Genomic DNA, 63,795 nt, shown 5'->3' on the forward strand with positions numbered 1-63,795 from the left:
TCTTTCTAAATTTGAAAGAATTTATAGCTGTATGCTTAAAGGTTGTGAGAGTTAGCACACTGATCAGGGATAGTACTGTTTTTTCAAACTTTGTGTATCTCAACCACTTTAGCTCCACCTATAGGTAGAAATCGGCCACACATGCAACATCTGATAATGTGCATGCATTTGGCAAGACAGGTATGACTGGATTCTCCAAGCAGACTTCATGGCATCCTATTATGACACTTTCTTCTTCTTCTTCCATATTTTGACATTTTTTGCATTTTTCATTTTTTCCCAAACAAAAAGGGGGAGGGACGTTAAACCTTCTACTGTATGTGCCGATGGTCAGGCTGAAGGCCACGCATGGAATAAAGATATTTTTTAGCTATGCAAATGAATGAAATTTAGTACAAAATGTTGCTGGTAAACTCCTTAAAGGAAATCACTCATAACTCATAACGAATGGTAATTGCACTACACTCTGTTGCTCACAAGATGGCAGTTGAAGATGATGTTTTCTCTGAGTGGAGCTCAGCTGGTGTTTAGGAGGCCAATATAAACAGAAGAAAACACTTAAACTTGGTATTTTAGCAGTAAAGATAAAAAAGAGGAAAGAAATTAAGAAAATGCAAGTGTTTTACAAAGTGACAATGTTTAAGGAAAAAATAAAATAAACATAATAATTATCTTAAATAGGTTGCAAATTATATTCATGTATGAAAATTAGTTGAAACCGGATGACTTGAACAAATATTTGGACCTAAACGTTGTGTCAGTATCCACCTTGATGTTAGCATCTTACACCCAAATTCACAAAACAATGACTGAAAAACAAACACACAAGTTTAACTTTCCTCTTTCAGTTAATCTTCTCGCCCTCGGTGAAGCTGTGGATTACTTCCTCCTTGGATTAGCGCGCACACTGCGGGCCCACATCTGCATACGAACGTGGCAGCACGCCAGCGCACATCCAAGTCCTCCAAATCATATGCACAAACACACTGTGTACAAACCAAAACTGAGTTCTCACAGACAGGAAGTGATGTCACTTCTTGTCTCCAAGGAGATGGAGGCAGTTGCTAAGATACTGTGACACCAGGATTTTTCTCTGTGTTTTTTTCTTTCCCTCTCCCTCTCCAGCACGCGCACGCACACACACACACACACACACGCACGCACAGGGATATCGCCACGAATAAGTAGAAACTCTCCCGTATCGCTTTTATTCTCTGGCACCAGATGGCAATGAGCGCCAACTCAACTTTTTTTTCTTTCTTTCAATAAAATCTCTAAAAATAACAGAAATATAAGTTGGTTTAAAATTTCACTTGAATGCCGTTGGGACCACTAAACAGATCACCTGTGTGCTGTGACTGAACCAAACGTCAGAGGTGCTGCTCCAACAATTAGCAACATTTTTATTCTTCGCTTTGAACTACGTGCAATTACTCAGTCACCCACTTCCAGAGCGGCGAGGCCTGTCGCTCCTAAAATGATACAAGTGACTGATGTGTATCAGCACCCCTCTAAAGCTTCCACACAGTGTGAGCTGCACCTCTCTAGTGCTATCAGCATGCCACATATGTCTTGGCAGTAGCATGTTGCTGCCAAATCCTCTTCACCCTCCCTTTCTCCTCCCCTGTGGCTCCTAACACAGCATTAAGAGTTTATGGGGTTTGGGTTGTATTAGAAATGCCATGTGCCCGTCTTCTGGATGGCGGGATTAGCTCTCTCTGCTGTATTTTGCGTCCGAGAGCCTTCCTGCACTGATGACACAAGCAATACAGCAATGAGCGTTTGTTCATTTACTGTGCACAAATGCATGTCCTTCTCCCTCTCTCCAGTCCACCGCTCCTACACACACGCTCAAGGGTGCCTGCGCACACACAAGCGTACTATACATGCATAAAGGGAATATCAGATACAATGTGCAATGACACAGTGAGGACATAGAGTAGAAAGTGGGGGGAAGAAGGAGAGCAAAGGCACAGGGTGGGTTTGGCAGGGGCGGCATGGAATCATTTTAAATGGTGCGGGGGATGGAAGGCGAAAAAGATGTACGGAGAGAGGAGCCGAGAGTGGTGGAAAAGCAGTGAAAGGCGTCCAGGGCTGGGTGAGAGACGGAATATGGGCTAAGATTTTAACATGAATGAGAGGGAATGAGGGAAGAGGAAGAAAGAGGGAAAGGAGGAATATCCTCTGCACCACTGTGTGACTGGAAATTTAATAGTGGGAGAGAGATAGAGTGAGAAAGAGAGGGAAGGGGAGAGAGGTAGAGGGGTGGGAGAGAGAGAGCCAGAGGAGGGGGAGGGTAGAGGAAGAGAGAGGCAAAAGGCACAGAGACCTCATTGCTGTGCAGCTTTCAGTAAAAGCTAGTGGTCGTGAACAATGCTCACTACGGCATTCACCGAGAGGGAGGGTAGGAGCAAGGGAAAGGGTGAGGGAGGGAAGGAAGGCGCGAGAGAGAGATGGAGGGAAAGAGAGAGTGCATATATCTCGGGGGTCTTTCTGAAGCATCACTGGCCTTTTCTGTCCTTTGACCTTTAGTGTGAGCTGAGACAGAGCAAAGATGCACTGAGATTTATTTTTACCCACAAAGTAGTCTTTGGTAGTTGTAAAGCTGCAAAGGGGGCTTCTCTTCTTCTGTACTTCAGACACATGTGGACACATACATGACAATGCCCAATGGAGGGAAATCACTTATGAGCTAACATCTCTTTAACTGGCCACTTACTTGGTCATACTGTTCTCAATTCACTAATTACATTACGTTTCATGATGGGTAGCCAGCTGAATTGAAAACCTTAACAAAATATTTCACGTCTACATTTGCAAGGCTCAGATGTATGGTTTAATTCACGGTCAGGATCTTCACAGGCCTGCAGTGTATGTGTTCTACATGTTTGGGTGCTGACAGGAAGTAATAGTGCTGGTGGCTTCCTTATTTACAGCTTAAATCTAACAAGTCCAATACAGAAGCCTTTCAAGAGGGTGGGAAGGCTTGGAGTAAACACTCATATGCACAGTCTGCAGAAAGCAGGCCTCATTGATTTGCTAGATATAATCTTACAAAAACAAATGCTCTTGTTAGCTACGGGAACATTACAGAGCCTACAAAACTCTTTGAGTGAATCCGAAAGGTTTATTTCTGTTAATATTTGGTGGCTTTTAAAAGAAAGTGCCCATAATAATAATAAAAATAATAATAATAATAAATGCTCAAAATCTCAGTTGATAGGGAGAAACGAACTGACTCAGGTTACCCTCCCGATCATACAGTGCTGCTGAGTCATATTAATAAATATGTGACTACACTGCTACTCATAACAAGCCCAGAGCTTAAGTTTCACCGGGGGATGTGAGACACAAAACACGCGGAAAGCAAACACGTGAAATATCTCTCATTTTGGAATCCGGCTCTGAACGTTCACTTTAATACACCCAAAGAAACGCAGCCACATCCACGGGTCGGTGCTCCTTCGTCTCTTCTCCTAATGCTGTCTTAGTCGGATTCAGACTGAAACATACGGAATGTGCGTAAAGAGCCGCTTATGCTGGACGCAAACTGCTCTGCCCAGCGGGCGCCGTCGCGTTTGCTACCTGCGTTCCTCTCCAAGGATGATAAGGCGCATCGATGCACTCGTCCCCGACCTCGTTCCTCCGTGCCATAATTATAACACCATTTTTTTCCTCGGCGATCCCGAAGCCGATCTCTGTTTTTTTCCGCGCGCACGCGTGTGTGTGGATTGTGTTCATCTTTAACCTGCCATCACTGTAGCCCCCCGCGTTGCGTTGGCGCTGCGGATCTAGCCTACAAGAACAAGAGCCAGCTCACAGCCGTGGAAACAAGCGAATCAATTTAGGGAAGAGCAGGAAAAAAAAGAGGAGAGACTGATAGCGAGGTTGGGAAACTGACGATCAGAGAGGGGGAGAGAAAACATCGACCTCACGCCGCAGACGCCGAAACATTAAGGTAGGCTATTTTGGCTGTACAGGTAGAAGGGAGTGAAATGGCTGGCGTAATTATTACATTTGTTACCTAATCGAGAGTGATGCTGAAAACAGTCATGAGATGCCAAAGGAGGGGACAAGAAATTGAGTGTGGCAAAAAGCTGAGATGCATAACAATTTAAGCAAATAATTAACATGAGCACACAGTCCACGTCGATGCCAGTGGAATAAATCTGTGCTAGTTGCATTAAAAGGAATCGCTTCTACGCGCAAACCTATGTATTGCACATCTACACAGGTGATATTTCCCAGTCAGCAATGAACCTAAAGGTTATTTTGCGTGCAGTCGTGTTGTTATTCCGCCGAAGAGAGGATGGATGCAAGCCATTTTGTAATGCAGCATGTGCAGAATTAGGCCTATTCAGAATTTCAATTGCGTTCCCGAGAAGGTGCGCCGTAGTGAGCGCAGCTGCATAGATGAATAAGGCCATTCTGTTCAATTGTAGGAGATATTATGCTACAGGCTATATGATGAGGAGAGATTGCAGATCAGAGGTTGCGACTGCAGGGTAGAAAAACATGGGCAAGTTATGGGTTTTTGAGATGTGATGGAAAAAAATAAGAAAAATATGGGGAAAAAGAAAAAAATACAACAACTTGCAATTGTTAAAAGTCTGAAGACGTTTGCCACGAGCTTGTCTTTTTTTCTCTCTCTCCCTCTCTCTAACAGTGGTTGATGTATCCATACTGGTGAAATGCGTCCCATCCATCCTACCCCAATTCCCACGTCCTGAATCAATCTGGTGTTGTCATAGTTACAGTAGATGATCTTGGCCCTGCTGCACCTGTGTCGCTTTGTGTTCATCTTGAGCATCTGTAAATACATGAGGTCTAATTGGGGCTTGTATTCAAAAAAGCAACCCACAGCCTCAGTTTTTATTGAAAACAACAGCACTACAAATTTTTTTCTCCATTTTTCTGTTTTTTGGCCTCTTCATAAACCTTAATGACAGTTGTGGAGTGGAAGACATTGATACAATCAGGCACTCGCGATGATGTGATTGGTTTGTAGCAGTTGGTCAGCAGCTTTCAGCTAATTTGTCTTTTAACGAGTGAGCGATCTCTCAGGCCTGATCGAATAATCAATATCTACATCATTGCAATCTGCTTTTGACACGAACACAAAGGGATAAAATAAAAAAAAACAAAAAAACAAAGAGAGAGAGAGAGAGAGAGAGAGAGAGAGAGAGAGATTCATTTAAGTGAAATTTGCTTGAAGAATTTAATGTGGCCAGTGTTTCAGCTATGTCAAGAAGCCCTAGAAAACACATTTTGCACAAAGATCAGAAAGAAGGCCAACTGCGACAGGATCAGATGGGCCAAGATTCTAGAAATAAAGACCATCGCAGTGTATTTTGTAGCTCTCGAGCTCTCCTTTTGTCAAGAACTTAAAGATGGCAGGTGAAGTCAACAGGCATGTTTGCAGGTTCAAGGTCTCTCCCACAATACAGCTCTTTACAATACAATGTGGTGCTCTCCACTGACTGGTTGCACCACCTCATTTAGTGACATTTCCCATGTAATGCAACGAACAAATGCAGCTCAAGTGCTTAACTGTACTTAAGGGAAAAAATGCTGCATTAAACAACTTATTGATTACAAGGGCCAGCTGGTTTTTATTCAAGGGGAATGCATCTTTCCCTCAGTGATGCAATGAAGGAAGCAAGTTTGTTTTAACAAAAGGCTGTGTGTGGGGCCAAAACTTCACCATTAGCTTACATTTCTTTCTAGACTTCAAGTGAAAAGTGGCTGGAGGAATTTGGAAATACTTTCGATCCAGCTGTGTTTATATGATACTTTGAACACCGCTCAATTTAAAAGGAAAAAAAGGGAGGAAAGAAAGGCATAGCACCACCATCGCTGTGTGTTTTTAATGAAGTAGCAGCGTATGAAACACTGGTACTTCTTTGGCCGGCTGAATATTAATGATGTTTTGCTTTGATGCTTTCATGAATCATTGCAACTATCAGACCTCTACTCTGAATCAGATACAATTCTGATGTCTAAGAGAGCCAGTCAGATTATTGAAATGCATAATTAGCTGTGAGATGGGGATGAGTGGGAGACTCTTCAAGGAAGGACAACAGTGTAAAGAGCACCATAATGAGGACTGGTGCAAAGGAGCTGCTTACTGTAATATTTAGGTTTATTTGTATTCACACGTCTACATTCATTAGCTTATCTGGGATGTACGTATGTGCTGTCATTTCTTTGTGTCAGTTACAGTTACGATGGTTGTAGATCTGGATGTGGGCATGTGTCGAAGAGAGAGAAAGAGACAGGGCGAGAGAGTCAGTGGGATGTGCAAAGCATCTGAAAAAAGTCTATTTTTAGCGTACATTCCCTTACGAGCTTTCTTAATAGCTGCTTTAACTTCTTCGAAGTATGTTTCAGATGAAAACCAATGTTGACCTGATCCTCAGACCTTGACCATTAAGATTCGTTGCAGATTTGTTCCTGCTGTTGTTATGCTGAAGGCCAAAGTTCAACCCTGTTCTATCTCCTATGAACAGAATTCCAAAATCCAGCTTTGGCTTTTCTTACCGAGTGTGTTATAATAGCAAATACTGCAAGCATACACTATAAGCTTTGAGTTAAATGCATTTTGATTTAGACAGCAAAGGCGCTGTTTATCCATTTTGGACACAAAATGTTGATCAAGCTCAGCTAAACACAGTAATGTGGAATAGGGCACTGGACAGTAAAAACACAAGATGGTGAGTGAGCAGGTTGCCACAGCAACAGTGTTTCTAGGCGCATGCATCGTCGCTGCATAGGAGAGGAGATGCTAAGGACTGCCATGGAGCTGTTTCATAAAAAAAGAAAGAATAAACAGTTTATTACATTAATAAGAGATTCTTTTATTTTTTAAACTGCATCCAAGAGTTATTTTAAATGCCATATCGATAGAGGTGACATTGTGTTTATATTAGTGTCAGGAAACAAGGATCTTTTATCATTTGTTCTCAGACATGACAGACTTGTGACTGCCAGAGTCATAGTGACGAGAATTATGTGCTTGAGAAAACAATGAGCACTTTCTCTTTCTAATCATTATAAGGGGAACAGCCCAAGCATTTCTAAATTTAGTGAGTCTGCTGATGCTCGCAGCCATTTCTGTTTCAAGATGTGTGTGTGTGACACTCGATTAACCAAAACAAGGCTTTTGAAAAACACAATGCACATTCAGGAATTCAACCCCCCCCCAAACAAACAAACAAACAGAAAGGCTTATTTTGCACCATTTTTTCCTCTTTCTGTATAATCCAGTTGTCATATTCATGTCTGGTTCATCAGTTTTAGTTGTTGGGGGAATCTTGTCCGATTTAGCGTGGCATATTGGGCACCGCATGTGCATTGCAGTAAAATGTCAAGAGTCAATAATCATTCCTTCATGTCTTAATTTCTAAACTACTGCATGCAGGCATCATTTGTTACCTCATTTGTAATGCTGTGCTGCTGATTCATGATGGATTGCATGAATTTCTGCATTAACCTTAGGGCCACATGGACTTGTAACTCCATACAACCACTTTGCATTCTTTGGGAATGTGAGAGTCTACCTCTGTCAGTGCGTATTTGGCTTGAAGAATGCCAGTATCATAAAGTGGATGCTGCAGCACTTGTGACCCAACTTGCAGTTTTAGAATTTTGTGTCCATTTCAGACCATGACCCTGATGTTAGGTTTAAACCTAAATGGCAGCTGACTCAGTGGTTGATAGACATGTCTTTAGAATAGAAAATTGTACCATTATTCCAGAGGAGATATTGGTGATATTTAGAGATTTTCAGTTCAGTTCTGCAAATAGTCGCATGTGTGTGCTAGGCTTGTAAAGTAAATCTTTCTGCACTGTGCACTCACTTGACCTCCTTCCTCTCTCTTCTTTTGTCTCTTCCCTTACAGGGAGAACCAACAGTCTCCATCGTGACAACACTTTCACAAGAAAATCCTCCCCTAAATTTGATTTCTCTTCTAATAATTGTCATGGGAAGAAAATGCATTTCTCTAAAATGAAAAATTGAGAAAGCCCAAGTATTTGATTACCAAGGAACTATGAGCAAAAGCAAAGTAAGAATCTATTATTGATAAAGTCTTTAATATAGCATTGCACTTTTTCCTCAGTTTTTAAGTGGCTGCTTGAAGGAGCAAAAGAGAATCAGAGCATTAAATATGAACATCAAGATAAGCACCTAAAGTCGCTTGATTGGAGGTGACCTATCAACTTCTTAGCAATAGGGGTAGGTCATGACTCAGTTGCCATGCGTGTTGTCATGGTGACCAGTCCAGGTACCCCTTTCCCCCTCCTCTGGTTGGTCCAACTTTTGTTGTGGTTTCACAACCATGGACCTCAGCTGACAGAGGCAGCACCCCCGTGCCCCTCCCCCTGTATCTGCTCCAATCAGGCAAGCCGTGTCATCTGTACAAGGAGGAGTTTAGATCAAATCCCTGACAGTATTTCAGAGAACACAAGATACCTCAATCTACAAGAGAACTCAATTCAGGTAATTTTGGTTTCATCCACAAATGGAAAACACATTAAGCCTTTAAAGATAGATACCTTGAGAGCATTATGTTTAATTTTGCTACAATATGCCTCCCTTTTATTTGTTTCCACACTAGGTGATCAAGTCTGATACATTTAAGCATCTGCGACATTTGGAAATCCTCCAGCTCTCAAAGAACCACATCCGACAGATTGAGGTGGGAGCTTTTAATGGTCTTCCTAACCTCAATACACTGGAGCTTTTTGACAACCGTCTTACAGTGGTGCCATCCCAAGCTTTTGAGTATCTAAGCAAGCTAAGGGAACTATGGCTAAGAAACAACCCAATCGAGACGCTGCCGGCGTTTGCCTTTCATCGTGTTCCCTCTTTACGGCGTCTTGACCTAGGGGAACTCAGGAAGCTGGATTTCATCTCAGAGGCTGCCTTTGAAGGTCTGATAAACTTGCGCTTCTTGAATCTTGGCATGTGTGGCTTGAAGGACATACCTAACCTCACCCCATTAGTGCGACTAGAGGAGTTGGAGCTATCAGGGAACCAGCTCGGGATAGTCCGGCCTGGATCCTTCCAGGGTCTAGTTTCACTTCGCAAGCTGTGGCTAATGCACTCCAGAGTGTCAGTCATTGAACGCAATGCCTTTGATGACCTCAAAAACTTGGAGGAGCTGAACCTCTCTCACAATTCCCTGCATTCCCTGCCTCATGACCTCTTCACCCCTCTGCACCAGTTGGAGAGAGTACATCTAAACCATAACCCTTGGGTTTGTAACTGTGACGTTCTCTGGCTCAGCTGGTGGCTGAAAGAAACAGTTCCCAGCAACACCACTTGTTGTGCTCGCTGCCACGCACCCCCAGGTCTAAAGGGCAAGTACATTGGAGAACTAGACCAGAGCCACTTTACCTGCTATGCCCCAGTGATTGTTGAGCCACCCACTGACCTCAATGTCACTGAAGGCATGGCTGCTGAGCTGAAATGTCGTACTGGAACGTCAATGACCTCCGTGAACTGGTTCACTCCAAATGGCACGCTGATGACCCACGGATCATACCGAGTTAGGATCTCAGTGCTCCATGACGGAACACTGAACTTCACAAATGTGACCATGCAAGACACAGGACAGTACACTTGCATGGTAACCAACTCTGCTGGAAATACCACTGCATCCGCCGTTCTCAATGTATCTGCTTCGGACCCCAGCAACACCTACAGCTATTTCACCACCGTCACTGTGGAAACACTAGAGCCAAGAACAGACGAGGAGGAGTCTGCAAGACAGTATATTAACGAGACCTTCATAGATTTTCCTAATCCTACTGTCCACCAACCTGGTGTTACTATAACGCCTTCTCTCTCTTCTCTCTCCTCACTGTCTCCACGAATCAATAGAGCTCCTGAAAATACAGTGACTGAGCCCCCAGAACATGTAACTAACATTCCAGGCCTGGATGATGTAATGAAAACAACTAAGATCATCATTGGTTGCTTTGTGGCCATTACTTTCATGGCAGCAGTAATGTTGGTGGTCTTCTATAAACTCCGTAAGCAACACCAGCTACACAAGCACCACGGCCCAGCCAGAGCCATTGAAATTGTGAATGTAGAGGATGAGATCGGAGCCGGAGCAGGAAGTGGCATCTCAGGTGGTTCGACAATGAATTCTGGAACAGGTGGAGAAGGAACCCTACGGATACATCATCCAGAAATAGTCAACCTTCCCAACATTGGTCGTACCGATACGCTAAACCATTACTACAAGACACATCATTTTAACAACAATGTGATGGGTCTTAGTATTGGCACTGAAGGGATGGGGCCAGGAGGGATCCTGAGTAACAAGAGCCAGCAAGGTCAAGATATCCCTATCTCCTGTACCTCTGTCCCGATCTCAACATCCAACTTGCTCACCTCATCAGGCAACGGCACCAACACCATCCCCAGTTCGATGTCCCCACCACTGCCCATGTCTCTGCCTATGCCTACCATGGGCTTACATGGATCGATCAAGGGTTTCATGGGCCAAAGCCAGAATCCACAAATGGAACCTCTTCTTTTCAAGGGGAGTTCGAAGGAAAATGTACAAGAGACTCAAATCTAACAGCAAAAGTGAGAGTATCGAGTGAGAGTGAGTGAGAGAGAGTTGACGACAGAGATGGGATTGATCTTGGGTTTATGCGCAGAATGATTAGACACTAGAGTGCACTGACATTACACTAGGAAAGAGGATAGACTGAAACGGCAATACACAAACACATAGACTTATCTGTGACAGTGTACTGAGCCAAGGATTACCACAATGGCCCACTTGTGTTTGTAGTAACGATCATGGCCATGGAGATCAAGGAATGGACATTGCTACAATGTAAATCTGTGCCAAAGCAAATGTTTTTTGCAGTTTCTACAAGCTGTGTCCTCATAGGAAAAAAAAATAGCCTTTCAGAGTAATCAGTCCCCAAACCGTTGTTGGCCAGCAGAGTTGAAAGACACGCACAGCACTTGCCACACTGAAGACCAGAGATATTGCAGAATAAAATCCAAGAGACATTTTTCTTCCTCAAAAAACCACGAGCCACATTCTCTCTCTAGTGACTCAAAAGACTCCCTCAAGGTGAAAATTATGTAGGCATAAATAGATGGACAAAAGGGTACAGTGCAAACTACTGTGAAAAATCCACAAATTATATAAATATATTTTCATCTAAATATGTATCATTGCAGACTCTGATGCAGACATATTTTGGGGTGGATGTATAAGCTGGTATAGTTTGTTTCTTTGTGAATAATCAGGGGCGGCGATAGTTGAGGTTTGTTATGATATGTTTTAAGTTTGGCTACTTCTCAGAAACATAAGGGCTCAATTGCAACACTCATTGTGAATCTTTGAATTGGCTTTGTGGCATAAAGTCCATTTAGGTTGTATTACAGTAAATGCAGATCTCTGTTTGACAAACTTTTGTCTGTTGTTTCAGTAATAATCATTACAAACTTTTGTGTTCTGAAAGTGTATTATGTATTTTGTAAAAGCCAGCTTCTTGGTATTTGAATTGACAATTCTGATACTTAAATGCCAGCATCAATTAATGGTAAAAACAAACATGAACAGGTAATCCAATGCAATGACCTGTAAGGGTAAATTAAAGTGTTGACAATGTGTTATTTGAATCAGATCAGTAGCCAGATATTTGCTTTTAGACTGGAATTTGATATGATCTCCTTGCTCGTGGTTACCATAATCATGCCATGAAATGCTGTCATAAGGATGAGTCGACATCTATCTGCAGCAGCTTTCAAGAAGGGAGTGAACATCCATCTTAAGAAGATTGGAATGAAAGGAAATGTACAGTATATTAATAATAATAATGTCTGGTTGTATGACAATTGTAAGATCCACATTTTTAAAGTGTAACTTTCATATGTTAAATGCCATTTACGCTTCTTGCGTTTCAACTATGTATTTCTTTATTTTTGTTAGTTTGATATAATGTGTACAGTTGTCTAGCCATGTATCATTACGTGTGAAATAAATCAATCATATATTGGGTTGTATCGGGTCAATATGGCAACCACGCAGGTTAAGAGTGAGACATTGTGCAGTTCTCTGTGCTAAAACCTGGATTGAATGTATGGTTAGTGGTTTAGCCATTAGTCACCCTGGTAATGACACGTACTGTCTGTCCTGTTAACGCGGTCAGACAGGCTTTTAGCGACTTGCCTGTGGATGGGCTACACTTCTGGTTTTGGAAGATGAATGTTTTCATGATCTAATCCTTTAATGAAGGCGGGTTTGTCAAAAATTAGTCTTCGCCCATGGTAATCCTTCTGCTCTTGTGCTGACAAAGTTTGAAATGTGAACAGACAATTAAGGAAAAGTAATGTTTGTTGCAATTGAGCGCAAACTGGACAAGTAACCAGTTATTCCAGACAATGGAAAATCAGTGTTGACTGTAATGAAGGTCTAATTTTGCTGGGATGTGTGTGTGTGTGTGTGTGTGTGTGTCCCTCAAAGCTACACATTGTATATGAGGTATTTTCTATTCAAAAGAAGGATTTTGCCATTAGCAATGAGCTCATGCGTTCTGGAAGAAGGCATAAAATGAAGTATTGATAGTAACAGTGATGATAATAAGAGTGATGCTGCTAGACAAAATCCAGAATCAGCTCTCACATTGTTATGTCTGTGAAAGGAACATCTTCTAATGCTAGCAAGCTAAGGCATTTTTCAAGTATGCCTTGAACATGTGTATTGATTTTTTTGTAACTTGGATTGTCTAAACTGCAGCCATTTCTCTATTATTTCTCAACCTTATGTTATTATTTCTGGTCATAAATATAGTTTTTTAAAAAAAACATAGTCAATGTAAATCTGCAACCTGTCCAACAGATTTAGAGGGCAGGATTTGACTGTATCCCCACAGAGACACAAAAAGAATCTAAATTAATTCTAAAGACGTAACATATGGCTGCCCCGTTGATGTGCTACATTTGGTGCTCCGTCGTCAAATTTCAAAGAGCATACTAGATACCTCCTTGTGTGCCGGGAATGAGGGTACATTTCTCCACGTTAACCGTGGAACAAATCTTTTACCTGAACATTACTGTAGCAATGTTTTATTATGATGATGATGACTCACCTAATCAGCATGGAAATGTTCCTTTCAAATCTCTGAGCATCCGTAAAACACGACATGCAAGGTTATCGTCGTTATTATTAACGTTTGAAGGAAACGCAGATGGCTTTTGTTGCATCTTAGTATTGTGGCTGCCATTGTACTCTGTGTTCGATGCTACTGCAGAGAAAGCTCATTCTCGTAATGTTCAGAACTATATGACCCCTTTTAATGAAGTTGACAAGCTTGAGACTGTACATACCGATCATCTGTACCTAACTGTATCATTGAGTTTGGCTACAGATGGAGTTCTGACATGTTTGTATCCTCTGCATCACCCATTGCTTACAATGGATGCTTCTGTCCAAGTGACATTTATTGGTTTGTTGGAGGCAAAACTCCTTAATGAAATGGATTATGGTATCTGAGACACCAAATTGCGAGACAAGAAAGTGGACTGACCTTTTGGTTCTTTAAAGGTAAGCTGTTCTGTTTGATAAAACAATATTAAAAAGATAGTCTGCTTTAAAAGATTTGAAAGAGAAATGTGCAAAGCAACAGAACTTTTAGATTCCTTTACACAAAAAAACTATATATAAAAATGTCATGTGTTTTCTTTTCTTTTTCTTTTGTGTTTTATTTCCAGTTGTTGGTTGTATCTTAGTATGTGGTATTATCAGTTTGGGCCTTTATGGATTGTCATTAAATGTCATTTTTTTCCCCTCAGAAATTCATCCAGGTACACAGTGTGACAGAAGAGTGTATTTCTTGAGTTATAGCAAAATCAACATGTGCAATATTTACACTTCAATGACTGTCATGCAGTGACTGAGAGGTATTTTATTTCGCTGTTTACTATTTGTGTGATTTCAGTTTTCTGCTTCCTGTAAGGATATAGTCTGTTATTAGAAACATACCACTTTCCTTTTTTGTTGTGATTTCATCCTACAGAACACAACCACAACTATTCTAAATATGAAATGCATTAACAAGTTTAAAATGACAAATGACCTTTCAAATAAGTTATTGCGTGAACTTTTTTAATATAAAAGGAAAAATATGTCAAGTATAATTGTGTTTAAACTTTATTTTCTGACCTACTTTTTGTTTACTACACACGTTTGCTTTTTCAGAGGTTAATCAGGAAAGAGGAAATACTTTCAAAATAAGGTTTTGGATCAACACTATGGCTTGCCCCAGTCATGTTAAAAAATAATTACATTTAGAAGTATCTTTTAGTACGGAAATGTAATTTTTTTTTCTTACAGAATTATAGCAAACATGGCTATATACACTCACTGGTCACTTTATTAGAGTTAGTACAGGCTGGGACCACCTTTTGTCTTCAGAACTGTTTTAATTCTTAATAGCATAGATTCAACAAGATGCTAAAAGCATTGCTCAGCGGTTTGGGTCCATATTGACATGATAACATCACACAGGTGATGATGATGTGAAACCACATTCCAAAACCTTGAAATTTGGGGACAGTGAACTCATTTTCATGTTCAAAAAAACCGCTTTGAGATGATTTGAACTTTCTGATATGGCAGGTTATCCTGTTGAAAGCAGCATTATAAGATGGGTACACTGTGGTTATAATATGATGGGCATGATCAGCAGCAATACTCAGGTATGTTGTGATGTTTTTAAACGATGCTTAGTGTGTACTAAGGGTCCCAAGGTGTGACAAAGAATATCCCCCACACCATTATACCACCATGAGCAATGTCGTTTATGCCAAATTCAAACCCTATTATATTGATATATATCATATGTTGCAGCAGAATTGGACACTTATCAGACCAGGCAATGATTTTCCAATTTTCTATTCTCCAATTATGGTGAGCCTGTGTGAACTGTAGCCTCAGTTTCCAGTTTCTTCTGCTGCTTAAGCTTATTTCACAGTGTTGTGCACTCAGATACACTCTACTCCATACCTTGGTTGTAATCAGTGAATATTTAAGTGACTGTAGCCTTACTGCCAGCTTAAAGCAGTCTGGGCATTCTCCTTTGACCTCTGGTATTTCAGTCCTGAGAACTAAATGAACGATTTTCTGTTTTTTCTGACCGTTGTCTGTACACCATAGAGATGGTTATGTTAGAACACCCCAGGAAATACTCAAATACTCAGACCAGCCACGTGGCACCACCAACCATGTAAAAGGACATTCAGAGTTACTTAAGTCACTTTTCTCTAATATTTCGATATTTGTTTTTTAATGTCAACAGGTTGACTTGACCATGTCTACACCTAAATGAGTTGAGTTGCTGCCATGTGAAAAATGATCTGTTATACTTTGCTGATTGAAATCATAAAAACAGATACATTTTTATCATTTATTTTGGAAATGATCTTTCTAGCAACATTGCAATTAAAGAACAAACATTTAACACAAAGTGCTCCACAACATCACCTGCAGTCTAGAGTTGGCCTACATCAAAGTACAACTGACACACACTTCATACTAGCTGCATTTGCTTTAACTGAGCTATACAGAAAAAAGAAGGTACACAAAGGTCGTACCACTAAGTCCATAATTAAGGTGTACTAATTGAATAAGAGGTGCTTGTGTGCCAATCACAATCTAACAAATTCAACAAAAAAAACAAACAACTCTGGAATCACTATAGCGTGGAAACCACGTTAGTAAATCAACTGGTGCTTTGTGTTATATTAGGGTAATTATAAATTACCCACTCTGCCAATTTTTATTACTACGGTAGTATAAATTTACAAACAGGCTAAAAAGGGAAATCAAACAAACAATCACTTCTTTCCGGTGATTAGATATTTTCCATGCAAGGCAACTGTGAAACGACTCAGTGGCTATGACACCAACATGAACAGAACTATGCGCCTGACACTGTGGCTTCTTCTTGTTCTGCATCATTATCACTACTTCTTTTTCTGAAAGGGTTGATTGTGTGTTGTAAAGTGTTCTTAAGCTAAGTGAAATGAGGTGAGACTGTATACGCAATCACAGTCTTGTCTGCAAGATATGATACATAAGTTCAAGCTGCATTATAAAACAAGTTCAAGGGAATAAGCATTGCAATAAGTGTTGCATCAGCTATAAGCCGTAACCATGAATCTGAATGTGTTTAGATAAAATGTTTGGACCATACATCGGTGAGATTGTATCTGAAATATCTTTGGGGGCACTATGTAAAGTCATTTTCTTGAATGTAATTGTCCTTGGCTTGTACTCCGGTCTCCAGAGACCTCAGTCCCCATGAGATGTCTTACACATAATGTTAAAGGCTTGCACACTAAAATAGCAATAGACAACACAGCTTCAGTATAATATGGTTAGGCTCTATTGAAGTATTTCTGAAGCCAGTAAAGACATCAAAAGAAATGTTCTGTAACACCATGAGAACACCATGAGGTGACACATCTTGAAGCATATTATAATTATCTGTTCTGTAGCATTTTTCCTGTTTGTCAGTTTGTATTAATAGCGAGCAAACATATGGTACGGAGAATGTGCAAGACTTGACTTGAATTTGTCCTTTTTCTGCCATGTTTGAAAAGAGCAATACTCACATGGAGCGAGGGGGGTGTGAGAGCGAGAAAAGAGTGTGTATGCTGCAGAAAAAAATGCATTAAAATGTGCCGAAGATGAAAGAGAAATGCTCAAAAGCGAATACATTTTTAGCATTCTGTGATCTTGGCGTGCATATAATGTAATGCAAGAGGGGTACATTTAAATTAGCAAAGGTGGAATTTAAAATACCGGTTTCATCCCTTGCAGCAAGAAACAACCACAGTCCACAGGAGGTTTATATATCAACAAAAATCTCCACTTGTAATTTTAAACTGTGCTTTCTATTAAAAGGGAAAGAGGAAAACCTGATTTCTGTTTGCAAAATTCTCCCTGTGCAATCACATCTCCTTTGCACAGTTGTAGAGCAGTCATTTCCTATAAATCCACTGTGCCTGCACTATCCTCTCCTCTTCCCTTCTCCCTTCAAATTCAATAACCTCCCAGCTGTGTGTTTCTCCAGGGATTCCCCCAGCTCCCCTGGCCCACAGACAGACTGCAGAATCTGTGGGGAACCTGACACAACATAAACTCCACTGTGAAGCAGAGGTGTCAGAGTCTGTGGGCTGCATCGAGGAGCCATGGAAATGCAAAGGCCTTTTTATTTCTTCACACTGTAAAGGTTGAAGGGACAAATGCATGCGTAAAACACAAGAGTAAAGTGTTCGATATGAATGTGTGAAAAAGTACAACCTATGACCTATTTATTCATTGTAATGTGAAGATTCACTAACTACTGTCGGGCTTAACTCTGGCTAAGGAAGCATGAGAAAAGCTGTATGGAATTATATGAGAAAAATGTGACATTGACCCACTTGGGTATAGTTTATGCAAGACGGGTCAAAGGAAACCAGTGGCCCTTTGATTTAAAGTCTGCTCTTTAAAGATTCATTTTTGACTGTTACATGAAAGTATGTGCTTACTACTGATGTACTTTGAGGGCTTTTTTATACTGTACTGAACATACAGTGCTTTGCTTTTATTTTGGTCTATATTTAGACGCCCTCAGTATTATTAAGAGGCATTGAGCAGATCTTTTTTGTTTGGTGATACAGTTTCATTTTTCACCCAAAAGAACTCAATTATTAATCCAGGCATAGAAGATAAACAAACATACCATAGGGAGACTCTTTTTGCTAGACATGTATAGCCATCTCGTTTAACTTGCAAGCACTCAGAAGCCCTTGTAACCCCAGACAGTTCTTTCCCTCTACTGGGGATAAAACACTCAACCTGACCAACAAGACTTGTCACCCGGAAAAAAAAGCTGTATATCTTTCTCTCCACTGAATATTGCCAAATGGGTTTGGAAATAGAGCCGCTGCTTTATGTGTGTGGGGAATTAGGCTGATGGCAACTTATGTCTGGTTTGCTTGTGTTCTAAGTTGTTTTTACTCATGCGCAAATACTTTTATTGAAATTAGTATTTCTTACGACTGTTTATACATAAAATAATGTATATAAGGTAGGGCTGTTCAAAATGTAAAAATAATATAAAGGTGCTTTGGAAATCTGACTATTATTAATAACACATCAGACCATTTTAGAGTCTAATTTTCTGTATTAGGTCAGAGACAAAAATATCTCTTGGTGATGAATCCAAATGACAATCTGAAATAGCCTCTTTGAAAAAACACAAAGCAGGCTTTGTTATATTGCTTTATAATCATGTTATGTGCTACCACAATATAACACAAAGAAACCTCACCAGTGTTTGTTACACTGTAGGGAAGGTATATGGTGGGTGAGGAGGTTTAAAGTAATTACTTTCCTATTAATATTCTCGTTCCAGCATACATCGTAAACTGACACATCCTATGTATTTACTGGAGGAAGATCTGTAGTAAATTGTTCCCCAGTGCATTCACTCCCACATACTAACACATTTTTCAGGCAGTGGAGCTAATGTTGTTATTAGATTATTACACTTACTTGAATATTGATTTGCCATAACTGCAGGTATAGGGCAATGCCTCTACTTTGCCTTGTTAATGTTGTGGCACTCTATGCATTTAATAGCACTATGAATTATGTAGAGACTTTTAGCCTACTTTGATGCTGTAGTGGTATTCAGATATTCAGCTCTAGCACTCAAGCCAGTGAAGGAGCAAAATATGAAGCCACAGCTAGCAAGCAGATAGCTTAGCACAACAACTTGACATGAGCCAGGGAATGGTATTTTGAATCTCCTGTCCAAAGGTAAAATCAGCTCACCTGCTACTCCACTGCTCATGAATTCGGTGAATAACTTCTAAATCTTTGAATTCATACTTTTATTTTTTTTTTCAAAAGTGGAAAAATTACACACAGCAGTGGTTAGCCCTACAAAGCTAGCTTAGTTAGCAAGAGTAAGAAATAGCACAGCTGATGCTTGATGTACACTCATTTGTCATTAAATATTTTTATACATAATTGTTATGCACAATTATGCACTTAAAAAACATTCAGTGTTTGTGGCAAATGACGTATACAATTACCGTAAATTGCTTCCCTTTTTAAAGTTTGAGTTTAAAGCTAAACTTGTAACTATGTCCTTGAATCCTAGTTTTATTTTTTAGCATAAAATACGGTATATTATCTAATAATTATAGCCTAATTATTATGTTAACTGTGACAACCCAGGTGACAATGGACATGTCTGGACAGGTTGTCATCTCTGAGATAACACCTTGTACCTTGCCTTGCTTACACTAATACTATACTGCCAATTTAGCAACACTGAATCACCTACAACATGTAACTTTGGAGTTATAAAAGAAGACATAACATCTAAGCAAGCTGAGGGAGAAAATGCAAAAACTAGACAGAAAGCCCAACTGACAAGCACAGTCAAAACAGATCCATCTTAATGTTAAGCAACAAAGTGACCTGAGGATTTGATCTCCCAAACAGTGGAAGAAATTATAATAAATGCCCAACAATACAACAGTGCAGCAGCACACATGTGACCAAGTCTGCTTATCCATAGTCATTCTAGCAAAGTATGGGCTAAGCTTGTAGAAGAACAACAAACAACACAGTTTTCTCAGATTTGTGCTCAAAAATTTCTTCTCGTGTTAGGGAGCTGCCTTAAGAACCAGTAGATTAGGAACCTTTGTCGAGTTTAAAGTCAGAATTCTCTGTGTTATGAAAGCGGCTCTCTTTTTACCTGGATAAATCACTGTGATCAATTATACTGAATACACAACCTCAGTTTATATCGTGAGTTTCTGTTCGAATGATCACCTTTTCAAAGATTCTTTTGTTTAAAGAATTTTTTCAATTGCATTGCCACTAGAATGTGCATGTATTCATTTTGTTATTCATAAAATGTCTAAATGTTTTTATTCTTGATTCTAATCTGCTGCTTAATCTGTTTTACACTGCTGGAAGCTGCTAGGAAACAGGACACACATTTAAATCCATTCAGTCAAATTAAGATTTATTTCACTTTGATCTGCTAACAAACTAAAGTGATTTCAATGTCGTCTTTATTAGGCTGTGGGACAGTAACTTTTAATGACTAAACGGATCCATTTTAAAGTTTGAGAACTCTAATTTGCTGCGGTTGCCTTGGACATAAACAGTAGCACTGAGAGCGCACTCAGTGATAAAATAATTAACTTAAAATTTTTATTTTACCACTGTGTGAACTAAATCCGCATGTCATAATTTTCTGCAGAGTTAACCTCGTCTTTTTTGTAAGAGTGTCACATTTTTGCAGTTACTTTTTATGTTCTTTATAGATTTTAATCAACATGTTATCATAATTAGGTGACACTCATAGGCATCATTTTGTGTGCATGAAGAATCATGTGACCTGTGAAATGCCCCCTTTTTATGTGAGACCTGAAGCAGAAAGCCTGAACTAAGAGAGAAAGATGAAAACTACTGCCACCACTATTGCCAACTGAGGTGTGGGTCATTGTCAAGCCAGTTGTGTTGAACATTGTAGTATACCATACCCCTGTTCTAGTTTGGTGCATTTCTTGCAGTAGTACCAACTGTGGGCCTGGCAATTTTAAGGATTCCTTTTGATGGGTTAGCTTTTGTTTAGTCAGAATGTGTGGAAAACCCTTTAAACTGGTCATCAGCCCCATTTTTTCAGAAAAGGGGGTTATGATTTGAAGTTTGATTACACAAATAGTAAAATGAAAACAATAATTTAATAGCAGAACATTTCTCCATAGACAGGCAAAATTGATATCATCGATGCCCACAGATATAAACAGATACTTCCATGTGTACCAAAAATATGATATGGTGATCAAAATGTACAAGACTGTAATTTCTCTAATGAAAGATATACTGACTTTTGTGAGAGTTAGTGGGTGGTGAATATAAGTAATGAATATAATACATTATTTATATAGTAATATATAATATAAATATTAATTTCCTTGTAAATTAATTTGTCAGAAATTGTTTTTTTTATTTAATTTGTATTGAAGATATTTTTGAAACTGACCAGTTGCTTGTCCAGTTTTTTTTTTATTATTTTCTAAAATGCCTAAAGAGATTCACTCTGACTCCAAGATAAATGATGTAAGCAAAATTGTTACATTGTGTGCTGTCAAAATGTTTTTCTATCTGATATTAGCAAAGTGTTTTCTAAACTTGATATATATTCAGAGGAAAATGTGTTTGTGCATGAAAAGAGTTCCTAAGAAAAGGTGGATTGTCTTTTTATTTGTATCAAAAACATGAGATTTTTCTTGGTATTTAAAAAGATAATTCATGGAGAATAGAATACACTTACCTCTCCAGATTTTAGATGCCCATTTTGCTTATTCTCTGTTTTTCCTAAAGATGGACGTTTTTGTCCTGAGGGGGTTAAGAATATTGACAACAAGAGTTACTGACTGAGTAGACAGTCAGGTTGTTGACATGCAGCAGAGTACTCCAGGTACCTAACAGTCTAAGCAGTCATACATGTTTGTGGGTTACATGATACATATTTGATATGATATATTTGTTTCACTCAGGGCTGATCTACTGAGTTTTGCACAAGCAGTCAAAATTTTATAGAGGAAAGGGAAGGATGTGGGCGCTTGTTTGTAGGCCACATGAGCTTTGCTTGCTTCACATCTTTACATATTGGGAAATTGATGCAACACTGCTTTGTTCTGTTGGCTTACGATATATATGAAGAGATAATGAGATTGTGTTCTGTTCTGATTGAAGGGGATGATGACATCGATATGAAATAGCTGTGGTCTTCACATGGCTTCTGTGCGTGATCTACACAGATACATCTTTGTCTAATGGGTCATTTGACCTGCACCAGTTTAAGCTGATTGAATCACAGTGAAATAAGCATGTAGCACATTGCCAGCTAGATACACTAGGTAGGCTAGTCGGTTTCCTTTTTCTTCTTAACAATGCCTGAGAAATGATTGAAACTAGAGGCGACTTCTATAGAAAAAAAACAAATGGCCAAGCGGACACAGTCTTCAGTATCACTTTGTGCACAACATCAGTGATCATAAGAAACATACAGAGAAAATAGATTCTTAGTGACATTTATGCAAATGAGACTGTGGCATGTGAGTCTGCACCCAGCATGACGAGAGGGGAATTCACCATCACTTGGCTGCTCTACTGCTGCTGCTGCTGCTGCTGCTACCATTAGCATTAGCATTGTTCACACATCCCCTCATCTTAGGCCGCTTCCACACCCCTCCTTCTCATCCTCTCTACCCCAACTCCTGACCGTGTCTCCACCCTCCCAGTACCACCACCCCCACCCTCGTCTCTGCCTGCCTCTGCGTCCTCTCTTTCCTGTTCTCGCTGCAGTGTTGCTATAGCAACGGAGAAATGTGGGAATACCTCCGTCCTTCAGAGAGGGGGATGGAGGAGGGGTAGGGGGGAGATAGAGGCGAAGAGGAAGAGGATGGGAGAGAGACGGAGAGTTAAGCGGCAGACAGAAGAAGAGACAAGAGCAGAGGAGTGGAGGGAAGACTGTTAATTAAAAGACAGACAGAGAGGGGCTGCGACTCACTGAATGGACACCATTGCCTGTCACTGAGACTCCTGACTCACTTAGTGACTCCAACCGTTTGTCCATCTCCTCTGGCCCCTAAAAGCAAACACCCCCCCCCACACACACCACACACACACCACACACACTACCACCACCCTCCCATTGATATTCAGTCTCTGCGATGAAGAAGATGCCACTGTTATCAGGCTGCAGAGGGGTGTGAGTGTCTGTGTGGGTGGGGGTGGGTTCGACTCAGATGGCATAGTGTCGCACAGCCATGGCGTAGCTTCACGCTGAGCCTTACGCACGCCATTTGTTTGACGATCCATGTGTTCTGGATGTCTCCATTTGTAGTGAGGCTGCAGTTTCCATGACAACGCCCAGACTAAAATAGCACCCCCTTCCTCCCCCCAACCCCCACCACCAGCTCTTCTCTCATACACTCATAACTGTTCACTCCTGATCTTGAGGCTCGTTCTAGATGTCCCATACTGCTCGTCTCCATTCATCATATGGACTGAAGCACTAATACCGCCAACACCATCATCAGCTCCACACACACAAGTGCGTACACACGCACACATACACACACACATACACACACACACACACACATGCATGCGCACGCATACACGCCACTCATCACATCTCCTCCCACCTCTTATCTCCCATTTTCAGTCTCTCGGTCGCCCTGCAACAGATTCTGTCAACACGCATCAGCCTCTGCGTTGCCATGGCGACGGTCTTGAAAATCGCTGCAATTATTTCAACAAAGACAAAAAAACGAAAGAAAAGAAGAAAAAAAAAGGGAAAAACCACACTATAGCCACTCGGGGGAGGGAAACTGATCGAGTGAGAGATGTCTGCCTGTGTGTATGTGTTGGTGCTTTATGTTTATGAGAGCAACAGAGGGAGAGAGTGTGTGCGTGTACATGCATGTTTTGCGACCCTTCAATGAACCAGTGTGTGAATTTTAGCATTTTTCAAACAAATATGCAAATGTGGTGATGTGATTTTACATTATATATGAGTTTCTTTTGGCCCCATATTGTAAAAAGCATTTATTATCCTCCACTAAAAACCCTAAATGGATATGCAAATATATGTATATGTTACTGTGAGATGAGCGCAGGTGGACTCGCTGACCCATTTTTAAAGGGGTGCTTTTCAAAGCCAAGCTGTACCAAAGTCTGTATCACACACATGTTGCCCCCATGCGTGTGTGTCTGTGTTTGTGTATCAGTGAGAGGATTACTGTGTAGTGCTGTGGTGTGGAATTGAAGGGGTTAAACAGATGTACACACAGACCACTGCACAGTATCAGAGTTTTAAATTAGTTCTGACATATGCTGAACGTCAGTGCACATATACGTTTTAAAAACTGGCATTATAGTTGCTACAATGGACTTTATCACAAGTTCTTTAAGGTAAAGTTCTTTAATGGTCCCCATGCAGAACATTAAAAAGGACCAACAAGCAGGCAGTCAAATAAAATGTTCTTTAATGACTTAGAGAAAAATACAGAACAAAAGGCTCTGCAGGAACATGCAGAACTCTCAAGTGTCTCGCAGAGTTTCCAGAAAGGGAGCAAGGAAACCAGGAAAGCAAAATAACCAGGAATAAACAGGTAGATCACATGATGATATGGAAAAGATTGACGGAAAACACGCAGATTACACACTAGGGAGAATGTTAATAAGGCTCAGGTGAACTGAATCAGACGCTAAAGTGGGTGTGAAGAGAACAAAGAGAGCACAGAAGCATGTGAAGGACTAACCTTTAAATTAAGAAAAAACAGAAAAGAATAAAGTCGCAGAGAAACAAGAAGACAAAGAGAGGCGAAACATGGAAAGCAGATATAAAAAGTAAAATACGAATCGAAACATGAGGGAAAAACCAATTACACTAAGGTTACAAGCTAAACTGTGGCAACTAAAAATACTTTAAATCCAGTGTGTTTCTGTTAATACTGTGTGACACTGTAAAAATTACTATAAGGCAAAGAAATAATAATACCTGATTTTTTTGTCTTCTTGAAAATAAATCCCAGTCTGTATTAAAAGGACAAAAACTAACAGCATTTTAGTCTTTGCATAAAGTACACATAATTAGCATTGCATACATAAACAACTGAAGTGGCATTGTGATAAAATCTACAAGCCTTTAGAAAACACTTTAGTAAACTATACAAACAGAAGAATAAAGATATAAATTATCACCAAACTAAAAGCAGAACTGGACACATTTAATCTTGTTGTTGTTTTAACTAAGTACGCGGGATTCTCGCTCAGTATACAAGCTGCCAGTTATGCTCTTTTTTTCTTTGCAGATCATTATCTATAAAACCTAATTTAGTATCTAAAATGTTTCTCTGACACGCCACCTCAGTGAATACTTTAAATTGCTTGTTACAAAAGATGCTATCTTACACTTATCAAACATGATGGCAATGCTGCATAGCTCTAAATCTTTACACTTACTAATCCCATTGTATCTCATAAAGCTACTTTGATACTAACAGATACTTACATGTGTGCCATGTAAGGGAAAACACTCCAGGCCCTGTAATTTTAGGGCAAAACCAACAGTGGATGACATAGCAAGTTATAATGAGTGTTTGTGGCTCTGGGCCAGTGCTTAAGTGAGGACATGTGTGTTTACGCATGCAGGAGTACAATTTTAGAAGCCAGGTGGGTGCATCTACACTTTGTCATGGTGCTATTGTAAAGCATCTAAATGTGGGGGTGCTTTTAAAGTGAAATTATCCACACAAGGGTCACACGTTTTCATAAGATCAGAAGCTGACACAAAAATGCCTGCCGTGGCGGGCTGTCATGTCATGTGCGCAGCGGGGAATAGAAGGAGACAGTGACTTGGACTCCAGTTGACAATGGAGATAGACTGGGACCAATAATCCCAGAGGAGAGGTGGAGAGAAAGAGAAAGAGGGAGAGAGAGAGAGAGAGAGCGACACCCACGCAAGGCCAGGTAGGGAGGCTATAAAAGCACTGCCTAAATTTACTGAAACATGCACTTAGTGTCAGCCTGGGTGTGAGTGAGGATTTGACACACCCACCCACACAAACACACACACACACACACATATATATATCTATATGTCTGCGAATCATTTGTACTACAACACCAAAATATGTGAACAAGCAGCTGAGGTAAGTGCAAATCTTCATTTATATTAAAAAAAAAGCATTTTGTTGCATGCATGCGCACGCTGCATATTGCGCTTTAAAGTTTTAATTAATGTTTGAATCACAACATAATAATAATTTCTCTTAACTGGAAAGAAAGAACACTATTATCAACAGATCAGTGGCTCAGCTTGTTAAAAGATTATGGAAATTTACTGAAAGTGACTTCAACTTTTAAGAACAAAGTAACCCAAATTAAAAAAAAATAATTATTTCAATGATTATGTTACATGCTTAGTTGATTCCTCTTATCATAGTCAACATGTACTTCGAGTAGAATATTATAATAATAATATAAACCATATCCTAAGATCATGACTGGTACACACAGCCCACTTTATCTCCATCACTGCACTGTTTCTGTTTCTTTTTGTTCCCTTATTTAATGGGAAATTGTGATTTTATAGATTAACTTTCTTGATACTTTTCCTCTTTCAGTGAAAGAATTTTGTAAAGCAGGTGACGCTCGACTAGCTGAAAAGATGCAGAAGTTGCAGAAGAGTTTGGGCTGTTTGTTCCTTCTCTGCTGCATCTGTTTGACTGAATGCCGGGTGCTGAAGTTTGTTGTAGCTGTAAGTTCCCCCATTTGTCGCCTCCCCCCCACAAGATGCTTGACAGCATTTCTTTGTTGAATCCTGTGATTATTATATAATCTGGAAGACACTTTGCTGTGCATGGTTACTGATTGCATTGTAGTTTTCCTGCCCGATCAGTATTATTGTTTTTGCACTTTTTTGTGTAACAAAGGATTACTTTGAGCCTAAACTCCAACAGTGTCTAGCATATCTCTCCCACACACTGCAGCTTTATACATAAACCTCTTTACATAACACCTTATTACCCAACTGAATGATTTAAGAAAAAGAAATCACACTGTTCTTATGATTTGGCGTTTCATATTTTTTATTTTTTTGTATCCTTTAAAAAAAAACTTGTATGTGTATGTTGCTTAAGTACCTTGGGACAGCATACAATAAAATTATATATCTGCTACATAACTATTACGGCTTAACCAACTGCTTGACAGTAAAAGTGTGTTATCAGCTAAATCCACTATACAGCTCCACTGAATTTCATTGAGTTTAGATTCACAAATCTTTAGGTTTTTTTTTTTGGAAACTATTATTTTTAGTTATTGATTTAATTACTTTACATACATAAAAAAAAATCTCATGTTGTTGTGCAGCAATTATATTCAAAAGCCTTTGGATCTTTGCTGACTTGTGCTTGTGTTATTGTGTTATTTTTATGACGTGTTTCACTCGAGTGGTTTGTAAAATTACTGTGGGATCAACAAGAGTGAATCAGATGTGTGCACAATCCCGTTAATTCAACCTTTCTGTTATGTCACGGCTCAGAAAGTGAGCTGTCAGGTAATAACACTAATGCAACAGTTCTAACGATTGTGCCTTGATGACATCATCAGAATGACACTTGTGCCTCAAATCCTGCCCACGCTGTCCACAGTCACAGATCTCTATTTATTACCTCTGTCTCAGGGTGATAATCTTGTTTAAGTGTGCAGTGTAATGCTAACACAGCAGCACGGCATCATGTGACAATATCTGTTTTGCTGCTCAGGTGTTCCGGCACGGAGATCGATCACCTATTGAGTCATATCCCAGGGATCCATATGGGGAGGAAGTGTGGGCTCAGGGTTTCGGACAGTTGACTGAGGTACTTGATTTGTCATTGACATTTTGTTTTGTTGTTAACAAAACACGTGAAGAGATTTTGGTTGTATAAACTGAATTGTCTAATAGTTTTTCTCTAGCTCTTGTTTTACACAAAATCATTTGGGCTGTGGTACGGAGGCCCTAAAGTGCAGAAGAAACGAAAATTGTAGAAATTACAATACAGCATTTTAGAAAAGAGAAGAATAAAACAAAATACATAATAACAGCATAGCAAGAAACAAACAACAAAACAGTCAAAGCTGTTATTTATCTTAACAAACAAATTAGAAAATAACACCAAGAGGAAAAAAAATTAAGTTACACAACAGAACACAAGAATATTACATAAACCTTTTTTTTTAAAAAAAACCCAAAAAACCCCACTGACATTTAAAATTAATAACAAAACAGAAAATTACATTTCAGTAGTTTACAAAATATGTCCTTTCTAAATGTTTCTAGTTTTCTCTTTAATGTTATTTTGTTTTGCGCTTTAAGGCCACCATACTTGAACTGGGGTGACACACAGTTCACTAAAATATAGGTGAAAAAGTCAAACAAAAGAAAAACAATAATAGAGACCTTATGCTTATAATTTGACAAGAAATTCATAAACAGGAGGATCACAGGCTTAACACAATGAATGCATCACTGTACTTCAAAAACTGCTGAATTCATTTACTTAAGATCTTTCACTATAAAATACACTTTTAACAGACTTCGGGCTTTAATTAAATTCCTTCCTCCTGTGACTTTGCTCTGTTGTCGGGCAATTAGCTGCTTTACAGTGTATAAACTCATTATTTTGTCTTTGAGAAACACTGGTAACAGGGTAAAAGTTGCTTATCTATGTAAAAAGGTTGATTAGGACCATAAATCTGCAGCGTTTTCAGTCAAAAGGTCAAATTCTGCTAAAAATGTAAAATGCTGGCAATTTTCCTTCCAGCTGGGCATGAAACAGCAGTTTGAACTGGGCCGGTTTCTAAGGAGGCGTTACGGAAATTTCCTCAGTGAAGACTATAACAGCAAAGAGGTAGGTGTATCTGTGTATGCAAACACATATGCGTGTTAATTGCTGTTTCCTTCCCCATCTTTGTTTAGGTGAACTCTGTTGTGAGCTTCCTAAGCCTCTTGTCATGCGTGCCCTGTAAAATCAAGTGCGCGTACGAGCAGTCACCATCTGTCACGTCTGTAAAAACATACAATAAGTTAATGAGCCTGACTCATTTTGGTGAACTCACTGTCATGACCGTGCAGTGTGCTAAACATGGGAGGGTAATGTAGCCCGTGGGCTTCATGTAAAGTACAGCTGTCAGCAAATATGCAGCTTCTGTGTGCTGGATCCTAAACACACTGACATATAAGAGATTTGTAATTTCTTTTTTGCCTCTGCTTTGTTATACTCGTTACCTTCCTTTTTCTCTTGCTTTAAGTGCTCGTCTTTCTCTCTTAAATAAAACACAATTACCACAACTAATGACAGCTGTTCTCAGAACATATCACTGACAATCTCTTGCCTAAATCTCAGTGAACTTGTGCCATACCTTTTCACGTGTTGCCATGTCTGTTTTACGTTCACAAAAGGGGGGCAAAACAGAAGCACTCCTGGTATCACAAGAACATCCAACCTTATCTGCTTGATTTACGATGTGTAAAAACCTGATAGAGAGTGACAGAGAGCTATAGAAGAGGGAAGACTGATGTCAGAAGAGATCGCAGCAAGACAGATTGTCCCCCCCTCCCCTTTCCTTCTCATTCATTTGACTCTTCTATGACTCTTTGGGTTAAGGAAGTACCTCAGTTGACTTGGAATGACTACTGCTTGCAAAAATAAAGGGAAAAACTTTAATGAGATTTCTAAATGTAGAAAAGAAACGTAAGCCTCATTTACCCCAGAACACAGCACATAGTCGGATCAGTGAAACCACTCCAGTACCAGCATATGAATGCTTTTTAATGCCATGTACTCTCTGTGATTACAACAGATATATGTGCGGAGTACTGACTACGACCGCACTCTGATGAGTGCCCAGGCTTGCCTTGCTGGGATGTTCCCCCAAACCAGACCCATCATGCCCCAGTTACTGTGGCGGCCTATTCCAGTGCACACCATCCCCAGAGCCCTCGACAAGGTGGGCTGCTGAGCCACATAAATATTTTCTTTTCACAGCAGCAGCCACGCAAAGCTGATTACAAAATTGTATAAATTATTTTGGGCTTTTCTCTGTAGCTCCATGCGGCCATCTGTGTGCATCCCAGCTGTGATTCCCCACAGTGTTAAAGTGTGAAATGTGCATACATTTGTGCCCACGAGAAGTACCTCGAGTTAACGTTCATTATTTCCACTGATGTTTAACTGCTGTTTTAAAGTTGCTGAGGTCTCCAGGTAAAGACTGTCCAAGGTTCAGCGCTATGATGACGGAGACCTTCGAGAGTCATCCCTACCAGAAGTTCCTTAAAGCTCACCAGGTAAGACAAAGGCCGTCTCCACACAGCCAGACAGACCTCTAAATACACTGTTCTGTAGCCCATCAGCATCTGTTCAGTGACGTGAATGCTCACAGCCCAGTTTGTGTTCAGCATATCTTTTCCGTGAGTCATGTGCCTGCTAACCAGTGAAAACTTGTTTGTAACCCCGTTGTTTAATATCATCAGGCTTACACAATCCAAATTGCTGCAAACAAAATTGTTTCCTTACCTCAGCCTCTCCTGGTCTGCTTATCCCGGCCCTAATTTATAAATTAACTCACATGCTGAAATGCCTATTTCAGTAAGTATATACTTCACAGTTGTTGATGTCAACGTAATCAGCACCTCTAGTAGACGTGTTTGTTATGCTGAAGACATCATGTCCTCTCAGTGATTTTCTCAGGCACGGTGACTCCAGTGCCTACGAAAAGCTGCACAGTGCAATTTCTCTCACATTCTCAGAGACACTAATTAACGGTTAGATTGAATTAGATTAAGAATTACAATAAAATGGTTTTAATTAAATGGAGTCCCACGTGCGGCCTATTAGGGTGATGTTTGAGATCAGGCCAGGGCATCCTGCATTGAATTTTAACACCCTCTGCTGGAGGCAGAGTACCTGCAAGGTATATACACGAACCAAACTGGTGCCACGTATCACCGTGTTATCTGACCAAAGGTTAAACTTACAGTCATCGCCACATTAATGAACTACTAATGCTAATTTATGCAATTTTTGATTATAAACCCCTAAAATAGATATCTAATCAGTGTGCCTGGACAAATATCCATAAATAAATGGAATGTTACTCATAAAAATGGTAATTAAACTGTTGTGTTCCCTTGAGCCTTATTATTTAAAGAGTTTAAACTGATGTCCTTATTCTTTTCTTCCCTGTGCAGTACTTTGTGGAGGCTCTCTCTAACCACACTGGCTACCCCGTGTCCAAGCTGGTTGGTAAAAAAATATGGAGGGTCCACGACACTCTTAACTGTGAGGTATACTTTAAAGCAAGCCCACAAATATTTCTGCTACCTGTATTATGCACATTACAAGCTGCTACAAAACCCAGATGCAGAGAAGTGACAGAAAAAAACACAAAAAAGGAACAATAATGTGCTTTCGTCAAAGTATCTCCAGAGAAATAGAGCGAGGGTAGGAGTGCGGGGAAATCACTTTATACATACAGTAAAAGACGAATGGGGCAACATATTGAAATGATAATTAAAGCATAATGAGATGGGTGGATTCTAGGCCAGGTTGAATATGTTCATTCAAACTTGCAAAATGAGCATCTGTTATCTTCAGACTGGTGCTAAAAATAGACGGGATAATAGAAACTATAAAGTATGGCCATTTAAACCTCGTTTGCTGCCATGTTGTATAATGTGATTATTAGCGTAAGGCAGTGCCGTAATGAACATTCTTCTCTTTTGCAGAGGATTCATAACTTGACTCTGCCACGCTGGGCCACCCAAGAGGTCTTGGACACCCTGAAGAGAATAGCTTCCTTTGAGGTCATGTACAGCATCCTCAGTCACAAGCGAAAAGAGAAGGCCAGGCTCTCGGGAGGTGGGAATTCACATTAGAGGCAATTAATTTAGAGCACTCAAGAGGAAAAAAAAAAAGAAGAAGCTCTGTTTATCTCATGTGACTGCTGGCCGAAGCTTTGTTTATTAGCACATATGAGCTAATGGGACAAAGATGATTACAGGGCCAAGACAGGATGCTCAATAAGGTCAAAAGGATTGTCTTGGTATGTGAGAAAAATTAATTTGCACTGTTGACATTGTGGTAATTCTCCAGGGGTCCTGCTGAATGCCATCCTGAGGAATTTCTCTAAGGCTGTAGAGCAAGGGAGCACTCTCAAATTCATTATGTACTCAGCTGTAAGTGCATTGCTTGTGTACGAGCACACATTTATAATCTGCTGTGTAAACTGCTGCTTGATGTACTGTATCTCCTCGCCTTCTTATTGCTGTGGTGCTTGTTCCTCGTTCCAGCATGACTCTACACTCATCACCCTCCAGGCAGCTCTGGACGTGTATAACGGGCTTCTTCCTCCTTACGCTGCCTGTCAACTCTTTGAGTTCTACCAGGAGCATGATGGGTAATGACTTCCTTCCAGTTTTATTTCCTGCACTATTCTCTTTTGCATATTCAAGCACACTATGTAGGTCAGATGCCCACCACATTTTGAGGTATCGCGTTTTTCTGTTTGGATGCACCGAGCAAATACCTTTCCTTTGCGATCTGAGGAAATTTGGCAGCTGCCCAGGGCTGCAGATGTGAAAGCATCACATAATACAAATACATTTGCATAACACTTACAGATGTGTGTCCTCTCATTGGATTCGTCCTAATAATTACCCAGATCCTATTCTGTGGAGCTGCACTACCACAATGACTCTCGGAACAACCCCTACCCCAACCCTGTGCCAGGATGTAACGGGTTGAGCCCTTGTCCTTTATCCTTGTTTAATGAGCTGGTGAAGGACGTACTGGCAGATGACTGGCAGGCCGAGTGTGGGTTTAAGACAAAATGGTCAAGCACAGGTGAACAAGATAAAGTTTATAATCTGTGTCTATGTCTGTATTTGGTGTTGCCACCAGGTTTCTCTGCAACATGTTTATTATTATTGGGGGGGGGGGGGGGGGGGGGGGCTTGTCTGGGATTATTCAGAACACACTGCCTCATTTAAACATATCAAGGCTTTTGGATATTTACCATGTATAGCTAAACAGTTGTTGTCTCCCACAGGTACCATAACAGCTCTTGCAGTGGCTGTGGGACTCCTGGCGGTGGCGCTGTTATTCAGTATAGGGGTGATAATCCTCAGGCGGAGAGGACAGTACTCCAGGGAAGTGTAGCAGAGATGATTGACACACTTGTACCATGAAATATATAAATATAAAAGTGCTTCCCAACTAATGTTCACTGTAATATGATCGTGATAGTTATTGTGTGCTTGAGCAGATTTGAGCCTTCATAAAGAATACACAATATACATAAATAATCATGAAATAATTTTTTAACAGACATAAAATGTAATCAGAATAAACAACTTTTACAGCAAGGATCACTATATTTTATTTGATTCAATCTTGACAGTGTGCTCTCCTCATTGTGACGTCCACTGCTTACATTCACTGTTTGGCTCATAATTTGAATTTCATATTCGTTGCTGTCCAGTTTCTCACTTCTCTGGCTCTTTGTAAACTGTGAAAGAACAAGAGAGATAGTGGTTGTCAGCTTTTGTTAGATTGGAGTCCAAGTGTGATGGCAATCATTGTTTTGTTGTAAAGTGTTTAGCAGAACCATCAAGACTCATCCTGTCCTAAAATAACCAAACTTCCTCCTGTTCCTTCATCTGTCCTCCTCTACCCGCTCAGACGGTTGCCCAGTGTTCTTACCTCGGACATCAAGTGTGCACTCCACTTCATCCTTGCCCAGTTCATTGACAGCCATGCAAGAGTATTTCCCTCCATCAAAGGTGCTGGGCTTTCGAATGTTGAGGGTCAGAACTCCTTGATTGTTCTGCATCAAGTACTTGGGATCCTCCCCAATAATCATCTTGTTCTTCATCCAGACAATCTTAGGCTAAGATTTGAACAAGCTGAGTTAAGAAAGCTAAAGCTAAAACTTCTTGGCCAATTAGTGGACTCAATTTTTAACATGTGCTTTTACCTTAGGAAAGCCTTTGACAGCACAGCTGATAGCAGTGCTGTAACCAGCCACAACACTTCTATCCACCAGCGGCTGAGTAAACTTGGGAGAGCAGCACATGTCTTTCTCCTTGTAGGGCTTTGATTTGAGTTCCAAGCCTTCAGAAGAGGGTGGGAGGTAAATCAGGGAAAAAAAGGTTGCAAAAATCAGAAATGAACTGTATGAACTTAAACATGCAGCTCACATGTTTAAAAAGAACAACAAAAGTACAACTTTGCCACTAAAAATATAAAGTACTTCTTTGAATTATATGCAGCATGAATATATGAAATCAAAAGTTTACTTATTTATTAAATAGAAAATCATTAAGGATAATATGGTTGGTATAAACTGAATATACACCAATCAACTAAAGACCAAACACCATTGGAATAAACGTCACTGTACTTATAACTTGGCTAACTCAGATGTATTTAGATGACTTAAAATCAGCATTTTAGGCCTAAATATGTGTTCAACTGCATGTAAATATTGGAAACACTGTCATACCTGTTTTGCCAATCACAGCCGTGTTCTTGCTCATGCGCGGCTCCTCGCTCAGGCCACAGAGATTTTCGCTGTAGATGCGGAACATGTATTCGTTGCCCATGACCAGATCCGAAACTGTGCAGTTTGTTCGTCTATTGTGCTCATAAACAGTGAACCATTCCTAGAAAGAGAAAAGAAGTGATAATATTATATTAAACCACAAAAATCCCCCACAAATCTAGCATGGAGAACAAACCAAGTGTTGGTAGCTAATGTTAGCAAACCCAAGATTCAGATTTGGCTCCTTCTCTGATGCAAAGACGACAAGAGTAAGCAGGATTGGCCAGAACAAATCAGTGAATCAGATAAATAGCATGTTATTCTGTAATTCTCCATAAAGCACAAATAAATATGCTTTTGTGCGAATGCAGCCAAAGCACACACTTCATCCTGTCAGCTGTGATCTCTCTGCTTTGAATGCATGAAGCAGGTTGGTCAAACAGACTCGCAAGACCTGCAGCTCTTCATAAATCCACTAAGCTATAAACTGTTTATATAAACAGATGTCTGCATAATCTGTAGGCAGGGGCCAAGATTTCTGGTTTGCTTGTATATCACGTTCTGTTGACCAATCACGCTTGAGCAGGCTTTGGCAGCATGCCGATAAAACGGTCTATGTGGAGAACAAAAGAAAGGCCGCATTTGTTAAAAGGTTTTATTTTAACTTGGAGTTAGGAATAATCCTTGATTGCAAAAGTTAAAAATTAAGTTAAACAGTATATAACAAATAGCTTAAATAAGCAGAATGATATGTAGCACAATAAAATAGAATAGACCATGCCAAAAGAAACTAATCTGAAACCACAGTAGATACAACAAAGTTAAATAAAAACGTGAATAAAGTAAGAAAGCAGTGTCCCTGCAGGTAAAGTGAGTCATGAGCAATGATTCAGAGAGATAACGTCCTACGTAGTATACAGGTCCTCGCTGGACATCTTGGCAGGTGACTGTGGCGCTGACGAAGACTGAAAACACCCCCATTTCCCTTTCTCACCTTGGTCTTCATGTCTGCCTTCTGGATAGTGTATCCAGAAATATCACAGTTGCCATCATCCTTGGGGGGGTCCCACTCAAGTGCTGCATTGAAGCCCCAGACGTCAGTCGCCTTCACATTCAAAGGTGGCCCAGGCTTGTCTGTTTGGGGTTAAACTTCTATTAGTGTAAGCTTCTAAACTCTGATGAATATTGCATCATCTCGTGTGCCATTTCTTTGATTTAATAATGAGTGAAAATGTAAAATGGGCTGGGCTAAGTCGTCTAGAGTCCTGGGAGTCATACCAACAATCCTGATGTTAATGCTGGCCCTGTCCTCCATGTTCTCAATCTTCAGAACCAGCTCATATGTTCCAGAGTGCTCTCTCTCTGCTGAGCGAATGAACAGGATGCTGTCCACGTTTGAGTTACGCACGTTGACCATCTTCTCGTCAAGCGGTTTGCCATCCTTGAACCAGTTTGCGATGGGGCGTGGCTTGCCCTGTGGTGCAAAAACATAATCAAGTTTTATGACTTAAAAAAATGTAGCTTCAGGTTGTTTTTTTTTCTTCATACTTTCAATACTCAAATTATTAAAACGATGCACAAAGCAAAAAAACAAACAAACTAAAAAACTAGGTTTTGTTTTCTAAAGTAAGCTCCTAATTTATTATTCTAATGCTTTTTAGAACATAAGAAAAAAACTAAATTTGGTTTCAGCGGCTGCTCTCACTAAGATATCACTGTTACTGATATCTTAGTGATATCTGATTAGTGCACAGAAACTCATCCTTTCTAACCTGGAAGGGGATAGTCAGGTTGATCTTCTCTCCCACTTTCCTGATGTACTTTGTTCTCAGGTCACGAGGAAGGCGGATCTTTGGATGTTCTGAAGAAGAAACAGACATCCTGTTTAAACTTCTTATCATAACATGAGTATGAGTATGAGTCTCTGTGGTCAACACAAAGAAAAACTATGCTACATCCAAATGTGCTATTTACATTTATACTTGCTCACTTTATTTGGCTGTGAATCTGACTCACTCACCGACGATCTCACGGATGGTGACGGGCTGTGACATTATAGCAGGAGGACTGCGCCCGGCAATGTTTACTGCCACCACCCTAAAGTTGATCTTCTCTCCCACCGGGAGGCCGCGCACCACAAATCCCTGTCTCTCGCACAGCTCCTGGTTTGCCACCACCCACTCAGTGTCTACGTTAAAAGAAAACTTCATGTATTAAATTAAACTAAGTGTGATCTGTGTCTCTTTCTTTTTTTCATTCATTCAGCTGTTTTCATTTATTACACGTAAATATACGGCATTATCACCTCCTTCCTTGCAGTATTCAATAACGTAGCCGTCGAGGCCCCCAGCTCCAATCTTCTCTGGGGCGAGCCACTTCAAGCTGCAAGTGCTGTCTGTCACATCGTGGACTGTCAGACGCGTTGGCTCGCTTGTTGGGGCTGAGGATGACAGGAAAGGAGACTCAAGAGAATCAGTGACTGGCTTCACTGAGCAAAGGAGGGACAGGGAGTTGCTGAGAAAGAGGACGTAAGGACGACTGTGAAACGTACCAATAGGCATGAACGGTTTGGAGCTGAGACTTGGCTGAGACATGCCAATGCTGTTGACAGCGAACACCCTCATCTCATACAGAACACCTTCAATCATCCTCTTAGCCTCGTATGTGGTTGATTCGTACACGTCAAAGTTGAGCTTTGTCCATCTGGAAGAGCCTTTCTTCTTCCTCTCCATGAGATAACCTGGTGGAGTAATAATGCAGTTACATGAACAGGTTGAATAATAATTTTGTTTTCCTTAAACAAATTAATGTAATGCATGCTCCACCTTTAACTGGTGCACCGCCATCAAATTTAGGAGGGTCCCAAATAATGGAGGCGCAGTCCTCTCCCACTCCTGTGCACTTGATATTCTCAGGGGGGTCGGGCACATCTGATAAAAAGATTGTAGTTTATTTAAATACAACAGAGAAGACAGGTCAAACTGGTATTTGCAAAAAAACATCCCTTTTCTGCTGCCCACTATGAGGGGAAACCAGCTGATGTTATCCTGTAAAACCTTCACTTACCCACAATCTTCAGAAACAGCACAGCCTTGTCCTCTCCGGCAGGGTTGGCGACAGTGATGGAGTAGTTGCCCTCATCGTCTCTCTCCGCCCCCTCTATGACAAAGCAGCTGAGGTCTTTCCTGGACTCCACCCTTACACGTCCTTCAGTGTCTGTGATTGGCTAATACACGATATTAAAGCAGTTAAAACATGCCTAACAATTAGGGTTTACTTGTAACTTAAAGTTGGGCTAATGGAGATTAGAGTAGGGGTATCAAACATAAGGCTTCGGGGCCAGAATAAACCCACTCACATATCTAAACCAGCTGAAGGCAAAATCTTCTGGCTGTTCATTGTTTTTTGCACGAGGAAATATTGTGTTGCAAGTCTTTAAGAGTGGATCACATCATGGGAAGGGGCTGTCTGTGAACTGTTAATTTTATCCAAGCCAGAGGTCTGAATCATCCTCTGTTTTACAGCCAAGGACATTACTCAGGGCCTGCAGTACCACACTGAAGTGAGGCGGTTAAGCCAAAGAGCTGTGCCAGTGCTTTTCATAAAGTTACAGCAGTAGTGTTTCTTTGTAATAAGACAGAAGACAGAGCAGGAAAAAACTGAGGCATGGCGTATTTATGAAGCTGCACTTCTTTTTCTGAAGACATCTCAGACTTTTCATCATCTTTTTTGTGGATGGATAGTTCATAAAGTGTGACCATTACAAGAATGTATTGTTTATACTGCAGGGAGATTTATCTTTTTTATTCACTTTTTACTGTCCACTTGTTCTGCCACTTCAGTCTGCTAGTGATGAAATGGTGGCACATGAACTAAAACGAGTGTTAGCTGGTGGCACTTGTGCAAACCAGAAGGGCATGAATGGACCACTTGGACTGACCTTAGGTTGAGTGTAAAATAAGAAGAAGGGAGCTGTCTTAGTATGACACTGATGGCACCTAAGGTCTACTCATAACTCCACATGTGATCATTAAATTATATTCTAAAAAGTTTTCATTTCCACATATGTCCTATTATTTAAGTTATCAAGTTATGCAAACCAAAATAATTCATGCTTAGGAGCAGAACCACGCTTTCTTCAAGCTGTTCGTCTCGTTTACGTGCCCCACCCTCTCTCACCTTTTCAGTTCTTTAACTTCTTCACTTCTATTTAGTACATGGGGACTTGCAAGGCCCAGGTGCCACTGTCAGCCCCTTTTGAGGCTTTCCCAAAACCACAGCTCAATTCATGTCCAAGCCATTCACCTTTACCTACCTAAATGCTGTCAAACTGAAAATGAGGCCCAGCTAGTGAACTAAGAATATTTCCTTTACAATTTTATCTCATTTTTAAGTTTGCTAAATCTAAATCTATCTAGTTTAGTTTTAGTTAACTGCAACTATTTTTTGGAGCCCTTACATTATCTCCTTTGGACCAGACAACAGTTGGAGCTGGCTCGCCAGTGATCTCCACATCTAGACGAAGCTTGTTCCCAGCTACCACGATGATAGTGTTTTGGGAGACCATGTTTCCAGTGGTGTCCAGGTGGATTTTTGGAGGTTCTGGTTAAAATACAGCATTCAAAGAGAGTCATCAATCAAGTAGGCTGTCTTGGGTTTGAACTATACACAGGATGTTTAATTATGATGTAAATTACAGGTACCTACCTTGCCTAGGCACATAGTCGATCTTAATTTCTGTTATGAAAGAGAAAAGAGGTGACAGTATTATCCAGGCTGCTGGTGACTAATTTTTCCACAGCAGGACCTTTGTAATTGTTCGGTCTTTCTCACCCAAGAAGTTCAGTTTGGCAGAAAGTGACAGGGCATATCCATCAGGTACAAATGTGTAGTCTCCAGCATCCTCTGGCTTCACATTATCAATAACCAGTCGGTGAAACCTGAGACAAGCAGCGCAAAAGATATCATGTAGTTTTATGGAAACATCTGTGTCAATAAATCCCCCCAACTTTGTTCACATGAAGGCAAAACCGTTTGGTATCGTCTTTTCACCTTCCAATGTGGGTCATTTTGATGCGCTCGCTTGGCAAGACCTCCACGCCATCTTTGTACCACTTTCCTGTGACCTTGTCGTCAGACACTTCACACTTGAACATAGCCTGATCTGTTGCCCTGACTGTCAGATCAGCGATGTCCTGCAACACCTCCAGTTCCTTTTCTGAGGAAGGCCACAAAAGCATAGATCAGGCAGGAGACAGACTGTGTAAGTGTAGCAGGAGAGGAAATAAGGACACCCACTGATCCACTCATCTTGACACCCACTGCCATGAGTCGTTACTTTGTTTTTAAAGAGAGGTGCTGAGCCCTTGGGCCAGCAGTCTTCTGCAGTGAACGTCTAAATGAGAGAAACCCTTGGCTACTGTATATATATTACCTTTTGATACACATGTGTGAATGCTCTAAAAATATTATCATTATTAGCTTGGCTTTTCTAAAAGTTTATGTTTTACTCTCACTCAAAACTAAAATAAAGACGTGAGATTATTATGATTTCATGCATGTGGTACCTTCCACCTCCAGTTCTCCTTTGGTATGACCCCCATTTGTCCAAGCGTGGTACATTCCGATGTCATCCAGTGTAGCTTCCTGAATGATAAGTGTGTGCTTCTTTCCATCCTTCTTAAAGCGATATTTTGAATCTTTGTCTTTGTGAATCTCTTGGTCTTCAAAAAACCTGGAAATTAACATAAAACAGATATTTTTTAAAAGTTGTCACTAAAACTCTCTAAAAACAAACTGTAAGGTGAAACCAGCTCTAACTTTACAAGTCACACTGCAAAATGACTTTGGAAATGTATGATTTTAGATTAATCAAGATATTACAAGATAATATAAATCTAGCTGTGTATACCACATTTTTAAAATTATAATTAATTTCATTCATTTGCTCTTTGTGCTTTTTTATTAGGTTTTTCAAAATGCACCTTTAAATAAGAAGACACAATATGAAATTTAGCGACGCTGTATCAAAATTATCTCAAAAATAAAAACTCCAGTGAAACAAACTGAAATAAACTTCAGAATTTGAGCTTGAAATGCTTTTGTTGACTGACGATGTTCAAAGCCATCTAACTTCCATATCAAAATCTACACATTCGGTTGAATTTGTGACAAAATCTCCTGAATCAAGCAGATCAAATAGCCTCCACACATTTTGACCAGAACCAAGATTTCCTACAATATAGTTTCATCTGATATGAAGATGAGAAGGTCAAAAATTAACTGTGGAATATTACTGAATGAAGTCCAGAGGAAAAGAAAGTTATCACAAGGCTCAAAACTTTAGCAAAACAAACTCCAAATAATAATTTTCTGAGTCTCTCACATTATATAGTGAAATCTTCTCTTCTTTACAACGTCGCTTCAGTACATTGAGGTTTCACTTTTGCACATCCCTCTTAAGGTTCCAGCGCAGCATTTTAGGTTGAAGTCTGAACTTTGACCGAGTCATTACAACACTTCCTGCTGTTCTTAGAATCATTGTCCTGCTGCATGACCAAATTTGGGCTAAGTCACCTCACATTTGACTTAGGAATACTTTAATATACAGATGAGTTCATGGTCAGCCAGATCATTAACCCTCCACTACCGTGCTTGAGAGTTGGTTTGAGGTGTTTGTGTGGACATGCTGTGTTTAGTTTTTGCCACACACGGCCCCGTGTATTATAGCAAAACATCTACAATTTGGCCTTTGTACAGTGTACATTGTTCCAGAAGTCTTGTAGCTGATTCAGATGCAACTTTTTACACCTAAGCTGTGCTGCCATGTTGTTTTTAGAGGCTTTCCCCTGGCAACCCTTCCAAACAAGCCACACTTGTTCAATCTTACTCTAATCTTATTCTCATTAATCTTATCATTTTAGGTGCTAAAAGAGGCCTGTAGATTAATCTTTTGCAGGTTTGAGTATTGCATGGACTAACTTTGGGGCGACTTTGCTGAGACATCTGCTCCTGGGAAGATTGTGACATTGTGTTAATGTACATCTGAATGCTTCAGATCACCAAACTGCCAAATCTTTTCTTTTATAGCACTCACACTTGCTGATTGATGACTAATTGATAACTAATCAAGTGTATTGTCCTCTTATGCACGCGGTAATGGTGTTCTTACGTTTTTTGGAGAACTTTATGGAGTCCTGTGAAAACTATTGTTTTCTACACGTGACTTTAAATCAGGGGTGGGCAATTCCAGGCCCCGAGGGCCGGTGTCCTGCAGGTTTTAGATCTCACCTTGGGTCAACACACCTGAATCACATGATTAGTTCATTACCAGGCCTCTGGAGAACTGCAGGAGCTAGTTTAGCCATTTAAATCAGCTGTGTTGGTTCAAGGACACATCTAAAACCGGCAGGGACACCGGCCCTCGAGGCCTGGAGTTGCCCACCCCTGCTTTAAATGTTTTTGTAAAAAGAACAAGTTAAAAAACTTTCAGCATATGTACATAACCTGAATCTTTATTGCTGATAATGTGAATTTCACTCACCACATCACGTGGGCACCCTCTTCCGACACCTCTATCTCAAACTCCACTCTTTCTCCCACAACCACGTGATAGTCATCCATCAGCTTGGTGATAGTCACAGGGGGCTCTGAACACAACAGAGGAAGATTTTACAATTCATGAACCAAGCACTGAAACTTCACTTTTCATGCTTTGGGACAAGACGTGCTGCTTTACTGTATTCTCAGATCGCTACTGTTACCAAACAAGCAGAAGAGAAAGTGCACCTTTGACAAACACCTCTGTGAAACACTTGTCTTCCCCAACCACGCACTCATATGCAGCATCGTCTGCCAGGGTTGCCTTATTTATGGTGAGTGTTCTGACATTGCCGCTCGCCTCCATGATATACCTTAAAAAGACAGTGTTTTTTCATCAAAATGAAAGCACCTCTGAAAGTATTTCCACTACTGTATAGTATCAGATCCTTCCTTTTTAAAATGTGGATTTGAATCAATCTTATGACAGTTGCAGTGGTACATATTTTGTCTAGCAAAGCCAACACATATATTACAGTTTTCTGCCAGGATACAGTATTTTTCCCACATTGGGACATTTAAGCAAACAGAGATCTTTGTCCTGCTTGAGTTTCTGGATTTGGGGCATAAGATGTCTTGGCAGTATGACTTGCTTTAACCCACTGGGAGGCCTCTTATGACTGCCTAAAAATAAAACATGTTGATGGCAGCATCGTTTCTGAGTATGACTGTGTCGCACAGATAATTTTAGCTTGATATTTTTAAGCACTGCCCACCAAGTCAATCTAAGCTTGATGATCTGATGATATGACACACTACTGTTTAATTAAGCCGTACCCTGTACAAAGCACACAAAAAGATGCGTGTGGATAACTGGTGTGTGTGTGTGTGTGTGTGTTTATGCTTTTAATCCTACTTGGCTGAGGGTTTGATCTCCTGACCATTCTTCAGCCATTTGACCTGAACATTGGGATCCACCACTTCACACCTCAGGGTAATTTTCTTGCCCTTATCCACTGAGTAGCAAGATTCAAGCTTCTTCAGGAAAGCTGTAGTTGAAGACACACAGAGAAAAACCTCAAATTAACTCATTAGCTCACACGTGTCATGCCCGCTCAGCCTCATAGCACCCATCCTCTTGCCTTCTTCTTTCTATCCTTTTCCTCTCAATCATATTTGCAATACTCCTCCACTTCTTCCCCTCCCTTCCGTTAATTGACCCGACTTACCCTCGCTATGTATAACAGGCTCGGCCTTCATTTTTTTCAGACGCTTCAGCATGCCCCTCAGGTCAGTGATGCCATACTTAAAGGCGATTTTCTCATACTCGCTTGGGTGGGCACTCTTAAGCAGTTCCCACACATCTATCTCTGGTTCTTCTTTTTCAGGTTTCTTCTTCTTCCTGGCAGAGAAATAAAAGGGGGTTTCTTAACAGGTAGGGCAGAAGAAGCACAAAATACAATGAGGAAATCATACTGTCTCCTCGATAAACAAAACAATGTCAAGATTCTCACTTAGCAGCTTTGAGCAGAGCGCTGAAATCCAGATCTCCCTCATCCTCTCCAGCGTCACTGCATGTACAGAATCAGACTAACTGTAACACACATAATGCATTTTGCCATGGCACAACATTAAGTGTACTATACTGTCAAACCAATGTGCTGTGAGACATGTTCACACATATATACACAGAAAAAAACATTTTAAAAAGTCTATGCATGCATTTTCCACAGGATGAAACACAAACCCCAGAGCACTTACGCTCTCTTGAAGGCAGACAAAATATCTGCCTGCTCGTCCTGATGTGCAGCTGTAATAAGAGAAGTTGCAGAGAACGCACATTATTCCTGGATCAGATCAAAACATCAGTATGTATAGAATCCGTGGCAGCCTCAGCAGGCGAGAGTCTGTTTTCACTCACCCTCAACAGAGATCTCAAAGGTGGAGCTGTCACATTTGTCTTTTGAAGTCACTTCGCACCTGTAACCACCAGCGTCTCCAGGGACCACTTTGATGACCTTCATTTCATAAGTATAGATCTTAGGGAGAAAATATTCATTAGTTCTTAGCTATTTCTGAAGGAAGAGGATCGGCCAACACGGTACAAAAAAAATATCTATGTCTCTCTTTGACACACACTTTAGTATTTCTGTCGTAAGTTTCTTTGAACTGCAAATGTTTTCCAGCCTTGCTGCCAAGGTCCAGCCACTTGCCCTTCAACCATTTCATGGTGGGTTTTCTTGTAAGGTTGGTGGAGTCGACCTTGGCTATGAAAGTGACATCCGTTCCTGCCATTCACAAGCAACAGTTAATTCACATGACATTATATACTCAGATTGCATATTACGGATTACTGGAGACAGCAATAACACATGCATTCATTTGTGTATCTAACCTGCGACAGCGACTACATTATCCGGCGGTTTCTCCACAAAGAGCCCAGTGAGCTCAGTAGACTGAGGCTCTGAAAAGAAGGAGTAAAAAAGATTTGTTAAATCAGTAAATCATTAAAATCTGGAGCCCATTTTTATAGATTCATTTAAGACATGTGCTGCAAAATAACATACAACAAAAAATAATGTTCAAAATGCCAAAGTGCAAGAGACACGGTGAATGGTTTGGATATATCTTTGCTTATACTGAGGATCTAAAGTACATATAAAACACATATAAGTCACATTGTTTCTGAACAATGATACTTCCATGCACGATGGGGGCACTTTTTGGACACTTGCTTGCTGATAGAGCAAGCTCAGTAACAGCAGATGAAGTGTCCTGCTTGTTCAGGCAAGCAAAATATACAGAAATACACAATCACTATATAAAAATCTGAAACTATTAACAAATGCACCTGGTGTCCTTTATGCATCAGCTTTTTTCTACCATCATCCAAGATTTGGCATTCAAGGTGCTACTCTATAAACAATGCTCACTTGTAATTGGCATTAGGTTCTTTTGTTGCGTCCTACTCTACAGTGCAGCTCTCTGCTTTGTTTTCTGACAGGGAAAATAAATGTGCCTAATAAATTCAGTTTACTAAACAATCACAGCCAAGACTTGGCTTGGAAGCCATGAGAAGCTACTCAGGAATACAATATCCTCTTTGAGCATGACCAACACATAGCTGGCATGCGTCTGAGTTTCATCACGTTTTCACGCATTGCATTGTCACAGTCCTGCACTGTGCTTTCACATCGTCCTCATTCTCCCTCCAGTGCAGGGTCTGCTACAAAAAACAATTATCCCACTTTCACATTTGAAAGTATAACACTTTTAAGTTATACTGTACCATAAGTCAGTATAAACTCAAGGCAAGTAAACAACAGTTACACAATGATTATTTTGGAGTCACTGCATCGAAACAACACACAGTAAAATGCAACAATTCTCTCATAATGATAAGATCATGATCTCAGTAGTCATGATCTGAGCTTCAAATAATCAGTTTAATCATCAAACATCGAATCTAATATTTGAAATTATCTTGATTACTTCTGCTGGACTGATTTCCAAGGGTGCAATCAAAGCAGATACTTTACCCCACACAGAGCAACAACAGAACACCCCATGCTGCCTGAAAATAACCCCCCCCCCCCCCCCCCAAATATTACACAAAAATCCCAAGCCAGCACTGACTTTAATTCACATTCAAACTGCTTAGTTTACAAAAAAAAAAAAAAAAAAAAAAAGCTCAAGTATTTATGGGAAAAAAGGTAGATCAGAATCCAGGTGTGGGTTACTGCGGTCAACTGAGAAGAAGTGATGTCCAGTCAAGTGACACAGAAAGCACATGCTAAGGTTTTATCTATTAGGACATTATTATATAATAATAATTATAAATAACACAGTCCATACCAGGTTCTTAAATTATTTAAATACAACTAATGACATATTATAGTGTCCCACAATTTGTTAATTAAATAAATAATAATTTAAAAAAGCATTTTAACTTACTTTTTTGTAAAAAGTAAGTTTAAAAAGCAGAAGCAATCTGTTAAGCGCCACCTTAGTGCTTCTATGGGAATTAAGATGGTAAGTAGCAACCAGGTGTTGTTGATCAAATGCGCTTGGTTAAATGTGAATAAATGTTGAATGCAAAAATTAAAAGAATTTGAATTTATAATTTATATACTGCTTTTAAATAGAATCAAACTACAACATTAATCTCACATACTTCACCAAATAAATCATTGAGGTGTGATTTAGATTTAACTTAAAAATCTATTTTTATATCCTGTTCTTATAAGTTATAAATCTAATACGTATATAAACTTAGTATAAATTTTGTTGCAATAAATTCAGCCAAGGGAATGTTGGATTCCAATACTTTTTTTTTTAATTGGCAGTAACTTTTTTGCAGACATCCATTACTAGTATGAGAGCCCCGAAACAAACTGCAGTTGGCCAAGTGATGATAATCCCCCCACACATTATACCCCTGTGAGCATGGCTTTAAACAGCCTTGGTATGATAAGCACTTCCCACACAGAAATTGACTCTTAAGAGATACATTAAAGGCAAACTCAACTCAGAGGAGTGGAATAAACTTTCTGTAGCCAGGACAGGGGATCAAAGAAACGGCAGACCTGAAAATATTTTAAAAATCTATAAATCTATATTTAAAATGTGGACTGTATAGAAAAGATATTTGACCCCCCTAATGATTCTTTGAAATTAAATTTAAATGCCCTGAGTAATTACTGCATGACTAAATCAGTGCACAAACTCAGCCATATGCCACAGTGTTGAGTCAATGATGTTATTCAGCCTGATATATTAATAACATTGATCTTTGAAAAAAAAAAAAGACTTCTCAGATCTGACTTAATGAGGATGAAAAAATATATTTTTTAGTGACATTATGTTGAATTATTAAGATAAATTAGTCTAGATTTTGATATAGACATCATAGCTTCTACATTAGGCTGATTTTGGTACATTTCTTCAGATTCCCTCTGTTTCTATCTTCATCCTGGCTGCGTTTGTCTGTATTGCTAACCAGAATGGTGTGGCTTGGTGGATTCGTGGTGGACGATGGTGATGATGAGAAACTGTACTCCCAGTGTTGGGGTAAAATATGGCCTACAGCTTAAGATCAGTGGTTCTTATGTTTCCCTTTGAAGGTTTTGCACATGTTCAAGGTTTTTTTGTCTTTGTTTCATGCTCCAGTTTTTCCCACTCACACTCTACCACTAAGCTTACCCTTTCTTCTCTTATATATGTGCCATGCTGAGCTGTGTCTGGATCATCTGCAGTACAATGTACCTTTCCTCCCTCTAGGCAAATGTTGTCACAGCAGGAGTAGCTTGCTGAGTTCCACATTCAGCGATGGGCATTCATGACATCAGAGGAGATGCACACTTATGAATGGTAGGAAAGGAAAAAGCTGTGGTCATACATCCACTGCTGGCCACATTTGACTGGAAATTTATAGAGCTGCCCAATTTATTATTCATGACCTCATATTGACTCTCTAGCCCACTTTTTGCTTGGCTGGCCTCTACTTTCTGGTATGATTCAGCACAGCAACCAGCCTTCCCTACATGGCTGCCTTGTTGTGAGGACACAAAACAGTCTTGACACGTTTGATAGAGTCTGTGACTTCTCATCTTTCCTTTGCATACCTCCACGTCCATCATCTGTGTATTTCCAACAGTCCAAAAAAGAAACATTTTGGCAATCGTCCTGGTAATACTGGCATCGCTCCCAAGGTCCAGTCTGCCAGTCTTAACTCCAAACATATTCCTAACATATGACAACATACACCGCAGGAAAGAGTTTACATTTCTCAGTTGCCACTAATGCTGCACCTTACCTCATACTAAGAACACATAGATGTTCAAATTGGAAAAGGAAAACCCTTATAAGTGCTGTGTTTCCCTGTTAAGCACAGCAAGTCTTGGACATTTTGCACACGTCTGAAAAAGTACACCAAGAAATTAGCACCCTTCAGCTCCCTGGGGCCTTTACCCTTCCAGAACCATTCCATGCAATCTCCATCTAGTTCATAGGTGTCAAACTCTGGCCCGCGGGCCAAATTTGGCCCGCAGCCTAATTACATTTGGCCCGCGAAGCCATACCAAATTACTATTAGAGCTGGCCTACTGGTATTATACAGCTAATATATATATCGTTTAGTATTAAGCTTTGCTTGTTCCATATTCAGTTTTTCAGCAAAACTTGTTTGAGGCCATAAGAAAAGATTCATTCTTATATCTGGAGGAAGATTTTGTTTTTCAATAAATATTAGCGTTAGCCCGTGACTTTGTTCCAGTTTTGAATTTTGGCCCACTGTGTATTTGAGTTTGACACCCCTGATCTAGTTAGTCAAAATAGAGCAGACGTTCAACTGATCACTCTGGCATCACTAAGGCAGATGGGGACAGCTTTGTATCAAGAGCTCTTAAATTTTTCTTGTAAAACCTGAGCTGCAGCGCTGTAGCAACACTTTTAGATTTAGCCTTTATGACACTTTAACGAAGTTTAGTTAGTCAAACATCTCAGATCCTTTGAGCTGACGAGACATGAGCCTATATGCAGATCACACGCTCTCTGGAGGAACTGCGTTTGATAATGTCTTGGATGACCTCACTACCTGACCTCTCCTTGCAGTTTCCTAATACAGCATGATGTTAAATTTGAGAAGCAACCATAAAAAGTGTCATAACATCAGATGACACTTGGCACGTTAACAGCAACAGCTGCTATTGTGCCCCAATGAGTGCCGCACACGAACCACAGCTGTGTTTCCACTCTCATTGTTTAAATTGCCTGAGGGACAGAAGCACAAGAGGGTTGGTATCATAGGTCACAGATGGAGAGACAATAATTTTCACATGGAGAAACAAATTCTAAATTGCTGAAAGAACATAAACAAAATAATTTGTCTGTGAGTTGTCTGGTAGCATCAGTGGATACCACCAGTAGGGGACAGAAATGGATGAATGACATAAGAACGCTGTCACACACTAGGATGCCTACAGTGTTTTCTCTTCCTGAAGCTGCTACTGAGATAGATACACAGACAAGCCATCTTTAAAAACACTGGGAGAAAAAGTGAATAACATGATTATCTCTGTACACTCCCACCTATCAAGAGATTAGATATGTTAGGCACCAAATGATCTGACATATCAGGATGACGTACTGCTGGCAGAGAAGAAAAGAGAAAATAAAAAGGAGCCAAGCTGACGGGGTTTCAACATATCCAATATGACAGCATTCTGGGATCCAGTCGTGGGTTGCCAAACAAAGTGTAACCAATGACTTCAGGAGAAGGACAACCTTCTAGCACCCAAGGTTCACTTACAGAGTGAAGGTTGGTCCATGCAGTTAGACACAACGTGCCCTTTAAGGTGATGGATGATGCACAAATATTTGTGCCTGTCACTCCCATCTAGTGTGATGGGGTGAATTTAAACTTTTCCTAACCTTAACCAAATAGTTACCTAAAGATAAATATGTGGCATTTAGTGCCTAAACCTAATAAGTGAGTCAAAGTGAAAGTGTGTGAAAAACAGAAAAAACCACGAGCAACCATCTGTTTGTCTGGGTTTCTCTCGGGAAGACAAGTTAGAATCCTGCACCATGGGAAATAGCTAAGCCCGTGGCGATAGTGTGACGCTCTGGGCAATGTTCTGATGAGAAAATGTGTCATTCGTGTACATGTTTTACTCGTATCACATATCCCGTCAATCGACATTGTTGCAGACAAAGTAGAACCAGTTATGGTAATGTTATTACCTGACAGAGGTGGCAAACCTTCAGGCAAACATTGCATACAGCAGAACGTTCAAATTTGTTCATGAATTAAACATTGGAGTTTTGAGTGTTAACTCCATAGTTCCCAGTTTGATTAAACATCTGTGGGATGAACCCAGAAAACAAGTCAAAACTATGAAGACCCTACCTCACACTTTACTACTATACCTGACACGAGCAAGGTATTCAAGTGCCTTCAGGATCTCTGAAGGTAACTGAATCCGTCCTGCTAAGTCTATCCCATGACAGGTCGGAGGAAACTGTACAATATTAGGTTATTGTTTTAAAACTTATGGCTGATAAGCACTGAGAGAAGTAGAATCTCTTTTTATAATCCCCAAGAGGAGCTCTGTGGCATACCACAGAATTTTGGTCAAACAGCTTCATGCACATTTTATGAGCTCTGTAGTGAGTGATACTTTGTCTTGGCAGACAGCAGTCTCATCACAGACCAAGAACCTTGTGTACAAACAACTTCAATCCAAAGAAGTTTTGTATGCAACCAACTGGTTTTAATAATATATGTTGTAAAATTGAAAAAATAAAAAGCACTACAAAACCTCCAACAATGCAGCTCCCTCTCTAGGCAGTGTTTTCTTTTAGGGGAATATTGTATTTTGATATAAATATTTTGGAGGAGCACATAATGGCTAATAGATATTAATTTGTAAATAATTGGACGTGAATAAAAACAAATATTATACTACAGTATATTTCTAACTTTCTTTAAAGATATAGCACATTTAAAGGCAACTTGAAAGAAAGGCAGATGTGAAATGTCAAAATGAGGTCAGAGGTCAAATATGACATAATATTTGGATAATAACTATGCTGTAGAATTTTAAACAAACTTAAAGAAAAAAGACATTTTATGAAATTTTTTATCTTAATTGAACTTAAAGAAGAGGTTGGAGGTCAAAGTAAAGAATAGCTCTGTATAGCATAATTATGACTGATCTTCAGATCAAACTACTGATGTTAAAGGAGAGGTCAGAGGTGAAATCTTTACATGATATTTTGTCGACAATACTTTTAAGATTTGTACTTTCCAAGTTATAAGGCTTTTTGTCAATTTTCATCCAGAAATCATAAAGTTTATTTTGAAGGCCTTGGTGGATGTAAGAAAAACATTTGTTGACTGTTAACATGACCCAACTCTACAACCCTACATAGTTTTATCAGAATTGCGTTTACAGACAGAATGAGGCACATGCAAATGCTAGGAAAACAAATAACCTCCAAAAATTTAAAAAAGCATTAAATCTGTCCAAACTGAAGTAATCAAATGATTTCATCTAATAAACTGGACCCAGGCTCACTAAACGATATATTATGTGACAGTTTGACTAGCACATAATACCGATATTTCACTGATATTAATCTTAACACTCAAACAGATGATTTAGAAAACTATAGTTTCAGCAAACACATCAACATAAAATGCTGCTCTTTTCTTACCATCTCCATCAGTTTCTGTATCTGCTGCAGACAAGGAAGCAAACAAAACTGAAAAAAGCAGCTATGAAGCAAAAATGCTTATTGTTGCACAAAAACCACTTATTGCTGCAACAGAGACCAAGCAACACAGCAACATGGCTGTAACACAAGCGCCATGCACTGTCACATTTTTCATTAAAATTCGCTAACATCCAATCCACCTTGAATGTGCAAATTCAAATATTTTCCTATTAACACATTCAGAGTTGCTAGGTAGATAGAAATAGAAACATACATTTAAATGATGTAAATAACAAAACTGTTCAGTTTTACACGCTACATGTGTTTCACATGTTCAGCATATAAAGCTTAAGGTTAAAATTGACCTATTATGCTCATTACCAGCTTTATTTCAAACTCTTCTAGAGTAGCTCCACATGTTTCATGGTTCAAAACAACCCTCATTCATTTCAAATTAGGCCTTGGTGCAGCCACATTGGTCAGCTCCTCCTCCCTTTTTAACACCTTCCTCCCTTTAAGAAAACTTTCTAATGCTTAACTCATCCTTGCAAGAAGAAGATTTGAAAAGCAGGTGGGAGCTGGTGTGCTCACTACCAGAGCAGTGTATTTCCTTCCTATGACATCATACAGATCTAATAGCAGAGCAGTTTAGAGAGCTCTGCTTACATGTACATATGGTGACCTCGGTATTTGAAACCATGACCATGTACCGAGGCAAAAAGTAAAGCATAGTAGGTCCACTTTCATTTCACACATAACATATAATAAAAGGTATATGTATATAAAGTGTATTAAAAGAAAGAGTCAGGTAAGAAAAATCATCACAACATGTGAAATGAATAATCCTGTTATTCATGTCATAACAGCACAGCAGTCAGATATGTTACAGTCGGTAACGTATCGCTTAGTTCTGTGAAGAAAAATCTTTGTGAAAAAAAGAAGATTTAGCCCATTTCGAGAATACACAACAAAAAGTTACGAGGATCACCTGAGACCAACCTACAAACTTGCAACCTGAAGGAATCATGCACATACTGTAATTGTCACACATTATGTCACATATGAACTCATATGTGAGGACATTAAATTGATACCACAGGCATATACATTAAAATATAACACTCAAGGTAAATTTAGTGCCTCCATGTCAGTTCATTCCCACGATTCTGCCTTACCTCCATCTTCAGCAGGTGCATCTAAGGAAAATGAAGGGACATTAACTTGGAGTTCCAATATACACTAGAAATAGTTACTACGTGCAGTGAAAAAGAATGTCTTTGTACATTAGACAGACACTGGGGCACCTACACATTACACCTACAGGGCATGGAAGCTCCTGGTGCGCAGTTTTTATGCTGATGTTCATGGCAGAGGAGATTTGGAGCTCGGGAGCTACTGAGAGCTATGGAAACTTTCATGCACAATCTCAGAACTCGGTGACCCTACTCGACCCGACTTTGCAATAATACTATTTACAGTTGATCATGGTTTATCCAGGAGGTAAGAAATGTCCTTCCTAGGTCCTTGATTTTATAATTCATTATATAATGTATGTGCTTTTGTGTCGTGACCCTGAATTACATAAAAGGAAGGAAAGGAATGGCTGGATGAATGGATATACTTTAGTCCTTATAGTGTATTATTCCCTGACACTAATAGACCACCACATCTTCTTCAGGATGTGGCAGAGGGAAAATGAATAATGGTTAAGTAACTAATAACAACAAATGTTGAGACCTGGAAAATGTTATATTTGGAAACGCTGTAAATGTAACAAAACCAAAAACTCACAACAACTCATACAGTGCATGCCTGCAGTGAAATGCAAACCAAAGGTCACAGTGAGAACTCAGAGTCTACAGATGTGGAAAATGCATCCAGTTGCAGTCAGTCAATGAACTATGTTAAAATCCTCACAGACAGCTTGTCCTGTCTGCTTCACACACACACAGTTCATTTCTGTACAATCCAAAACTATTCATATTAACAAAGAAAAGAACAGTTGTTCTGAAAAGAAAAAGCAAAAGAAGGAGTAAAGACGATGATTATTTCTAATTAGAATGGTTATGAATATAAACAAACAAGCATGTTGCTTTGACATACACTGCATTCATGTGCAGATAACATGGTGTAATTTCCTTGATTTTACATAATCACAGTGTAATATTAAAGTGTCTGCTTGTAGTTAGCTCTGGTGATGAGATGTGATAGGCCAGCTAAAAAACGCAAACACACTAAATGGGAGTGGCACAACAATTTCATTATTCCATTCAGCAGTTTCCTGTTGTCTCATGATGTGATTGAATTTGAGGCCTGTCTTCTTGACTCAGTAATTGCTCAACTCATTATCTAGCAATAGCAAAACCATTTGTTCTGTATTCATCAGGTAATTAGTTTTACAGATTAGTTAAAATGCATTTTTCAACACTCAGTTCAACTCAAACCCACTCTGTGTCACTTATCAACAATGCACAAATCCTCAAAAGTCTCAAAAAAAGAAGCAAAGAAAGTCATTGTCCTTCTTCTTCTTCTTCATCGGCCTCCACTGGGGCTACAATTAGTGGATGTTTGTTGGACATAGAAAAATAAAAAATAAAACCATGACAGTCCCATAGGAAAACTAACATTAGAGACACATGGCCACACTAAAATATGGCTTGTGGAAACCAAAGCACTTCTGCCAGAGCTCTTTCTGTATGGCTACATAATTTGAAGACATTGGTTAAACAACAATTTCATAATGCATTTCATAAAATATTCTCAAACACTATAAGATAAAAATAGAGACCACACAGTCGCATGTAGGCATGCAGGAATAAAATGAAGATGCTCACTCGCTTGATAAAAAGTTTATGAATAAATAATATCAGTGGACACTGATTACACGCCATTATAAGCTGAAGCCTGCCTCTGTCTGATACATGCAGTTGACATGATATATGAGTGAAAAGTGAAAATGTGAGAGCTATAATCATGTCACCATGTGATAATGTAAGACACGCAAAAGGTCAGTTGTGGAGCAGTTTACTTACCCACCGCTGGTTTCTCTGAAAAACACAAAAAGGGGAAAAGGGTTAGAAAAATATATTCAGAAGTTATAGAAATGTACTGTGATCTGTTACATTTAAGAATCCTTTATCTGTTTTCAAAGGATCCTTCCTCTCAGGGAAAACGATATCTTTAGTAGACTTACTGTTTTGCATCTTTAATAACACCTAGTCTGACGATGGTTAAAGGTCCTGTTTGTCTGAGGGTAATGGCTTTCTACAAAATGATGATGTTTACCATGTATCTTATTTATTAGTGAAGCTACTAATCCCAGAATGTAAATTTTAAATATGGCATACGGTAAGAAGATACATTTTACATACAAAGTAGCCACTTTTTTAAAAGTAGCTTTAACAATCACATCCAATGTGATTGTTAAAGCCTAAATATGGTAAAAGCAACTTGTCAATGGAAATAGAGGCTTATAATACACTCGACTTCCACAGTGTCTTGCTGGGGGTCACTGGAGTAGCTGCTAAAGGCCAGGGATGGTATCTTATGACCTCCCTGAAGTCATACCATATTCTCTTAGCTACACAAAGTTTCCTTGAATAGCCACTCCAACTTGACCTGGTGTGGTTTACTGTTCACATGTTGTAAATTTCTGGATAAAACAGGTGTTGTGACAGAAAATATAATCATGATTTATTGTGTTTCTCTTTTTAAAAGATCTTAAATGTGTAGAATACAATACTAATACATGCCTGCATGCCTCATAACAACATTATATTTAATGCTACAACTGCATTATCTCATATGACATTGTGCTAACAAAAGGAAAAAATGAGACAGCTTGATAATTTTTTTTCAGTAGAAGAAGCTGGAAACAGATATAAATTGAAATAGTATTCAGAGAAAAACAAGTTTTTGGTTTTAATACTTCATATATCCTGTTTGAGGATTTAAGACCTGCATTGAGTGTAAATCTGCACCGGCATCTGCTATGTAAGTCCACATGGAGCGAGAATCTTGATCATCTTCAACAAGTCTGTGATAAAGCAGTGTAATGAACTTCTGAACAGCTGCTTCTCACAGTCAAAATAGTCCCCTCAGAGACTTTCGGTGGTTTCATGTGCAGTTCTGCTACTCATATAATTAGGAGGCTTTTGAAGATGTGCTGATAGATGTTAATATACAAGTATATTAAAAAAAGAACAAGACTTACATTATCCTTATGACAAACACAATTATTGACATTTTGGTGCACAATGTCTGTGGCGCAAACCTGACGCCACAGACATTGTGCACTTTGGAAAAGTGGTTGCAAAGCAAAACAAAAAATAAAAAACAAAGAAAAAAACTATAAAATCAGCCCATAGTGATATATATTATAAAAAATATTTTTTTATAAATCTTTTTTTTTTAAATAAATTTATAAATTTAAGAAAGACGCACACACAAACAATAACAACAATATATATTTTTGTGTGAAAATATAAAAACATTTCATTGGTATAAACATAATACAGAGATGTCATCAACCAATAATTCTGGCCGGGCAAAGACTGCTTTTAACTGGCAGAGGTGACAGGAAAGAGGCGCATTTTCACACATGCATAGAGATCAGAAAGTGACACTGTTTACTGGAACAATGTGTCAGTGAAGCCGACACATTGTTCTCAAGAGTGTGAAGTCACACTATTTAATGCATGTATGTCAAGAGGCAAGGGGTCGGTGTTATAAAAAATCATAACTCTTTGAATTGTTGACTTATATTCAAAGAGTTTGGCTTCTGTAAGAGTCAGACCTGTATTTATGATACTTAGGATACTTTTAAAACCCAATTTTGATGACCTAGAATGCTTTTTGTGAAAGTAATATTTGTGTAATAAGTTTCAACTCCATCTCTGTAGTCGCTGTTTGTGATTTCCAGGTGATTATACTACACTGGACACCTGGGGATAAGTAAAAACTAGGTCTAACTAGGTACTACACTTCATGCATTATTAAAAATTCCTAACAGCTTGTCATTACTTGTCAAACAGAAACACCAACTTTACACAGATGGTCAAAAAATGTAAAAAAACTGGCAGGATTACTCCATTTAAACAAGTTGTCTGTCCACTCCTGTCAAAATCTTCTAACTTGAAGTGACAGCTTCAGAAAACTTGGCTGAAAGTCGCTTCTCTTTAGTACTGCCATCCATCTCTGCCTTCTAAGTTTATCTTTTGCGAATCAATACAAAAAATAAATCAATCTGAACAAGACTAACCAACTCTACAGCTCTGCATACTTTTATAGGTACAATTCAGCCACAGAGATAAGTTGCCAATGTATATAAAGCACCTTGATGCCAGAAAACCCCTTTTAAATTTTGATATGCTTGAACTACTTTGCATATGAACATATACTGTAATATAGCTGACTGACAAAAACAGCTTTGTATAATTTTACACTGATACACTGACACAGAGTTCAGAGAAGTCTCAGAGGATAAAAGTCATTTTTAATGACTGACATAAACTAGATATAAGTATGATTGTTTAGTGTCAAATGTCTGCAATACTAAAATAATGTAAAACAACATATAACATGTTAAAACAATAACATGGGCTGCGCTAGCTGTACTATACTCACGGACATCTTACTTTGAAGGAATTGATTTCTGGGGCCTGGAAATTGAACAGCTAGCTGTGGAATGCCACTGTATTACTTTCAGAGGGAATTTTCCCGTCACTGCTGCTGCTATTTGAATTCAGTTTGGATCAATGCACTGCTTGGATTCCTCCATCAGCTGATGCAGAAGTCGTCCAAATGACTGTGGTGAATGGTTATGGATAATAAATGGATAACCCGGACGTTCCCCTGCACCAGGCAGTCAAACACGTTCTCTGATGTCTTGCTTCAGCACTGCTGCCAGGAAAAAAAAAAAAAAACCTTTCTTGCCTCATGCCACAATATCTGCATGTGCTTGCTAAATTTTGACGATTAAGCTGCTTATTGTGTTATATATGCAGTTAATGAAAGCTCTGCCACTCAGTGAGGAAGTGACAGTGGTTTCTAGTGGTGGTACTTTAATATATGGATTCTGAAATCACAGATTTTGCCATCAAGAGTGACTTAAAGACAAATGTATTCATTCGCCAAGTGGACATTAATCATTTCATCATTTTAAGTTGAGGTTTTTGAACCCTTTTGAAGATAAACAGGGCGGAGGGATTGGAGAAACTTCACAGAGCAGTTTTGATTCAGCTTGCGCTCATCGTGTTTCATCAGGACACAGCGATGAAAGGAATTATGACCGTGGATCATACCATTGCTTCCAACCACTGACTAGAAAACTGTCACACACTTGACTGACTGCTCTGGAGCAGTGCCACATTAAAGAGGGCATCAGACCTGAAGACCAAGAAGGAACTCTTTAGGTGAAAATGACAGATTACATAATGATTTATCTCAGCCGGGACTCCAAAACTGTTAGGCAAAACCCGATACGTCAGGGTGTGTGAAACTCTATGAAAGTAGAAAAGGTCAGGGCTTACTGCAAAGTATTTTTAGCTGTTAGTTGAGGGTGTGATCTGAGTGCTGTTAAGTGAAGTAGCACAGGAAATCTTTGAACTAATGTGGAAATGTGAAAGGTAATTCAGTTTGTGGGTAAATAGTGGTGTTGCACGCTAGGTACAAAATGTCACCAAAATTCTTTTCAATAAGAGTATTAGTTGAGAAAGTATTTAAAAAATATATTTTGTCAAATATTTCCTAGAAGCACCAAGCACAGCTTAAAAACGAAAAAGTGCCAGGTTATCTGATCTTTGTATTTGAAGCTTTGCAGTTAAGTTTGGCTTGGAATGACAGAGCAGTGGGTGGTGCAGGCAGAGTATGCAAAGTGGAATCATATTCATAACACTTTGGCTCTATATGGTGAATAACAGCAGTGCCTGGTTAGGTTTCTGGGATAAAAATAAAAGGGCCATGATTAGATCTTTAAAGGGATTAGGGCAAGGACAGATGCTGGGAAACAGAATCAAATATTACACAGTAGAATTAAGAATAATGTGTGAACAACTCCAGCAAAGCCTATGACTTTCACTATCACAATGTGGTCAGCGGGAGACCCCTTGGGGGAAAGGGTTTGGGAGGCTCAACACCCGTCAGCACAATCTTGCCCTACAAAACTCGGCTATCCCAAGAGATCTATCAGGGCAACTGAGACTGTCTGCAACCTGAGCCTGCTATCAGCTTAGTCGGTTGATTTAAGGTGATACTGAATGGGTCAATGTGGAAGATAGTAGTGAAGGTCAACAGGCAATTATATATGAGAAGGCATGATGCAATCAAGGATGTCAAATCCCTATACTATTGGGCATTACATAATCCAAAATGCAGATTATCATATATAATAGCAACAACAGTTTTTTACCCTGAATGCTGCATTGAAAACAAGTACTGTGTATATGTTCTATGAAGTGAGTCAGCTACAGTGACACAAGCTGACCTTCATATAGGACTCACGTAAAGCTCCAGCAGTATTTGCTTATGGAGCTGCTGCAGCTGGAAGCTTGTCAGTTCAGTCAACAAGAAAGCAATCTGTGCTCCGATGTCATAAAGATATTCAGTCTAGTGATGTAATAACAACTGGCTACGTCATTATTTACTCCGTCTCAAATCTTCTTTATGGACAGATAACAAGAAAGCAGACAGGTGAAATGGGAATATCCTTGACAAATGCGTAGTATCAATAGTGAATTATTTCATTTATCAATAAAAAATTATGGCTATTTTCCATCATAGTTTGTAGGAATCGCTTTGTAATATTAATATCGGGTTCAAACTCATGGTCAGTCTCACCAGTAGCTATAACATTAATACCAAAGCCACTTTCACCTCATTTAAGTTTGGTCATCTGCTTGTATTTTCTGCCTTAACAGCAGACATGCTGCACAAAATACTACAAAACCATCTTTCATAGTACTCTTGTTTGTTTTTCACAACCTATAGGATATGTGTAGTGTAAATAAATACGCATATATTATTTTTTAAAATAACATTTCTCAGTTTTAGTGCACTATGTAATGATTATATATTTAACACTGAAAAAATGAAAACAAAATATAGGGAACAATTCATATTATCCATTAATTTCTACAACATTCGTGTGAATTTACTGTTATTTATATTTTTCAAGTCAACACACCTCAGTATAATGAAACTCTCTAAACTAATTACAATGAAGTATGATGTTACAAAAAGTATCTGCATACCTTCAGGGACTGGCTCAGGCATGGTTATTCCTGTGTCTTCTGTTTGCTGCTGGAAGACTGAGGGCTTGTGGGGCTTTTTTCCTTTTTATTTCTCCCCTCTCTCTCTTTCTGTTATTCAAAGCTTTCCTGGCACTCAAGTCACCCACGCCCTCCAGTGAGCGAAGAGTTTTGGAGATATGACACCCTTGGGGAGTTCAAAAAGAGACGCACCCAGAGTGAGACCTTGTTAAGGTGGAGACAAAAGAGGATAATGTGATGTTGAAAAGGGTCACATTTGCAGGATGACGAGATTAATAGGCTTACTAAACCTGTTGAGCTTTTGAAACTTTGCTGGACACATACAGAATACACTGAAACGAGTACTAGGCGATTAAGTTTTTGACACTTTATCTAGCTCCTTGCAGTGTCAGACTAATCTCTCACTTATCACCTTTTATGCTCACATTAAAATTGAGATCAACAAGCATTTGAAAGATTATCTTTAGGTTTAGTTTACCTCACTTAATACTTTGTTAGATATGCTGTACTCCCTTAGATGTAAGCTATGTAGCTATATATGGTAATACATGGCTGACCATGCACCTAACATACATTAAATTATATATATTTGATAGATGCCTACAGTTTTTCAGAATTTAACAAGTTAGCAATCATCTAGCCTTGCATCCTTGTAAAACCTAAATAATTTGCAAATTTTTACACTGAGTACAACTATTTATAAGATTGTGTAAGAATATTTAGAAAATATACTTCATTTGCTTTCTAGCAGACAATTAGAGAAAGTGCAAAATCATTAAATATGAGAGAAGCACCTTACCTTAGCAGGAAGATAGAACAAAAAGGAAAAACAATTTGTCTTTAATTTCATAAAATCAAGACAATTTGCATATAAAGTAAGCATAAAAAAATTGTGGTTTCTTTATTAGCAGTGGCATGTGTTTGGTGTTTTCCCTTACTGAGAGGCTCAAGCTATTTTTTTTCTGCTAAGCTAAGCTAACCCTTTGCTAACATTCCTTTCATTAGCCATCTCCTTTTATTTCCCTCAAGAATTGCGCTCAAGTTCTTACATAAGCAAAGGTACCAACATGTTGTCATCTAAAGTAATGTTAGTTTGTATTGTAGTGCTCCAAAACGTGGCTTTTCTTTTTCCTCAAGACAACTGAAAGCAACACTTAAAATACAGGTCAATACCTGAAGCTTACCTGTTGGTGTGAACAGTTGCAGCATGCTTTTATAGGGTTTATAGATTTACCCTTTGCAGCATCTTCTTTTCCCATACATTTGTTTGTATAGATTCAGATACTATATATATCTTCATCAATGGATGCCTTCTCCTCCTTCATTTATCAGAAATGTGCATGCATCAGCTAGAGTCAATTTGGAGACAAGACCTCTGCCCCTGGGGTCAAAGTGTGAATCCCTGAAAGGGACAGGAATGTCATCCGTGGGCCCAACTGTCTGCAAGTTAGATAGCCTAGTGGTAAGACAGGTGGTCCCTAACCTAATATAACTTTAGTACCTACTCTGCAGTAGAGGCTGGCATATCTCTAGAAAGGGAAAAAGATCATTGGACTCAGGTAATTTATCTGATGTATGGTTATTTGGCTTTGGACAGGGCATCTTTATGCTGATACCTATTTTACAAAATATTGAAGCAATTGTTTTTTTAAACTCTTTATAATGTCAAAAGCTGATATAACTGAGTACAGTTCCTTGCACTATGATAACAGCATGTAAGTGGTGAACAGTAAAGCTCATGCATGGAAAGTAGACTGTGCTGTTTAAAATAACCCTGATGCAAGAAATAAAATTACAAAGAAGTTTGCGCTTGGCAGCTAGAATGACTGTGTGCATGCGCAGTAAGAGACAGATAAGTCCAGCATGTATATTAAGTTTCTCAGAGAACACTTTGCGCAGTTTAGCGCTGCAAAAAGCATTTTAAATAGTGATGAGATGATTAATTGGCAACATGAAAATAACCCTTCCTACTCAGCACCCAGTGTAGCTAATGTTATTAGTCAGTGATTATTCAGGAATATGTGATAGAGTTTTTGAGGCAGTGTCTGCAAGCAGAAATTTAAATTTTGAATTGAAAGCATTCTAGCTGATGCAGCATTTAAGAAGAAATGCTGAAATTACCACTTCATGCCTCTAGCATTCAACAGCTGTTAAACTGACAAAACCCTCAGGAGGCCGGGGATGCTCTCTTATATGGCTTTGTGTTATTCCTGTTAGGTTTTTTTCACCTTCTTACATGTTGAATTGCATGCTTCACTGTTTTTATCTAAACAGTGTAAACTGTATTGCAGATATTGACATACTTAATATTACCCCTTTTATTAATCTAGAGCCACAGAAGTTTGCAGATGATTCTGACGTTCGTGACTTTGTGTTACGGCAATAATTTTTAAACTTATACAAGCTTTCTTCAAATACTCTCAACAATCTGATAAGAGAATGAAACGGAGGGAAACTTGAACTATCTAAGGACTTTTACTGATCGACAGTCGCAGATGTAATTTGTAATTTGCATTTTGTTCTCCTGAAAGAAAAGCACATCTTTCAACATCTGCTAATATATTATCACTCTGATTTACCAGATTTTATTGCTTTAGCTGTCTGACTTGCAGTTGTTGATAAGCTTTTATGAGGAGCCCCGTGGTTACTGCTGAAGACACAAATAACTGTAATCTATGGCTGTCGTGCCAAAAGATTTGCCTAAAGATGAATTTTTTTTCTAACTCCTTCTACACATTGAATTAATTTCAAAGCAACAGGAACAGAATCTTTTTTATACCGTCTGTAATTAGATGGCTTAATTTAAACATAAAATTCAGTAGCAGTACTTCCCTGCACTGCAGCAGCTTGGTAATTTACGCTAAAGACTGACCAATTACTTCACTGCCTGGTGGGCAATATAAATATATTAGGGTTTGTTTTATTTTATTTTGTTATGGTAACTCCCTACTTTAAGTGCATATAAATATATATATTTTTAAAATCTATTTACTTTCACGGGGTGTCTTAATACTATATACAATCTCAGCAACCCATATTTTCTGTACCTTTAAGACAAATGAAGGTTTATGTTACAAGTATTCACATAATGAACACTCTGTCATCTACATTCAATAAGTCTAATGGCATTTTCTGCCTGAAATGTTTTGTAATTAAATTAAATGTAATTGATATCAATATTTTTTCATTAGCAGAGTCATTAGTCAGTCATCTGGAAAATATGTCAACAGCTTGGGGCATTTAAAATGTCTGAGTTTGTATCTTCCAGTTCAAAGTGTCTTTTTTTAATCCCACTATTTTTACATAACATTGAAACAATCCCAGCAAATAATTGCAAAATTATTGGTTAAAGGCTTCATTGTGTTAACCTCCGGCTAATGTATGGCATGATGGCTCCATCTTGTGGTAATATTAGGAAATGTCAAATACAACTATGAAGAACTCAACTCAGGTGACTGAAAGTACTGACAGTACATCAGTGATAGTTATGAAAGATTTGAGTAATTTGAGTGAATTTAAATGTCCATCGGACAGCTAAATTGCAAGGGCTTCATCCTATCAAGATTCAAATTTCAAGATATTTTGCATGATGGTGCTCAGTTGAAAACACAAGCACAAACAAATACTTTAGACTTTACTTTCATTTTACATTTAACTTTATTATGGTAAAGCACATACATACAAATACATAACATTCACAGCCTGAACTTAAGTACATTTTGTGCATTTGACTGAACAAATGTGAGCATTTTCTTGCAATAAAATAATTGTGGGCCTGCAGTAAGATTGCACATCAAGTGAAACTCCAAAATAAAAATCTGATGCTACAAATATTAGTAAACAAATTTTCAGTTTTGCCCACTTCCCTTTCTAAAAGCACAGGGCTAAATTATAATTTTTATTTGTTGTTGTTCTGATGCATTTTTCATGTTTTGTGAAGCCATAAAGCACTTATCAAAAATCATGTCTCGCAATATATACATTTGAATCTGCATCACTTAATTTAGTCCATTTAGTTGTCATTAGAGCACCATAGGGCGAAAGGTGGGTACACTCTTGACAGGTCGCCAGTCTGTCGCAGTGCTGGGATAGCCTCCTTGGATGGATGGTTATAGCTGTAGAGTTGTCACATGTTGTATATCACAGACAGGTGCCTCCACAGCACCTGCAAGCTGCTATAGAGTGTCTTCACTCAATGCATGAGCACCAAAGGTCCTGAAGCCTTCCAACAGTAGCAAAAAACAATTTGGATTATTTTTTAAAGAATATACTATCCCAATATTATTTTGATGTTTAAACCCAAATACCTGAAAAGAGTCGTACAGCAGAGCCAGAGATCTCAGAAAGTTACCGAATCTGACACACGGTGAAGAGAGAGAAATCCCCTCCGATGCTGACGGTGGATCAAGGAGACCAGTGCTTATGCTGCAGGCCCGGATGCACTGTCTATATTGGCTGTCTCTCACCCTTTACCCACCCCTGTTGCTTGTCATGTGTTTCTTTGGTGTATTAAGAGTTTTTTCATGTGCTATGTGCAGAGGTGTTTTTTT

The 63,795-nt window shown here is 39.2% G+C and overlaps 3 protein-coding genes across 7 annotated transcripts; 2 read left to right on the plus strand and 1 right to left on the minus strand.

Moving 5' to 3' along the window:
- Nucleotides 1-3,326: 3,326 nt before the first annotated feature.
- Nucleotides 3,327-12,036, plus strand: lrrc4bb (leucine rich repeat containing 4Bb). The gene is made up of 3 exons (XM_005935505.3): nt 3,327-3,958; nt 7,902-8,500; nt 8,619-12,036. The coding sequence occupies exons 2-3, from the start codon at nt 8,258-8,260 to the stop codon at nt 10,593-10,595; spliced, it is 2,220 nt and encodes a 739-aa protein (XP_005935567.1). The 5' UTR covers nt 3,327-3,958; nt 7,902-8,257; the 3' UTR covers nt 10,596-12,036.
- Nucleotides 12,037-25,657: 13,621 nt separating this feature from the next.
- LOC102305002 (testicular acid phosphatase homolog) lies at nt 25,658-32,916 on the plus strand. 2 transcript variants are annotated; one of them, XM_005935504.3, is made up of 12 exons: nt 25,658-25,783; nt 26,258-26,391; nt 27,401-27,496; nt 28,442-28,528; nt 29,481-29,627; nt 29,866-29,964; nt 30,868-30,963; nt 31,405-31,537; nt 31,772-31,854; nt 31,969-32,075; nt 32,340-32,521; nt 32,727-32,916. In XM_005935504.3, the coding sequence occupies exons 2-12, from the start codon at nt 26,302-26,304 to the stop codon at nt 32,834-32,836; spliced, it is 1,230 nt and encodes a 409-aa protein (XP_005935566.1). In that variant the 5' UTR covers nt 25,658-25,783; nt 26,258-26,301; the 3' UTR covers nt 32,837-32,916. The 2 variants fall into 2 exon arrangements, with proteins under 2 accessions (XP_005935566.1, XP_042081946.1); XM_042226012.1 differs by having other exon boundaries at nt 31,772-32,075.
- Nucleotides 32,917-33,031: 115 nt separating this feature from the next.
- Nucleotides 33,032-59,347, minus strand: mybpc2b (myosin binding protein Cb). Of its 4 annotated transcripts, none has more exons than XM_042226011.1 (30): nt 59,228-59,347; nt 54,011-54,025; nt 52,154-52,174; nt 50,979-50,999; nt 44,155-44,223; nt 43,899-44,047; nt 43,681-43,798; nt 43,521-43,569; nt 43,274-43,330; nt 42,989-43,161; nt 42,676-42,808; nt 42,009-42,133; nt 41,764-41,869; nt 39,788-39,954; nt 39,273-39,438; nt 39,054-39,160; nt 38,928-38,957; nt 38,680-38,822; nt 37,287-37,446; nt 37,046-37,150; nt 36,772-36,960; nt 36,526-36,660; nt 36,241-36,408; nt 35,993-36,081; nt 35,499-35,694; nt 35,215-35,354; nt 34,182-34,341; nt 33,654-33,790; nt 33,380-33,566; nt 33,032-33,185 (listed from the first exon to the last, which is right to left on the minus strand). In XM_042226011.1, exons 1-30 carry the CDS (start codon nt 59,247-59,249, stop codon nt 33,163-33,165), a joined length of 3,360 nt encoding a protein of 1,119 aa, XP_042081945.1. In that variant the 5' UTR covers nt 59,250-59,347; the 3' UTR covers nt 33,032-33,162. The 4 variants fall into 4 exon arrangements, with proteins under 4 accessions (XP_042081945.1, XP_005935563.1, XP_005935564.1 ...); XM_005935501.3 differs by having other exon boundaries at nt 50,979-51,002; XM_005935502.3 differs by lacking the exon at nt 50,979-50,999.
- Between the last annotated feature and the right edge of the window lie 4,448 nt (nt 59,348-63,795).

The sequence above is a fragment of the Haplochromis burtoni genome, unplaced genomic scaffold, assembly GCF_018398535.1.
Source record: "Haplochromis burtoni strain Fernald_Lab_line unplaced genomic scaffold, NCSU_Asbu1 Contig_192, whole genome shotgun sequence".
Taxonomy (NCBI): domain Eukaryota; kingdom Metazoa; phylum Chordata; class Actinopteri; order Cichliformes; family Cichlidae; genus Haplochromis; species Haplochromis burtoni.

Bases quoted from the DNA above. Each gene is read 5' to 3' on its own strand.
- lrrc4bb (XM_005935505.3), top strand. From the start codon at position 8,258: ATGCGTGTTGTCATGGTGACCAGTCCAGGTACCCCTTTCCCCCTCCTC. The intron at 8,501-8,618 runs GTAATTTTGGTT...TTTCCACACTAG, and splicing joins TACAAGAGAACTCAATTCAG to GTGATCAAGTCTGATACATT.
- LOC102305002 (XM_042226012.1), top strand. From the start codon at position 26,302: ATGCAGAAGTTGCAGAAGAGTTTGGGCTGTTTGTTCCTTCTCTGCTGC. The intron at 28,529-29,480 runs GTAGGTGTATCT...TGATTACAACAG, and splicing joins AAGACTATAACAGCAAAGAG to ATATATGTGCGGAGTACTGA. The intron at 29,628-29,865 runs GTGGGCTGCTGA...GCTGTTTTAAAG, and splicing joins TCCCCAGAGCCCTCGACAAG to TTGCTGAGGTCTCCAGGTAA.
- mybpc2b (XM_005935501.3), bottom strand. From the start codon at position 59,249: ATGCCTGAGCCAGTCCCTGAAG. The intron at 39,955-41,763 runs GTGAGTGAAATT...GTTAATTTCCAG, and splicing joins GAGGGTGCCCACGTGATGTG to GTTTTTTGAAGACCAAGAGA. The intron at 35,695-35,992 runs GTTAGAAAGGAT...TTTGCACCACAG, and splicing joins ACCTGACTATCCCCTTCCAG to GGCAAGCCACGCCCCATCGC.